Consider the following 72,089-nt stretch of genomic DNA (forward strand, 5'->3'; position numbering starts at 1 on the left):
CTCTATCATAGCCACGCGTAGTGTAGTTGTTACCGCTCTCGTCCATTGGTGCTAGTGGTCCCGAGTTCGAAAAAGTATAAAAGCTTTTGAAGGCTAGGCATTGTGAGTGTGGTTCTTCTTGGTTTTCCTCATTCATACCAGGCAACTGCCGGGATGGTACCTATCATAAAGGTCCTAAACTGCCTCCTTTCTTCCCTATTTCTTTCTTCTTCCACAATTCCTCAGGTAGTATGATCGCCGAGGGACCTCACGCCTTTCATCTCGTACGTAGAATGGGACGAAATATTTTTTTCAGTTTAAGGTCCCGCGATTATACCCGTTAGGCTAAAGGAGACGGTGATTAAAGCAAGTGGATGTTAATGGAAGAATTGGTGGAATGAGAATGTGCGCAGAATCGGGAGTACCCTAAACAACCCCACGGGCATGATCTTTCATAAGTGACAGGCTAATATGAGCAGAGATGCCCAAAATCCAGAAATCTAATTCCTAACCTAATTCTATAGGTTCTGTCTGCGCCCTGATCTTTGGTTCCGGGTTCCATTCCCGGTAGAAGAGCGTTGAAATTTGAACGTATAACGGTGGTTGGATTCCATCATACACTGTAGATTCAGCCTCCAATAGCCTCGGTGCTGAAAAATGACTTTGAACTACAATAAACTAACCAGAAGCTATAGGAAAGTGTTTGTTATGTTCGTTTCTGACCTCAATCATAAGCTTTAACTCATTTTTTAATTAATTATATTGTTTATTTTATTGCTTCCATATCATTTAAGATGGATATATTGATTTTATAACACGCATGCATGACATAATTCATAATAAAAAAACTAAGGTCGACTACCACACGTGCCATCAGTTTTTGATGTCATGTGTTAAGAATATTTGAGGGAAAATGAGTGTCATTTAGTACAAAATACCAATCGATGCTCCCCGCATTTGCCAAACATCAGACGTCGATTCGTGCTTTCCACAGTTAAAATGTTAAAACTTTGGTTTCGATTCTGATACAGTGTATTCGATTCTGGTGGTACAGTGGAAGAGCGTTCACCTCTGGGGTCCTTGGGTCAATCCCAACTAGCGTCAAGTGAACTTTAGGGTGCACAAACACGGTGTGCGTCGGTTTTTTCGCGGTTCTCTCGTTTCGTCCCACTTTCTTCATTTCTTATTACCACCGTTTCCTTCAGCCTAGCCGGCATAAACGTGGGACGTAAAAGTGAAAGATTTCATTTCCTTTTTTAGGGGGGAGGGGATTCTGATCCCTTTAGAGCGAAAACGTTAATACGTTACAAGATTGTTTTTAATCTTTAATTTTGTAGTGGATTCAGCGAAGTAAAGTCCGGGTAGCAAATTTCTTGTTCACAAGCTTTCACGACGAGAATGGGTTGAAACAGGAAGATGTGTTGTCGCCGTTGTTATTCAACTTTATCCTGGAATACGCTATAAGGAAAATCAAAGATAGCAACCAGGGCCTAGAGCTGAACGGTGTTCACCAGGTTATGCGTACGCTGATGATGTAAATTTAATAGGGGATGATAGGAGAACAATAGAAAGAAATGCAGAGATCTTATTAAACGCTTGCAGGGACATGGGTTTGGAAGTAAATACAAAGAAACTAATTACATGGAAGTTCGTCGGGATCGTAATACTGGAAATTATGGGTAGGGATGAGCACGAGACGAGTCCAGACAGAATTTTCCTGACAAAATTCGAGTCGAGACACAGCTCTTCCAATAGAGAAATATACATTTTTCGAGTCGAGACATCGCTTTTACAGCACATTTTCGAGACGAGACAGCCTCAAATCTTGTCTCGTGCGCATCCCTAATTATGGGTGCGTTAAAATATCAAATAATACTTTCGATAAAGTGGATACTTTCAAGTATCTAGGATCAATTTTAACAGACTAACACCGTATTCACGAAGAAATTAAATGTCGAGTAAAATCGGGGAATTAGTGTTATTATTCAGTTCAAAATCTTTTGTAGTCGCGAAATTTAAATGTTAAAATATACAAAACGATAACCATGCCTGTTGTTCTGTGTGGTTACGAAACATGGTCGCTTACTCTGAGGGAAGAACGTAGACTGAAAGCATTTGAGAACAAAATCCTAAGACGAATATTCGGACCCAAGAGGAACGGGAATGGGGATTAGCAGAAACTTCATAACGAGAAACTACATAATTTATACGGTTTACCAAACATTGTAAGGGTCATCAAATCTAGGAAGCTCAGGTGGGCAGGTCATGTAGTCAACATGGAAGAAAGTAGGAACAGTTTCGAAGTTTTAACTAGAAGTCCAATCGGAAAATCTCCATTAAGAAGACCTAGGTGCAGATGAGAGGACAATATTAAGATGGATCTCCCAGAAATAGGAATACAAAATGAAAGCTAGATTCAGTTTGTTAAGGATATATGTCAATCGAGAGCTTTTGTGAATGTAACATTAAACCTGCGGGTTCCATAGGCTGTAGAGTTAGCTAATTAGTTTGTGGATTCATCGCCTCAAGAACAGTTTATATTTCCGATTTTATTCCTCTATTGACACGGGAAGTACTATTTCCAGTTTCGGTATTGATTCCCCATACTTTGGAAATCTATGCAAAAGATTTTCACAAAGCATAGAGGGCTAGCACAAATGATTTTATTAGTTTCGTTCGCATGTTGTGTTAAGAATATAAAGCGTAGAATAGTGAAACATGTAGCGCAAAAAGCAAATCTCACTAAGTTTCGTTTCAGATGTCATAAGAGGTCCTAATACACCAGTTTGACCGCCAGGAGAACACTGGTGAGAAATTGCGACAACAGCAGAGATGGGAAGTTCAATAAAAGATTTCTGAAATAGTTGTAGTTAATGTAGAACATTAAAATTTTGCATTGTGTATTGTTAGATATATCTATAGTTATGAGAAAAATTTTATCTTCCTAACATTTTCTGTGTTATAGGAACTACAATGAGAGAAAGTGGAAAGATGGATGTAATTGAATCCCGAGCGATGAAAAGGTTTCTGTACCTGAGAGGGCGCACACCAGAGGAAACATTTGAAGAAATAAAAGGTACTTACTAAGCCCGAGTCATAGCAATGGAAGCATAATTAATCATCAAATCTAAAGAAGGTCCGTATCTAACCCTCAGCGGGCAAGATCATGCTGACATTTTTTTTGGGAGCGACATTGAGCAGTGATGAATTTTCCGGAGAAAGGTACCACAATTACAGGGACATATAATGCTTCACTTCTAAAGAAGTTAACGTAATTCCATTAAAACGAAGAGATGTGGAATGCTGACCAAAGATACCTGTATCCTTCAACACAACACCCCAACCCACAACTCGCATATTACCCAGACAAAAGCACTATGCTGGGAATATGAAATCCTTCTCTTTTCTCCGTACTCTCCTGACCTTGCACTATCTAACTTCCGTCTCTTCTTGGAAGTAAATTTTCAAGGGAAAGCATTTTGAAGGCGACGAAACTCCGATTTCTGAGGACAAGTCATAGATTCTGCAACAATTTACAGACTTCTACAAACGAGATCTCACAAGTGCATTAAGTGAAGGTAAAAGTATGTGTCGATTGGAAGTTCCAATGTATAGAAGGACTAATGTATGTATCATATTACCTTTATCTCAGTAAACGGTAAGTAGATCAGGGGAAATCTTAAATGAACACTCCTCGTACATTGCATCTTTAAGTCCCATAAAGGAGAATCAGTAATCACTGTTCAAAGATATTTCTTTGCACACAATCGCATAAGGAAGCACCAAAAGGAAAGAGGATACACGTAATTCGTATTCCAAATATTCCGTATTCGTATTCTGTAAGACAGAATCGACGAGACACCCAAGTGTGTCCGACGATTGGTGTCTGATTAATGATCCCTCAGGTCAGCTGATCTCACCCCTTGTGATTTGGAGTATCGTAAAAAAATGAAGCTTTTGTCGAGCAGTTGTAGCAATTTTAGCTCTAACTTGGTGAGCTTATATTTTCATGCTATATGTTTCAATACTCTATGCCTTTTACGTTCAGAACAACATGTAAATGAAACCAGGGATATCCTTTGTGCTAGCAATGTATAGAAATCTTTAGAATCTCTTTTAGAGTTATTCATTTCATAACCAACACGAAATATTTCACTGATTTTAAATTTCCAAACTTAGTTTTGCATACTTTGTGAACTCTAATAGAGCGGTCATGTCCATCTGTCGACGTGTATCATATAAAAAATATTAAGATACGGCAAGAAGCATTTTTTCATATGAATTCAGTAATCCAAGAATGTGTTTTATCAACTCCCTTAGCCCTCTATTTAAATTGGAAGTGGTAGATATCTATCTTCTGAATTGAAGATTAGTCATCCTGTTGAGGAGAAACAATAATGGACTAACGAGTTTTTTAAAGTATGAATTCAGAGCCCCAAGAATAGTGTAAAGTTTTCTTTTGAGGTACAGCTTAAAATAGTACCCGGGAACTTTGGACTTTGCCAATTGCCTTTTATTATAAAAATTCCTTTTATGTACAGTAATAATAATTACATTCTCAAATACTAAGTCTTTTAGATGCTTGGTAATTTTGTTGGTAAGATTTGTAGGGACCAGAGACCGAGCGTTCTAGGTGTAATTTACCTCTCAGAGACCGAGTGTCTTAGAGAGGAGGATAAAACTAAAAAACCAGGCGTCTTAGAAAGCGGTGAGATTCTATCACGGTTCTATCAATATGCACGAATGAGTTAAATCACGGTTCTATCAACATCCACGAAGGGGTTAAATCACGGTTCTATCAATATTCTGCGAATGAGTTAAATTACGGTTCTATCAACTTTTACGATGGGGTTAAATCACGGTTCTATCAAGATCCACGAAGGAGTTATATCAAGGTTCTATCAATATTCTGCCAATGGGTTCTATCACGGTTCTATCAATATTCCAGAATGGGTTCTATCACGGTTCTATCAATATTCCAGAATGGGTTCTATCAGGGTTCTATCAATATTCCAGGAATGGGTTAAATCACGGTTCTATCAATATTCTGCGAATGAGTTAAATTACGGTTCTATCAACTTTTACGATGGGGTTAAATCACGGTTCTATCAATATCCACGAAGGAGTTAAATTAATGTTCTATCAATATTCTGCCAATGAGTTAAATCACGATTCTATCTAGGGATGGTATCGAGACGAGACGAGACGAGACTTTGTGCAGTCTCGGTTTCGTCTCGGTTGATAAATAACGGTCTCGGTCTCGGTCTCGTCTCGAGTAAAAAATCACAGTCTCGGTCTCGGTCTCGTCTCGGTCAACATATACTTGTCTCGATCTCGGTCTCGGTCTCGAGTACCAAATCTCGGTCTCGTCTCGAAAGTCTCGAAAGTCTCGAAATAAATAGTGTGAAATTAAAATAGTGAAACTATTATTCTCGTACAGTCTATCGTTTCCGCTTATTTTTTCCTTTCATTTTGACTTAGAATTATGGTATCGTATACCTCTTCGTAGCTAATTTGCTAGTGCTAATGCTTTCCATGCGCGTATTCCAGGTTCAATGATCAGTGGATATATTACGCTAAAACCCTAATAGAACTCATATTTCACTTTGAGCAATAGACTGTCTCATATAGCCTCAGAACTGCATATACAATTAAACTCTATTAAAGTAACTCCAGTACTATACAGTAGTTTATTTCCTTCCTTTGAATCAGAATTGTTCAATACCTCCTAACGGATAACGCAACACATAGCAGCACGAATGTATTTAATCGTACCAAAATTGAAACTTTACAATTTCTCAATTATTATTCAATACATTCTGCTTTGACTGTCATTTTAAAAACAAAATATAACGTTCATTATCTTAACAAATAGGGTAAATTATTACTACAATAAACGTATTTTGTTTGAAATTGATGAAATGCTTAATTACCGTTTCACATCTCCGTGTTTAATTGACACTTTATAACACGAACGACCTGAACCTTGTGGTGGGAGCTACTACACTCATCTTTGCTATGTGAGGTCTCGAGTTGGATCACAAAACAAGTTAGATTCGAAGTCCGATGTTTCGCATAGTTTCCGTCTCATTTTAAGTGCATTCTGTTTCTTATACAAGTTCATAAGGTCGTAATGCATTACGTAAGCACATATCCAGTGCCGTAACATAGATTAATCTTATTCCTGAGCTCTCAACGGTGAATGCAACCTTTATTCGAGTGCTTCATTACGTTGAAATTTTATATTGATTAAAAATTACTTGCGAAACATGGTATATAGGTAATTCGAGTTATCTGTATCTATTTTTTCTCACTCGCCAAAAAAAGTCATTCTTAACTTTCTAGTTTTCTTTGGTATTAATTTTCGTAGTTTTGCTGCAACATGATGGATTGAATAGTCAAAAATATTTTTTTCGCTCTATGATTTTCATTAAGTTTTGGATCCATTTTTACCCTACCTTACCTAGTAAAAGTAATATATTTAGTCTTAGTTGAGGAACCGGTTTTTCGCATCTGTAAAATTACGAAATTATGACTTGGTTTAGTTTACCTCCGGGGGTCCAGATATAATAAAATCATCACCATCATCATAATTAACCATTATCAATCCATTGCTAGATGAAGGTCTTTCCAGTTCTTCTCCACAACTATCTAACTTGAGCAATTCTTTTCCAGGTTACTCCTCAGTGGCTTTTGAATTCGTCACACCTTGTATAGGGAGGTTTCCTAGGCTGGTTTTGTCTCGTGGTATCCAGTATAGAATTGTTTTCGTCCGTCGATCATAATTTCTTCTTGCAATACGTCCAGCACACTTTCCAGCTCATATTAAATTATTTCATTAGCATTATCAGTATTCATTTCTATATATTTAGGATACAAATAGTTCGAATTCGCTACTTTCGGAGTACAGACACGCTACTTTTTAATCTTCAGATCTGGCAACATTGACTGAATGATTCAAATCAACACAATGTGAGGATCCTCATTTGGTCTAGCAGCTAGCACTCTTGATTTCGTTCGCGTGGTCCCGAGTTCGATTTCCGGTAGGGGTAAAGTTGAACGACCGAATTGGTTCGGATTCCACTATAATCATTAGCTCCACGTCTCCTTTAGACGCCCTAGCATAACTATGGGACGTTAAACTTAAACAAAACAAAACAAAAGTGAACACTGTGTATTGCTAACTGTAAGTCGTTGAATAATTGCATATAGCTATATAGTATAGATCGAGTTTAAGGTGGTCGGTGGTCAAACTAAAGCAAGTGAAATGTAATTAGGGTGTAATTAGAACTTTTAATTAAGCACGCTCTTAATCTAAAGTGTACACCAGACCTAAGGCTTAGGGGGAACAACTAGTGTTACTGAAAATATATCAGTCACATTTAATTTCAGTTACAATTTGCATTTATATGTATTGCTGGAACGAAGACTTAAACATTAACATTATAAGTAGCCCAAAGACTATGAAAAACGTCGTCTCCTGAAAGCATTCTTGCACCATGAAACAAATTACGAGTAATTTTAAAATATATTTGCAGTTTATCTATTTGCACATATTTAGAATAATATTTAGCAATTTATTTAAGTGAGCAACACTGCTTAAAATAATGTAACTGCGACTTCTTGTAATTAAAGCCACCAAAAACTATTGTTGTAGTAGAAGCAAAGGAAAGCAATAATCATTATAAAAATTTAACACAAATACGTCATTTTAAGCAGTATAACAATCACTACCAATGTGTTTGGTATCTCTGAAACGATTTGAAATAACAATTGTTGTAAATGGCGTTATAAGAATTTAAGTATTTTGGAAGCATCTGCATGATGAGACGTGATATGTCAGCGCGTTTTCGAAGTAAAGTCTTTAGAAACATTTAAATTTTCCGTTTCTTGTAGCTTTGTTCCTTCATTCATTCGAAATATATTATGCCATGTTCACAGTATTTGACGCTAAGGTACAGTTGATGCGCATTGCACCGTCCATGCCGTTGGAAGATAAAGATTTCCAAGCTACACTAAATAATGTATGGGCTATTGTGGTTTTGTTAAATAACTACATTAGAAATATGTAATACTTTACGTGAGGCAATTTGAGAAAATACAACTTTATTTTGTTTTAGCAACATTGCTTGTTTATCTAGTGATATTGCAGAGTATCAAGAAAAATTTCCCAACTTGGTACAAAATTTCAGTATATATATATATATATATATATATATATATATATATATATATATATATATATATATATATATATATATATATATATATATATATATATCGTAGATCCTAGGGGAGGGCTCCCGGCGGGAACTCCTGTGGTTCGGATTCCACGTTAATCAGTAGGTCCACGTCTTATATAGCCTCGCTGCTGAACAGGACGTTAAACTCGAAATCAAGTCAAGCCTAGGGAAGGGCTCTAGGGACTATAGCCCCCTTTAACGTTCAGGTATGCACTGGATAAAATGGGTTTCACTGGATAAAGCGGCAAACCATGGTTTAGCGCCTCCCTTGATCATATACTGGGTCCGTGGCTATATATATCCAGGATGGCACATTTTAATCTTTCCACAGAGATATCTCGAAAACGGTTGAACATAAATGAACCGCACAAAAACTCAAATAGGAAATGCCATGGGGCATACTGAATGGTGTTGTCGCGGCGCCTCCCAGGTCCGCCTTTCATGGGGTACCAGGGCCAAACTTTAAAATTTTAAATGGAAACATGGGGCGAGTAATACCTCGTTCCATAGATCTTTAAAAAGTAAAAAGCGTTGTGGCAAAAGATTTTTCATATCGGTCACCGTATTCAAGATGGCCGCCAAGACATGGTGTTTGTATCTGATAAAACGTCCAGTACCACTAATATGAAAACAGTTGGAGATAAACGAACAGTCAAAAAGTGAAACAGGAAAGGCATGGGGCGCGTCGAATAATGTTCGCGCAGTACTCCCAGGGCTGCCTTTTAAGGGGGCCAAACTTAGAAATTTTAAACCGAAATATGGGTCAAGTGATACGTCGTTGGATAAATCTTGAAACACTAAACAGTGTTGTGGCAAAAGATTTTTCATATGGGTCACCGTTTTCAAAATGGCCGCCAAGACATGGTGCCTGTATCAGATAAAACGTCCAGTACCATTAGACCTCTAATATGAAAATAGTTGGAGATAAATGAACAGAATAAAACTCGTATAGGAAAGCACAGAGGGTATTTATCATTCCACAGCTCGAGTATAATGCAACGGAGAAAAAGATTATTAAAATATAATTGACATGATCAGTGGTGTATTTACGATTTTGTTTCGGGAGGGGCTTTGCTAACTTTCGGGGGGGGGCTTTGCCTGAAAATCTGCAAGATATTTCATATACTTTACTATAGTAAGTAAGATTTCGGGGGGGCTTAAGCCCGGAAGCCCCCCCCCCTAAATACGCCACTGGACATGATGCAAAAGAGAAAATGATAGAAAATTATCTTTCCGATCTCTGTCCGTAAGTAGGTGAAGCGGGAATGAATGGTAAAATCTCAAATGAGAACCTCACTTTTATTTGAAATAGATATGGTTTGTCTGAAACGTTTGTCTGTACAAATGACTGGTACTATAATGAATAAAAATAAAGTGAAATAAGGTGAATAAAAATAAGGTGAAATTCAAGTTTAACTACATTTTACCCGCCTCTTCTCCCTGATAATTTAACGCATTGCGCGCAAGATTTTTGGGACATATCTGCATCAGTATATACCGTTTCGTTACTAAGGATCACAACTGAAATTATCGTTGAAAGTTATTCGGAATGTAGCTGTGGACATCTCAGTGAAACTCATCACATGCAAGAAGACAGAAGGAAAAGAAGCGAACCAATATCATGCAGAGGACTGTTGAACAAAACCAACGTTCGTAAACATTGTTCTAAAATTGCATTGTTCGACAAATTTGTTTCGCATTTCAGTTGATTCATTTTTGCATCAAACCATTGCCCGCAATCAAAATGGAAGGTACCATTTAACAAGAATTTTACATACTTCATACCATTACAGAGACATTTATCTCTTATAAAAACACATTTCAAATAACTTTGTTTCGTAGATACAATTTGCAAAAAGCTAAGGCTCTCATTTGCAATTTCACCGATCCTTCCCGCTTCACTCACGTACGGAGTGAGGTTGGAGCGATAATTTTCTAGGAGTTAGATTTCTTCCTTTCCGTTATGGCACTTTCACTCTAATAATCTTTTCGACTGTTGCAACATTCCCGAGCTATAGAATGATAAATACCCTCTGTGATTTCCTATTCGAATATTTGTTGTGGTGTTTTCATATTAGCGATACTGGACGTTTTACCTGATGCAGATACCATGTCTTGGTGGTCATTTTGAAAACGGTGACCCATATGAACAATCTTTTGCAACAGCACTCTTTATTTTCAAAGATATGTCGAAGAGGTATCACTCACCCCATGTTTCCATTTACAACTTTGAAGTTGCGCCCTGGGCCCCATGGAAGGTGGCCCTGGGAGTCTCCGCGACAATATCAATCGATGTGCCACATGACATTTTCTATTTGGGTTTTTGCTCGATTCATTTATGTTCAACCGTTTTCATATTAGTGGTACTGCACATTTTACTGTATCTGATAGAGACAACATGTCTTGGCGGCCATTTTGAATACAGTGCCCAATATGAAAGGTCTTTTGCCACAACGCTTTTTAGTTTTTCAAGATCTATCGAACGAGGTACCACTCACCCCTTGCTTCCATTTAAAATTAAAGTTGGGCCACGGGAACCCGTGCAGGGCCGACCTGGGTGGCAACGCGACCAATTTTGGGAGGGGTTTGAGCCCGATAACCACCCCTAAATACGCCACTGTACATGAGTCAACCGTTCTCATATTATCTAACACAGCAACGAAACAAATTTTGAGTGAAGGTAATTTTAGTATCTATCAATATCAATATTCGAGACGAGACCGAGACTTTCGAGACTGACCTAAGTCTCGTCTCGGTCTCGTCTCGACTTATAGAGGTCTGTCTCGGTCTCGGTCTCGTCTCGGTATTTAAAAGTCCGTCTCGGTCTCGGTCTCGTCTCGGTATATAAAACTCCGTCTCGGTCTCGGTCTCGGTACCATCCCTAATTCTATCAATATTTTGCGAATGGGTTCTATCACGGTTCTATCAATATTCTGCGAATGGATTCTATCAGGGTTCTATCAATATTCCAGGAATGGGTTAAATCATGGTTCTATCAATACTCCGCGAATGAATTAAATGACGGTTCTAAACTTTCTATTGATAAAAAATCTACTGCTTCTGGTTTCAATCTGACCGCTATAGAACGGGTACGATAATAGATATCAAGAAATGATTTTCAAGCACAGATTGAGGATTCTAAAAATAGGTTCGTGCTCAGTTCTTATTCTATTAAAACGGTAACTATAATCTACAATCAATCTCCAGTTTCAATATCCCTTTCTAAAACTGTAAGATACTTCGATTTCGTGCAGAAAAGAAATAAGAGTGAAAGAATGTTTGTAACGTCTGTAGTCACTACTAATACTAATGCGATGCCTCAGGAATTCTCCCTTATCCATCGGATTCGGATTTCGTTATTTTTACTTAGACGCACACCCAGAAATTCTTGTTTTTAAACTTACTTTCTTTTATATTAATACCAATATACTAATTAAGGTGATTGTATTGAATACTGTTTATTTCTTTAAAAAAATAAGTATTTTGGTATAAATAGTGGTACATATACAAATAAACCAAATTATAAATTTGCTTTCAAAGTGGACAAGAATAGAGTGGACCATAGAATATTCTCACTAGTCCCCATCTGAAAAATAAAAGTTTAGAACCTCTGAAGTAGAGAATTGCACGCAGACAATTAATTACGAAATTTTAAAATTAAGATCAAGCTTATGTTCCGAAATTTCAGGGTATTTTGAATTTAATGTTGAGAAATTATATAATTTCATATTTAGCAACTGTGTCACCGGATTTTGAGGGAGGAATTACGACATACAGTATGTATTCATTTGTTAATATACACTGTTTAAGCAAATAAACTCTCTCTGTGCGTTTAGCAGTTTTCGTAATACAATACATACGGTATATCTGAAAGCAGAGAATAAATCAATAAGTTAGAACATATGTAAAAGTACGAGAGTACATATATACTTTTACCAAATTACATAGTAGTACGTGTAAGTGAAAAGGCGAGCAAAATAATATGGTGTTCAATTGTAGTATTTTACAGCGTTGCCTAACACATCAATAATTATTATTGAGTTTTCACTTGTAAGAACTCTAACGGTGAAGGTTAAAGCAAAGTGTTGGTAGAAATTAATAACTTCCGAATTCAAATAATTCTGCGTTGGAAGTTTCAAACAATGTGCCTTGATGTTGGTTATAAGATAATTTGAATAATATTAATACGTTAAGAAATGTTCGAACAGCTTATTTATTCTAATAATTATTACAACAAACAATCGAGTTTAAAATATTCGAATTCCAAATAATTATTTAAAGAAACAACTATTACATGAATAATTATTCAAAGAAATAAACAACTGCTTAGATAATTATTAGAAGAAAGAAGCAATTATTTGAATAATTCTTCCAACAAACAAATATCTATGTGAATAATTATTAAAGGAAATAAACAATTACTTGAATGATTCTTCAAAAATAAAACAATTCCTTTAATAATTAATGGAAGTAACAAACAATTACATTAATAATTCTTCAAATAAACAAGTATTACCAGAATAATTCTTCAAAGAAACAAACAATGTTTGAATAATTGTTCAAAGAAACACAATATTTGAATAATTGTTCAAAGAAACAAATAATGCTTGAAAAATTGCTCAAAAGAGACAAACAATATGTGAATAATTGTTCAAAAAAACACAATATTTGAATAACAGTTCAAAGAAACAAACAATGTTTGAATAATTGCTCAAAAGAGACAAACAATATGTGAATAATTGTTCAAAGAAACAAACAATATTTCAATAATTGTTCAAAGAAACAAACAATGTTTGAATAATTGCTCAAAAGAAATAAACTATGTTTGAATAATTGTTCAAAGAAACAAACAGTGTTTGAATAATTGCTCAAAAGGGACAAGCAATGTTTCAATAATTGTCCAAAGAAACATACAATTACACAAATATTAAATCAGAGATAAAAAAAATATTCAAACAAATAGTGTTGAATAGCAATTCAAGGAAACAAATAGTAATTTAATAAATATTCGAAGGAACAATTATTTTAATTATTGTTTAAAGAAACATACATTTACTGGAGTACTTACTCAAACATACAATCAATTGTTTGAATAATTATTCAAACAAACAAAAACTACTTGAACAAATGTTCAAAGAAACAAACAACGTTTTCAAATATACAATTATTACAATAACTGCTCAACAAAAATACAATTGATTCGGTGATTGCAGGAGGAGCCTAAGTCTATTTCGTGTAGCTTTGAGCTACTAAAGAAAAACTGTTTAAATTCAGGATTGCTGACTTTTATTGTGTTCGACCTATGTAGTTCAATATTGTGTTTACACCTTTGGCATTTTGTACACTTGCCATTTCTATACAGAAAGTTGTGTATACCCCTAAAGAAATGGAAAAGTTCATAAATCAAATTTCAGTAGTGACTTAGGTCCTTTTTACAGTTACTCAAATATACTGTATAATCAATTGTTTGTATAAACACTCAAACATAGAAACAATTACTTGAATAATTATTCAAAGAAACAAACATCATTTGAATAATTATTCAAAGAGAAAACAGTTGATTGAATTATTGTTAAAAGGTACCGTTTTTGATCATGGGAGTCCATTATTAAAAACGGAAGTGGTGAAATGGGCTTCAATAGGTAGACAAAAGATGGAGATTATTGTATCTATAATTGGGACGCTGTATCTATCTATCTATCTATCTATCTATCTATCTATATATATATATATATATATATATATATATATATATATATATATATATATATAGGGTGTTCTAATAAAGTGAAGATGCTATAAGAGTATACCCTCCGGGGTCTCCTTCAGCTGCTACAGGGAATCAAAGTTTCACTATGTGACAACACCACATATTAACTTAAACCATTGTTTCACAGGTCCATCAAACAGTTACATCGATTGATACGTCGATAGGTGGTGCTAGTGTCAACGTTTATCGAATTCAACTACTATCTGAAAAGAATCGATGTAACTATTTGATGGATTGGTAGATCTACTTTATGGTTCTTTATCTGCCCCGTTACAACATAGTGCATTTTGAATCTCCAGACGAGGACTCGAAAGGTATACAATTATAGACATTTTTCGTTTTATTTTGATTTGTAGAGTAGTGCTCATTTGATTTGTAGTCCGTGGGCGCCGTTTTTAGAACACCTGATATATGTATATAACATAAAATATAAATATTTATTACTTAGTGCTTTTGATCTTTAGCAGGGCCGGATTTAGCATTTTGACACCCCTAGGCCAAATAATTTTTTCCGCCCCCTAGTCTGGTTAAGGTTACTTTCCTAAAAACCTTTATTAAAAAATTATAACAGGCCTATATGTTAATTGCTTAAACACCACGATGCAATTTTATCATTGCAAGTTTTTTGAGGAATTTACTTGGTTCTGGGCTTAACAAAATACCGTTAATGTATTAACTAGGGTGACCAGATTTTTTTAAATCCAAAAGAGTATATCCAAAAAAAAAAAAAAAAAAAAAATGACAGTAAGTATAAAGACAAGATGAATTACAGTATTTTATCCAATGCGCATGCAAATGAGTTAAATACTTCACCATCATTCATACTTCTACGACGACCTTGCTTTTTTGAGTAAGTTAATGTCATTTTTTATTGACAGTCTGAATTCTTCACAGGTCATGCTTACATTGAACTTCACTTTCATCACTTGTTCCAGTGTCGACACTGAGAGTTGACTTTTTTCCTCGCTCCAGTAAGTGTTAATAGCACTGAAGAGCCTCTCACAATCAACATTAGTGCCCGGTAAAGTAAACAAGAATTGCACGAGTGGCACAATCACTTTTAAATTTGACCCAGCCCGCACTAAATCTTTGTGCACTATTTTCCATTTGCCCATCATTGTCTCTCTTTTCTCTCCTCATTGTTCAAGGTGTTCTTTAACACATCTGGATATTGCACAGTAAGTGTTGAAAATATCATTATCACTGAATTCCAACGAACTGTCTACATGTTTTACTTGCTCATAGAAATATCCAAACGACTCCTGAAATTCTTCATAGGTAACTGATGTGTCAAGTAGTAAATATTTCATCTTGTTTACTTCTCCGAAAAAACGTTGTGACCACATCTCTAAGTATGTTATCACTTCAAAGTAAAACCTTCTTGACACTGAATAAGCATATTCCTCTTTTATATTTCCTTCTTTTACAAGTTTCGTAAGTAAATTTCTAGCAGAAAACGGAAAAAAGTTTTGTTCAATTCTATCTTTGTATTTCCTCAGAAGTTCAAAGTATTCAATAGAAACTTCAGTCGCTGTTATATCCTCCCTTTCAATTTTTGTAATTGTTTCAGTGAACAAGATTAGCTGAACATGCAGGAAATACAGCCACAACTCAATTGTTTCGTCTCGAAAGAAATTGGCTATAGCTATTGGAGCATTTTCATCACTCAAAAAGTACCCCTTAAGTGGTTCATACTGACGTATAATTTTTCTACACACGGAAGCTGAGACAAGAATCTCGTCTTTGAGTGATACAAAAGACCCTCATAATGACAGCCAATGAACTCACAAAAGTTTTTCAAATTTTCTGTCCTTACAGTAAAAATACTGAAATGGTTGTATATTTTAAAAACCAAATTCTCAACATCGATCGGTATTACTCTCGAACACGCCACAGAAATTCCATTGTGAAGGATATGAGCCCCACACCCGATAGGCAAAACATTTTTCTTCAACCTGCACTCTAGTTCGCTATGCACGTTTCCTGTTTTATTTTTTATGCTTCCAAAATTTACTGGTGCACTATCATAGGGCCCACTCACGGTCCACGGTTTGCGCAAACATCATGTTTGTGCAAACATCGTGTTTGCGCAAACACTCGGCCACACACGATACAACTGTTTGCACAAACTTCAGTTCAATTTTGAGTTTAATCGCGTAAGCATGTCCACTGAAGCAGCTTGTTTAACGTTAATGTATAGTAGGCTATATAAATAACACCTACCCTCAGTGGCGGAACTTCAAAATCAGCCCCCCCCCCCCACACACACACAGATACAGAAAAATCTTGCCAGGACTTATTAGGACCTATAAAACAATTTAAGCATTTCATGTTTCTTTCCAGCACAGACATTCAAAGTCAGGCAATGAATGACACCATGTAAACACGAGTAACTACATGTAATAATCAGAATATTACCGCTACTTTGAATTAGGACTATTTACTAATTGTTTAAAACTGAATATAATATATGTGAATGGAGTTTTCATGATTGTTACACTGTTATAATTCAACGAGGATATGTATGTGTACACGGCTGATTGACAGTGACAGTTCTGGAAAAATATTATGTTGCTTATTTTCCTAATGATCTTTTGATTACGAGTTACATACGCATATACTGTTGTGAAATCTAATTTGATTTCAAATAAATTTTGTAATATATTAAATTTACCTCAGACTTGTAGCCAAACGGACTGTAACTGTTCCGAAAGTAGTTCTAAACTTACTCAGAAAAATGAAGATATCTTTTTCCCCAACTTTGATCACATCAGGAATGACAAAATCAGGTGTTATACCCGCTCAAAACCAATAATCTTAGGGTAAAATAGTGCGTATAGTTTTCAACGGAAGTAACAAAAATTATTTTTCTTGATTGCGATTTCATGTCTGACTAAAATAAAATACATATTATAACAAAATACTTTGGCTTGTTTTTATATAACAAAATACTTTGGCTTGTGTAATATTTACCTGTACCTTGGGCAGAAAGTACTCATACATATGCACTATACTTAGTAGAATGTTCATTTCATATTAACGTAAGAAGAATGTTTTTAATGTATGTATGAGATTATTATGGGATAGTTGTTGATATGGACATGTTTTATGGTTACCTAGTCAGTGAATTTGTGTACTTAACAGTTTTAAGAAAAGGATATTTAAGTTATATCAAATAATAAACCAGTTTAACACTGTTTATAGACATTGTCAGTTTTATTAAAAAGGTGAGATTAATGGTATTTAAATATCGAAGCTAATATTTTTAATGTCAAAGAAATACTACCACTTCAAATTTTTATCTCAGCAAACGAACCAGGTTTACGACTATCTTATTGATAAGTCGTTGTAATATAATCAGGGCCTCCTTACGTCTTGGGCCTCCCTGCCGTTGCAGAGGCAGTAGCTCCGCCACTGCCTACCCTACAGTTTTTTTTTTTCGTAAGATTGCTCTAATTTAGACTTTAGTCTGGCAATGTCAGCTTATGACCTTTGTCTGACCAAGTTTTTCACCCTGGCAGATGTTATTGGGTACTACAGTAGACGAAATTTGTCGCTTGGTGTTGGTGAGCTCATTGCTTGATGAAATGACAAAGCGACTGTTTGTAACAAGCTGCTTGCAAAATGGGTCTGCAGTCATTGTCAAGGATTTTTTTTTTTTTTTTAATCTTATCAACTAGAACACAAAATCTTTTGTACGAATGCAACAAAACTCCGCGTGCTGCTATGCTCAGTGGAGGTATGATGGGTGGCGTTGGGCGCTGAAAAATGCCTATTACGTGATGTCATGCAGATTATCAATCATGTCATTGCTGGAACTCCCGCGCTTCGGTGTTGATCCCACCCCCGCTTCGGCCCCACCGACGGCCGCGAAGGCGCGAACTCCAGAAACTATTGAAGTTAGCAGCACAACGACTGTTGTTACCAACATGCACGTTTAAAATGGTGCGGTGTGAAGAATGAAGACTGTTTTTGTTGAGAACAAGGTCACAAATGAAAATATCTATCATAACATATGCACAAATTTACCACTACTTATATTAAATGAAAGTGTTTCTTCCACATCAATTATTTCATCCAAGGTCGAAATACCGATAATTGCATTTCCTGGTCTCTCAGAAAGTCCATATGGGAAAAATACCACAACGAGGGTACATACACGTCATCTGTTCCACTTACAGATCTTGTACTTGCATTTATCTTCTTTAGTTCTCTTCGGTATGCAGAACGAAGTGAATTGATTTTATTCCTCACTGACTCTCTGTCCGCCGTTTGATCTATTTCCTTCATTTTATTCACTAACTTCTCATATGCCGCATTTTTCAAATTCCTGTTTTTATAATCTTCACTCTTTACCTTCCACAGTTCAGGTAAATTTCTATAAAGGTCAATAAATTCTCGCCAGAATTCTTGATTCCTATTCATTGACGCCATAGCGCAAGAAATAATCGTCTGTACACTAGGATTCCTACTCGGAAATAAAGCTCGTGTTTGCACAAACATGCCCATACACGGTCCACGTGTTTGCGCAAACATCATGTTCGTGTAAACAATTTTCGAACGAGTTCGATGTGGAAAATGTTTGCACAAACGTTTGCACAAACAGTTCATACATCGCCACACACGGTCAAACTGTTTGCACAAACAGCCTTGTTTGCGCAAACCTTGGACCGTGTGTGGGCCTTGTCAGCTACAAAACCGATGACCTTATTTTCAAACAAAACTGACGTAATGTACCCATTAATACGTTCGACACAGTTTCCGAGGTTTCATTTGACATGCTATGAATTTTTAGAAAACATGTCTTTTACATTAATATCAGTGTCTACTTTACAGTACCGCACTAAAACAGGCATGCGTTTGGTTGCTTTACGATTGGAAGCATCACAAGCAACAACAACAAAAGGAGCCTTTTTAACACTATTACTTAAAATATTTTCTGACCACACTCCTACCACATTTGTTAACAAATCCTCCGTTTTCGTTCTGGCACATGCAAATTTTTTGTTCACTGTTGATTTCAAAAGTTTGCTAGTGCAGTCCATGCTTCTAAAAGAGTGGTTATGTTTAACATTATGGTATGACCACACAAGTTCTAGTCGAATTAAATCTAGCTCTTCTGAAGCTTCTGTGGTGAAAAAACTATCCAACTTACCTGCTTCGGAAGTTGATGAGTATTCAGTGTGCGACTTAGATTTTATATGTTGTTGTATATCATATTTACCTTTATTTATTTATTTATTTATTTTTATAGAGAACTCCTTCTTACATACCGTGCACCATGCTTTGTAAACATCGTTACTGCGGGCCCTTTTAGTGCAAAGATAATTTATTTGAAACGCTTGATTATACTGACATTTTCCTCGCGACATTGTTAATAAAATAAATCCTTCCAATCCTCGAATAATATAATTGATTGAGTGCACGTACGCACATTAATTAGAATAATAATCACTGCACGATTCCCACTACCAAAAACTGACTCACTTTGAAGGGAAAACAAAACCCCGTGCCATGAACTGTACGAATACCAGATATAAATTCCGAAAATATAAATCATTCCAGGTACTCAATCAATTTAATTAACAATTTAATAATTAAAACGTTGAAAGTTTGGATAAATTTATCACTTTAATTTTGCCGTCTTTACTATAGTTTTAGTACTAACTAATAAAAACAGTTGTTATATTATTATTTTTTTCTTTTGCAAAAAGAAAATTTGGCAACCCTACAATGCAACGAGGACGAGAAACGCAGCACAGCACAGCGGATCTGCTACTACGAAGTACTAAACAGTGCTGTCAACGTCCAAGTTTTTACAGGAAAAAAATGCGATTTTCAATGGGAAAATGCATTATACGTTAAATGAAATTGAAAATGCCGTAAAAGAGTATAATTCGATATTTTTGGGAAGAAAAAAGAGTATAGAGTATATGAACCTCGAAAAGAGTATAATACTCTTAAAAAGAGTATGTCTGGTCACCCTATATTAACAAAAGATTGGTGAACTTTACCAACAATTATTTGTTCCAATGAACTTCAAAATCAGAATGCTTAATTAGCCTGATTTTTAAAAAATCAATTAAAAAAATGTTAAGTTATGGCTATTTATTTTTATTTCTAGATATTTTTTAATTTTTTCTTTCGGCCGTGCGCCCCCTGGGAGCTTGCGCCCATAGGCCCGGGCCTACCGGGCCTATTGGGAAATCCAGCCCTGGTCTTTAGATACCGAACTTCATTAAACATAGCACTTCCGATTTCAAAGAGGAATACGGCTAAGATGAAGCATATTCACGTGGTGCTGATCCATATAAAAAAGATCAATGCTCTGACATATTTTGGCAGACAGGCGGATGAACGGACAAATCAATTCGTTATGAGTTCTCATAGCTATACTCATACCTCATACATATATTGGCTACTCACGTAGACTCTTATAATTTTAACTCTATTAAAGAGAAAAGGCGTGAGCTTTAGTCAGAATGGCAGAACTGAATCTCCATCTCAGAGCCAGTATTGGAATTCATATACAAAATTATGAATTTTTTGTCCGTTAATTTCCTGCCTTGATCAAGTTTATATATATATATATACATTGTGATTTTTTAGGAACTGGAGGGACGACGTACATATTTTTTCGAGGCCGGGGGATGACATGCATCTGCGTTCCGCCTCACTTTTACCCCTATATATATATATATATATATATATATATATATATATATATATATATATATATATATATATACACTTGCACATTATATATGTTATTGTGTATACAGCTGTTTTGCAGCAACAATCAGTGAAATTCCCCTCTCACGTCACGCGTTTACGTAATAAATCAGCCACGTGTGAATAGGCTATTTGGTGAGACGGCTTGACAGTAGGAATGGTAGCTTCAGCAATAGTTTACGCCTGGAATGGCAGCTGTCAGCCTTCGTTTATGTTGTCAACGAAACAGATTACAAATTTCATTCACACTACAACCAACCGGATCTCAAATACCTTTCTCATCTATTGCAGCGGCTTTAGCCATCAATTATTATCGATTTCAAGAACAAACCAATTTTTTTTTTCACTAATATTGTTCGATTGATTCTGTAATGTAAAGGATGACTTTAGAATTACTCAATAAATCTTTTTGAAATTGAGGATTCTCTTTTTATGTTAGCAAATAACTGGCATTTAACTAACTCTAAACTGCTTCTTTCAAGAAATGAACGCGGGCGAAAGAATCCTTCTCCTAATCATAAGTACCCGTACTTTTTCTTACTGAGAGACCGACCATTTGTCGCAAACAAAGATGCTTCCACGCATCGCGGTCAAGTGGCCGTGGTAGCTCAGTAGTAGAGCGTTCACCTCTGGAAAACGATATGAAATCTTTAAGTTTTACGTCCTACGCTTATGCCGGTTAGGTTAAAGGAGACGGTGTTTATGAGAAATGAATGAAATGGTGGAATGCAGAAAGTGGGAGGAAACGGGATAACCCCGAGAAAACCCACGAGCACGGTGTTTGTCCACCACAAAGCCCACACGGCGCGATCTGGGATCGAACCAGGGACCCCGAGCACCGGAGGTGAACGCTCTACCACTGAGCCACCTCGCCCCGCGCGTTCACCTCTGGTGCGTGGGGTATCTGGTTCGATCCTAGTTCGCACCAAGTAGGCTTTGTGGTAGACAAACACCGTGTACGTGGGTTTTCTCGGGGTTTTTCCGTTTCTTCCCATTTTCTTCATTCCATCATTTCATTAATTTCTTATCATCACCGTATTTTTTAGCCTACACAGCATAAGAGTGTTACGTGAAACTGACAGATCTCATTACTTGATTACTTAACACTTTTAAGATCTTTCGTAGGTAGTTATAACTACGACTGAGTAGTATCTTCTTTATTCGATTAAAAAGGTAATAATAAAGCTTTTTAGATCGAGTTCTTTTGTGTTTCTGTAAGCATGGAGGTATTGCAGAACATGTTACGTATTCGGAATTTTGATGTGGCTCGGTATTTCGGTATATGGCCGGTATATGGATAGATCGATGTTTCACTATATACCTATTTCGGTATATCGGTATTTTTGACAGCCACGTCTCTTTAGTTTTAATAGACCAAAATGTATGAATATAGAAGTTACTGAGTTCTGTAAATATATATAATTTTTAAGATTATAGTTCTTTAAAATGATAACTTGTAAATAAGAGCCAAAGTTTGATAAAACTAAAGTTTCAATATTGGATGTGGTCTTTGTCTGCCATCTTGGTATACTTCACGTATTGAGCTACATTCTCTTCTGTCTCTCTTGAGGTATAACCTGTTCCGTGCTAACTTGATAAGGCAAAGGAGAGAGAGAGAGAGAAAAGAAAGGAAGGATGACGAGTGAACGATATTACAAGAAGTTTCTGCAGATGTTGGCAAAGACGAAGACAGAGAGAGAGTTTACTAGTGAAGGTAGATGTAGTAGTGGTAGTAGTAGTAGTAGTTGTGAGGCACAGATCTCACATCCCAGCAGCATCGATCCAAAACTGGGATAGAGGAAGAAAGGAGGGAATGAGCAGGGACGCAACAAAACAACTAAAAAGATTCGCCACAGAAAAGTGAACACGAAGAGAGATATTCCCTCATAGAGTCAACACTGCAATACTACAAAGGAAGAAAATGCTCCAAGAGTTTAAATTAAAAAAAAAAAATATATATTTATAGCTTATTTTTAAATATCTTGGATTTAGATCAGGCTCATCTTCTGCCCCGTACAATAAATTAAAGAAGATCTTTCATTTTTTTTCTCCCTAACACCTTCTTAGAACAAAAGGAAGCCAACGGAATTAACGATAGAAAAATATAACTTATGGTAGGCATTTTACACTACTATTATGTGCAAAGCGTTGGATTGTTGATGCTAATATTTTATAAATTAAGTATAAAATTACACGGATGCAGTGGTAAAGTAATCACACAGAGAAAAAAAAATATGTGACGTACGTAAAAACGTACCTTACATGCGTAAATCTGTAGTCTTTGGACTTAACGTACACCAAACGTACAACTGAAAACGTATGTTTTACAATACTTTCCGTATAAGTGTTCCATCTATACACACTTTCCGTATTAACTAAACAACTGTTTATAAGTGGTAAGGATCTCACATACAGATAGACGTATATAACATATAGTTGACGTATGCAACATACGTATACGTATGTAATATACGGAAGACTATTATATGTAAGATATACTGCAGCGGTATGATATCATATCTAAGAGAGAAAAAAGGCAGTATGTATGTAGCATATGGAGAAATATGCTCCGTACAGATTTCCGTAGTAAACATAAGAATTCCTTATATTTTAACTATACCGCTGTCCGGAAAACAGAATTTTCTCAGTACACTTCTGGTATAAGGGTTCTGTGGTTCGATTCTAGGTTCGATAAGTTTGAGGTGAATATAATCATATCCTTGGGTCTTCTCGGGCTTCTGCCATTTCCTCCCACATCTCATTCTAGCAGTTCGTCCACAATCGTTCCATTAATCATTCTTTCCCTTAGCCTAAAGAGCAAAAACATAGTACTTTAAACTAGAAACGCCACTCATTTATTTATTAAAAATACACTGGTGTCAACGACATAATGGGAGTACACGGACCTCTCTTAACGTCTGTCCACAAAAGGAAATGATGTATTGTCAGTAATCTCAACATGGCGTCCGTGAAACATCCCGAATATATTCGAATATATTATAAAGAGTGTTCCAAAAATAACGTACTTATCGAAATAGAACATGCAGAACCTCGAGTGATTGCACAAGCCACTATCTAATTTGGTCCGTAGCTACTCGTAGGCTTATATATGTTAAATATCAATCTGGAACATGGTCTTTCACAATAGCTGTAAATCATGACGTCTCTCTACCACGAGTGTTGTCAGAGCCCAGATGCCAAATAGGCGACATCCACCTTGCTTGATAGAGCTTATAGTCTGGTCTCTTAACAACAAAAAAGGCTCGGATCGTGACAGACCGGACACAAGTATGAAACTTGGCAGACTGAAAGTACTTCGGTATTGAATTCGTTTTAGGGTCGGGTGCCAAAATTTTCTGGCCGCCATTTTGAAATATGCCGCCATATTGGATTTTATGGAATGTTCTCTTAAAAGTTCATTATCTCGGTAACCAATGGTCCAATTTTGATTATTCTTTTTCTGAATTATAAGTTAAGCCCGAATGTAATCGATTATAACAGTAATGAAGACAAGGAAATGTGATAAAAACGAGAAAATTAGAATTATTTAAGATTTTATGGAACATATTTACATATAAATGAATTTTTCTCCAAAATGGTCCATTTTATGAAATCATGTACCCTATAACATTTGAAAGAGCATATAAAGAGTTTCAATTTGATGTATAATACGTTAAAATGCGATGAAAAATAACCGAAATATAGGTAAATTAAGAAATCAGTAAAATAGAATACAAAGTGTGTGCAGAGAGTCAACTAGACGGATCTTTATGATAACAAGCATGCTCGGAACCTGGCAAATTAATATTTTTCTCCACTTTTGTAAATTGTTATTCAAATCAATATTATTTGCATTCTTGCTATTGTTATTAAATGACATTATACTGTTCATATAAATTATATTATGTAAGACACTAAAAAGCCACATCATAAGTACGTCTTTGAATATATGTCAATTTTTAAATTTAACTCTTTCAAACATAATAAATAGCTACTGAAAAACTGGATATTCCAAATCAAAATGCTAACAAAGTGACAAAAATTGATAACATCCAATCGCCTATTCCACAAAGAAAAAATACTTCTTAGTCACATTGCTGTTCATCACAGGAGCTTCCGCAGCAGCAAAGATCTGTATATTGAACACCATTCGTTGAACATATGCACTGTTTTGAGCAAAGAGGAAGAGTTTTGCATCCATACTTTAGCAATTCTCTTGAACTTTTAGAAACTTCTGGTTTGGTCATTAATAAGGGTTTCCACGATCCACCTTCTTTCACCCAGCCGAAGTTTTCTGGACTTGAAAATATTCAGTAGTTCAGCCTTGTTTGACGACAGTAAAAGTTTCTCGTCATCAATGATGATAGTCAACTACAATTTTCATTAGAAAAAAGTCTTGCAGATCACCCTCACGCGTTTGCATGACATATACAGCCCACTGAACAACCTGTAATCATTTTTCAATTCATTTATCTTTGTTAGGATGATCTCCTAGCCTTCTTTAAGTTTTCTCAAAAAAAAAAAAAAAAAAAAAAAACTATTCCTTTTTATTGGAGACTAAATTGACTTGCTTCGTTTTACAAACACCGAGCCAACAAACTCTTCATATTGGTTTTTAACAATCACTTTTATTTCTGCAAGTTTCTGAAGATCCTGTAAGGCATACGCATGTGATGATAGATTCATTACCTGTTACGTATCTAAAATAGGATTTCCTGCAGCAGAAATTGTGTCATGCAATGTTTGACAAAGATTTTTAAAATTTACATCACTTCCAACATAATTTTCGTTAATTATTTCCTCAAGTGTGCAGCATCTTCAAATTCTTTTGTGGGTCTGCATAACTGAGGAGCAGTGAGCATCCATCGTTGAAAAGCACGTGGATTTTTAGTTAATGGCTCCACTGGAGTCTATAACACTTGTGTTATTTTGGTCGAACGGCATAAAACAAAACTTTTGGTTAGTCTTTGAAAACACCCAGTTCTCTTAAATTCGGCCTTTCCTTCATTTAAACTCTTCAGTCCCTGAGATGCACAGATAAAGGCAGAAGACGCTCCAACACAGTTACATATAATAGGAAGTTACTTTGTCGGTGAGCTCTAACAAATATCAAAATTAGAAGTTCCGATTCCAGTGCAAGATCCCAATATGAAAACATAGATCTTTTCTATATAATTCCTTCCCGCCACTATTGGAATTCTTGTTTACAGTTTCTGGACTCTTGTTCTGTATGAAACTCTGCCATTTGAAGAAAGCCTAGAACTATAGCTGGTTTCTGCTGTGTTCTTCTGTTTCTGGTTAGGTGTGAGCAGTCCAGGAATGAATCAGCTGACTCTGAACCTGCTACTCCGGTCTCAGCTAAGGACGATGTCCATCCAGTATCATTTAGTATGTGGCCTAACACTCTTCAAAGGGCCATTTCTATTTGTAGTCCACCAAACATAACGATAGAACTTCTCCATAGTATGAATCGGACCATCTCCACTTTATTTGTTATGCTAATGCAAAGAGAGGTTGGTCAAGGAAAATAACCTGTATTTGATTAGGATTACATCGATCAGTAATTTTCTTTATGATAGACATACCATGCTTCACCATCGAAAGAGACTCCGCTTTTCAGTAAAAATTGGCGACATGACGTTGGTACCTTTAGTAGAAAGTACACTTCCCGATTGAGTCAAATGATGCTCTGCCCACAAGCATTTATTTTCACCTATCGGAGAATTTCTTTCAATCCACCGCCTCTCTGTCTAAAGTGCTTCTTTGAGCCCTAATCGTATTTGTTCTTGAACAGTAATAGGAACTTGAAGTTTGTCAAAATCAAATGATGATACTGATGGCATAATAACATAGATATCTGGCAATAAGTAATCTACTGATGAAGAAATTTCAATTCGTATTGGGGGTAAACCAGAGTTGGAATCGGAAGGCAATTGGAATACGCTTATACTTGTTCCATGGAAAGATCCTGTCGAACTCGTTGATGATGTGTTGTGATCTAAATTGTTCAATGCACCGATGGTGTACACATTAGTCATTAATGGAAAGGGACACACAACACCCTCTAATTTGTAACGTCTGCATGTCACTGCTGTTATTTGATCTTCAATTTGGATCACACGATTATATGTTACAAAAATGTCTAAGTTATGTAAATTACTGACAATCTTTTTTCTAGCAAGTAAGAGTGTGTACCTGTAAACCTACATACAGTGGGAGCGGCGGTTCATGAGATATGTTGTGCCTTTTTTCGTGGTGCTAATCTTCTGTTCTTAAAATTAAAATATATTAATTGTCTTATTGTTAAGGCAGTTTGAAAATATGTTATAGAATTTTTTTGTTAGATACATACAGCAGCAATTGAACGAAATTCTTTAGACTTTCTGGAACACTTTCATCTTGACAGTTTTCTGTAAAGTATCCTGAAAATGTTTGGCACTTCGAGTTTTTCATATTTCTTCTTAAAGACTTTGAATACATTGAGAAGGCAAAAATCTCTCTTCATTTGATCGTTTAGACATGAAATCCTTGAGTAATTTCTAGCGTCCTTTCTTTAAATACCAATAACATATTTTGCCATCACTGTTTCGTACAATCAGAAATAAAATGAACGAGAATTTTGTTGTTTAGTCTTGTTTCATTCACTGCTTTTGATAAACCTACCGCTCTCAACTTGTTTTCATATAGACTGTGCACCTCTGACAAATTGAAAATGAAATTAACATCTTCTATTTTACATTTCAAGTGATCTATGAGTTCAGCAAATACATGAGATTCTAAAACATCATCACCTTGACTTTCGGTTTCATTTAAAGATCTGTTCTCCCTTTTCCAACTTCTGTACCTATTTTTATACATCCATAAGCACTGTATATGGTATGTAACCTCCATTGCTACCAAGTCTCCTCCGGAAATTTTTGAAAGCAGAAATATATCCTGTAATTATTAAGCCAATTCCTTAAGATTTTTGTCAAACGTAAGTGACAGTTTCTTCTAACCCCTTTACCAGAATTACAAAAAATATAAACCGGTGGAATTACGTTTCCTCTACTTTCATTTCTCCTCTTACGCTTTGGTTCATTATTTTCTGTTGATTTCTATTTACTTTTTGTTTTCTATTCTTTTGCGATGTCTCTTTTTAGTTTTGAGACAACAAACTTCAGTCTGCACTGTTTATGCCACTTCGCTGCATTGTCAATTAGTGTGTTCACTAATTCTTCTTTTCCAGTGACAAGTTTCACTGATTTCTTTTAAGTTATCGAAATCTTTATAGATCGTCAGGAATTCTGAAAACGAATCGCCTAGAAAATACTTAATAAACATATTATTTCAAATACTGCAAGGAATGATATTTTCCAACTTAAAAGGCACAATACACTTTTAATGTATTCACAATTGCATTACAATAACCAATATTATGAAAACAAATGTCCATGTTTACATAGAACTGCTGCAATGAAAACTCCCATAACAATACTAAGTAATGATTAAACGTAGTTATTATTAAGTAATCATGACAAGAATAATAACTAGATAATTTAATAATAAAAATTTCTGCCAGACACCGCTCAATTTCACAAAGTTGACCGATTACGCAGTCTTCCTATTTGCATTGGGTTTGTTTTCAAGACTTATATTTCGACTATTTCTCATCGCATTTTAACGTATTATACATCAAATTAAAGCTCTTTTTATGCTCTTTCAAACGTTATAGGGTGCATGCTTTCATAAAATGGACCATTTTGGAGAAAAACTCATTTATATGTAAATATGTTTCATAAAATCTTAAATATTTCTATTTTCTCGTTTTTATCATATTACCTTAACTTTATTACTGTTATAATCGATTACATTCGGGCTTAACTTATAATTTAGAAAAAGAATAATCAAAATCGGACAACTGGTTACCGAGATAATAATCTTTTAAGAGAACATTACATAAAATCCAATATGGCGGCATATTTCAAAATGGCGGTCAGAAAATTTTGGCACCCGACCCTAAAACGAATTGAATACCGAAGTACTTTCAGTCTGCCAAGTTTCATACTTGTGTCCGGTCTGTCACGATCCTATCCTTAACAGACCAGACTATTAGATCTAGAGATTTAAGACAGTATCCTGTCTTATATACTAATCATAATCTTATATACTAATTATACACTAATCATATTACCTCGGCTTTTCGTCACTAGTCATTACTCTTTACACAGCACTATTTTTTTTTTTTTTTTTTTTTTTTTTTTTTTTAGCACAGTGACAACCTTACGTGTTAACAGGCCTTTATTTGCCTCCATCCGTCGAGAGTTGCCCCTCAAGGCAAGGTTAGGAATAGCGAAAGCACTCTTTAGGAGGAAGAAAAGTTTGTTTTGTGGGACCTTGAATACAGAGTTGAGAAAAAAATCTCATAAAGTGCTTCGTGTGGAGTATTGTACTGTATGGGGCGGAAACCTGGACATTATACAAAAATGATGAAAAATGACTCGAAGCTTTCTAAATGTGGATGTGGAAAAGAATGGTGAGAATTATCTGGGTGAAGCGGGAAACGAATGAGAGGGTGTTAGAAATGGTGGGAAAGAAAAGAACATTTTTAGATATTGTTGAGAAGACGAAGAGAAACTGGTTGGAGCATTGGCTAAGAAAGAACTGTATCATGAGGGACGTGCTAGAGGGTATGGTGGTAGTAAAAAGAGGGAGGGGCGAAGGAGACTATGATGGACGATATCAAAACAGAGAGATTAAGACGAAGAGGTTAGCGAAAGACCGTGGAGCATTGAAGATTCACAGTTGCGACAACTGAAAATTATGTCAGAATACCTACAATGGTGATATATACTTATATTTTGGTATGCTTACATTTTCCCTTATCTTTTGGTTACTTGGCTTGCAAATACAATATTGCTGCAATGAGTAGAATAAGAAAACGTCCAATTTTTTCGAGATTTTTCCAATGTTGAAACAAATTTTACGAAGAAAATAGCATATTTTCGAAATGCAACTTCTTTCCAACTGCACACTTACGGGTTAATGCATTACTCTGTTTACTCAAGAGAAGGCATTACCACACTGTGGACAATGAAATGAAAAGAAATTGAAAACAGAGGCATTGGTTTGGAGCTTAAGTAAAAAAAAAAAAAAAAAAAAAAAAAAAAAAAAGAATACTTAAAAGTAAATAGCTTTCTAGATTAGCGGAGTACAATGAATAATTTTGCGAAATTCCTATTTTGGAATAATATTTCTAGAGTGTATATAATAGACTAATAGGAAGAGAAAGAAATATTTTTGTTATTGATTATAGAAATTGCACAGTGCCACATATTGCAACTGGTTTCGTGCGCAGAAAATCGAGCGATTTTTTTTTTCTGTAGTGATTGACGCGAAAGAAAACTGTAATCGGGTATATATGCTCTCTGGCGTGTGTATGTATATATTGGAAACAGAGACGACACATGGTTGTGCCATTAATAATTGATTGGGTGGCAGTAATCAATGGCCGGTGCCATGCGGAGTTTGGAGCTAAGAAATGAAACTGCACAAGACTCTTCCCTCCTGAATCAATGTGGAGCTATCTAGAGCTTTACATGTATGTGTGTGTCTTATATTTCTGTGCATGCTCGTGTGTGTGTGTGTGTGTGTTACAGATGATGAGATCTCCTCACGCAACAAGAAGAAGTAGCTCAAAATAAGAAAAATTGGAATTAGCTTTGCGTTTTCGTGTTTCTTGAAAATCGTATCAAGAAATTTGCACACGCATACATATTATTATTAACTTTAAATTGAAACTTAAGTAATAAGAGCAATGCCTAACAAATCCGCTGTCATTGAATCTATGTAAATTCACAGTCGACTATAACATGTGCAATACGGTTAATAGTAAAATCACCTACGACTGATGTTTAAAGTAACGATTAATAACACACCCAAAAACCACCACGCACCCTCTTACTTTCTTATTTGAGGATGTTTGATGCTTTTCTGTTTTCGCTTGTGACCTAAAGGAATTCTAGGGAGCTGAGTGGCACTGATGTCTTATTTTTTCTGCTCCGGGTCTTGTTCACCCACGCTTGTACCGTATGGAAGAAAAAGTCTTTTCGGTCGCTTCCGCCCACTCAGTGGCAGAAGGAACGGAAATACAAGAGGGGTATCTCCTTACGTTTTAAGACTAGAACTACTGTGCAAAGGAGTTACGATATCAGAGGGGTCAAAGGGAGCGGGCGCCCCGCGCTGGTTATTTCTGTCCCCCCCAGATATGATGTGTTTTTGTATAATCAAAGTAATATAAAACTCCAGGCCTGTATCCACAGGGAACTAGGGACAGGCTCCTAGATTTTTACTGGCCCTTTAAATTTTTACTGCCCCCCCTAACATTTTCACGGTAGGCTTGCAAATGAACACTAACGTGGTTTGATCGGGCCCCCCTAACTTCTTAGGGAACCCACCTACATTTTTGGGCTATCTACGGGCCTGAAACTATTTCTTTCGGTACAAAGAAAAGCTGACCCCCCAAAAAATGTCTCTCTCTGTCCCTCCACTTCCCTCCCCCCCGAAAAAGTAAAGCTTCTGTTGTCACTGGTGCAAAAATATTTTGTGTGATTACGAAATATTAAACAGCGTTTCCCAAGGTAATTCTCTAATTCTGCTCTAGGTGAGACACTCCGACTAACAGGCAAATGAAGCCACAAAATGTTTTGTAATTACTTAGGCTTCCGTAATAATAATAATAATAATAATAATAATAATAATAATAATAATAATAATAATAATAATAATAATAATAATAATAATAATAATAATAATAATAACTTTATTTTAAGTGCTATGAACAGCTCATAAGCAAAAATACAGAACTATGTTAAAATTATTATATAATCATTTTAAACAGACCAGAAATTATATAACATAAAATTACTATTAGAGCAGGATAAAGCCTTTGTCAGAAGAGTAATATATTAAAATTATAAGGTTCAAACTGATATATAAAACAAAAAATAAAAGAAAGCTGTCAATCTCAAAATATACGATTACCTCAAAATATACCTTGACATGCAGAAATCTCTTTCACTTATTGTCATATTTTAACGTAAAAGACTGGTTCTTTGAGTAAAAGATTGTAACATAAAAATACACTGAATATACACAATAACAATAAAATAAAGATAAGCAGCTAGAACCCTTGTCATAAAGTTAAAACTGTTTAATTTTGTAAGAAATGCTCTGATATTTCTCCTAACATTTGTTCATTTTAAATTGTAGGACATTGTCATCCTTCTTAGTATTTCACGTTTTAAGTTTAATGCAACCAATGTCGATTGATTCCTAACACTATAAGTCGGCACTCTTATTCCTATATTTTCTAAGCAATATTCGCTACTATATTTATTTTCCAACACCATTTGAATAAATAATTTATCAGTAACTTTCCTCCTTTCCGATAGTTCTTGAAGCCCCCAAAATGTTAACCAATATCCATATTCATGTGCATAGTAATCTTTTTTCATTTTATAACACAGTAGCCTTACGAAACATTTCTGTACAGTTTCGATTTTGTTAACAAGTGTGTTGGATATAATAATAATAATAATAATAATAATAATAATAATAATAATAATAATAATAATAATAATAATAATAATAATAATAATAATAATAATAAAAATAAGCGGCACGATGTTCAGTTTTAGTTGTGCTGGATTATGTGTGATAAAAAGTTGTACTTATTTTGTTTCTCATTCTCTCCTTTAAATAACTAACAAAAGGAGAACCCGGCTGAGAATTTTAGTTACGAGCGAGCTGTCGTGTGAAGGTAGTGTAATTTTTCACTGTTTAAAGAAAGAAAGAAACTTCCAAGTCAGTTACTAGAAAGCAAGTTTCGAATTTTCACAACCACCTAAGACAAGAATATAATTATATGCTTAAGTAACATGTGTGCTATATTTTACTATGTTAAAAGCCATATCATAATTTTCTTACGTTTAACGATGAGTTTTCTTTATCAACAAAATGTAGTTTTTTTGTGTTTTACAAAAAATAATTTTTCGTAGATTAGGTTCGATTCTATGATAAAAGAAATGAAACTCATGATGTAAATCTGACACGCTCTCCATTAAGCCAGCTTCACTCGCTTTAGGTCTTTATGATAATATGCCCTCTAAACGCTTGGACCATCTGCATGCAATACGCAAGATTTTGATTTTTATCTTGTTTTTATGTCGTTCCTTAGTCTCTTCTCCCATGTCAATTATATATTTAGTCATATAATATGCGTATTATTGTCGTTCTTAAAAGGGGTTGAAAATACGAGGAGAATTCAAAAAGTAAAGGCACATTTGCAATTTATCTTTCCAGAGATTTGCAACACTGCTAGTAACCAGTGTTGAGTGAGTGTAGTTGGCAATACTTCGAGACAACTTGTCGCTCGTATTCCTGCATTAGTCGTTTGAGTGTAGCAGACTGTTAAACACTGCAGTTCCATTGGTGATTTGCACCAAGGAGGAAATGAGAGCGGGATTCGCGTTTTGTATGCGGAAGGTATGAAACCTGCCGACACTATTCGTCGAATGCAAGCACAGCATGGTTTGGAAACACCCTTCATCACCAGAAGTTAAGAAATTTAAACGTCAATCGTCAGCTAGTTATTGATGCGGTGCAAAATTGATTACAGATTAGTGATGAGCGCAAGAGTCTTGGTCTTGCAGTTTTTGCAAGAGTCTTGCATGCAAGACCAAGACCAAGACCACGAATCCCGATGCAAGACCAAGACCAAGACCAAGACCAAGACCATACCTGCAAGACCAAGACCAAGACCAAGACTCTTGCGCAAGAGTCTTGCACAGGTACCAACGCTACTTGAAATTTTTATATAATGTAAAAAATAGGGAGATGAATTTCGTGGCTTCAGTAAAAATGCTGCTGGAGTGGATGTGTTCATAGTAGGTTATGCAATCCGTGTGAGTCGATCTGCCCCTGTAGCTTATAGCAACAGTATGTCGGTTTTAGAATTGGTTTTTCGCGTTTTCTGTAGATATTGCTCGTTTTCAAGCCACACAGGTGTCATCTTGCGCCATGTGAGCTTGTTTGGTGGAGAAACACTGTGTACGTGGATTTTCTTGGAGTTTCTCCGTTTCCTCCCACTTTCTTCATTCTACCATTTCAGTCATTTCTTATCATTACCGTCTCCCTTAGCCTTGGTGCATAATCGTGTGACGTTAAACTAGATACTTCATTTCATTTCAAAGCATATTAGTGGTGTTCTTCCAAAACTAAAGAGAAATGTAGTAATGAACATCGGTAATGCCGTACACCATAGGTATCGACTACATGGGTATGGTCTTGGCTCCGAAACTCAAGCATCCGTTGGAAATTTTTAATGTGTGCTCATAAAATTAATATCAAAATAACATTTTCAAGACATTGGCAAAAACTTAGTGCATGTGACCGCAAGTTTGATTTCATGGGAGGATGCTTATACGTTGAATAATTGTTTATTAATATAACTTTTAGCTTCCTTAGGTATACGACACATCGAGCATTGAATGATATAACCAGACCTGCAACCAGAGGGCAAGGGTGCCGATTTCTCTGTAAATTTGGGGGGGGAACCCATTCAGATTCAGAAAGCATATAAGAGGATTTGGGGGAGCGGGCCCCCTGGGCCCCCATGATCGGCGCCTTTGTCAGAGGGGGCTAGGGGGCATGCCCCCCTAAACTTTTCGTGACCCCTCCGGATATTAGTACAAAAATCCAATTAAGATATTTTTGAGGAAAATTTTAATGTCTTGCCCCCCTAACATATTCATTTCCCTCCACAAACCTCTGTGGCCCCGGGCATGGATATAACATTATACTATCTAATCAGCGTTTCCTAACCTTTTTCAACTTGCGGCACACTACGAGTGTTACTTGGATTCTCGCAGCACACTTATAGATATTATTTGTAAATATAAAACATAGTGGTATTTTTTCTGTGATTATTGATCTTCTCACAAAGAAGAAAGCTCGAACACTGGTGTTTCCCCGTAGTAAATCATTATGCTTATTTTTCATTCTAATTTAAAAAATAGAAAACAATCGCAATGAAATATTGGACTCAAGTTTTTAAAAATACGCGTTCTTTTTCGAAAACTGTATCCAACCTTTTTACTAAAAAGGAAGATCACTAAATAACGAACGAACAAACAAATCTCTTTTACTTTTAAAACACAAATGTAGGTAATTTGTCGAAAGGATTGAATGATATTTTAAATTTTCAAGTTACGATATAGTCTGCAACAATAAAGAAGCAATAATGGTCATCACAATGACTTCAAATACTTTTTTCAGCATTAGAAATGTACAGAACAGTAACACGGTATGAAACCTAAAATTGTAGATTCATAGTAGAGGTTCATAGTAATGTGAAATATATTTTCCCCTACGTTTTACAATTTGATTGCTATAAAATTAATAATTTTGTTTCGATTCCTCGCGGCACACCAGCGGTCCATTCACGGCACACCGGTTGGGAAACGCTGATCTATATTATAAAATTGAAAGTTACCATTTTTGTGACTCCTAATCTTTTGAACCACCTGACCGATCTCGATCAAATTTTCAACATAGATGAGGTTTGGGCCTGGAAGTGTTTTCATCATTTCACTTCGACGGTAAAACGTAGGGGAGGGGATAAGGGGGAGTTATAAAATAATAAATAAAACCTAATTTAATAACTTTTTAAGCAAACTACCAAACTCGATCAAATTTTTAACATAGATAAGGTTCAAGCCTGGAATGTTATCGGTCAGTTCACTTTGAAGAAGCAACATAGGGTGAAGGAGGAGGGGTAGATGTACAAAAATCAATATAAATAAAAATAAAAGTGACTAAGTTCGTAACCTAATAACTCTTGAACCGATCTCAATCAAATTTTTAACATGTATGAGGTTCGGTCCTGGAAAGTGTTTTAGAGTTTGTTTCAATTTGATGGTAGAATCTAGGGGAGGAGGAGGGGAGGGGGAGGTATATATAAATTAAATAAAACTTAACTTTTGAAACACCCGACCGATCTTAATCAAATTTTCAACACAGATGAAGTTCAGGCCTGGAGCGATTTTTATCATTTTACTTTGACGGTGCAACGTAGGGGAGGGAGAGGGGGAAGATATATGTTAAAAAAATAAAAATATAAGACTGTCTTTGTGACTTCATCACTCTTGAACCAGCTGATCGATCTCAATCAAATTTTCAACATAGATGAGGATCGGACCTAAGATTGTTTCTATCATATCACTTTGACGGTGCAGTTTAGGGGAGGGGGGGGGAAATATATTTAAAAATGATCGAAAATGACCGATATTAAAATGGAATCTATAGTTTTGGGGGTCGCTGAGATAAACAGTGACACTTCTGATGCTGTTTAAATCCACATTCAGCCCCAGAACTTGGCGGAGGGAAGGGAAGAGACATAAAATGATCGAAAATGGCACATAATACCTAGGTAATGATCAAAAATGACCAAATATTAGTGTCGAATCCATAGTTTTCGGCGTCGCTAAGGTGAATAGTGATACTTCCGATTCCGTTTAAATGCAAATTCAATACCACAACTTGGGGGAGGAACTCTCTCTCTTTTTTTGGTCAATATTGCTAAACATATGATCATCATCATAATAGGTATTCTGTCATTATTGATAGGTTACTTGCTGCAACTGAGAAGGTTCGACGTTCGGTGGTCCTCAGCTAGTCTCTTCGTCTTGACGTAGCAATTTTCTGTTTTAATACCTTCCTTCAACTAGTCTTGTTCACTCTCTCCCCCTCTTTCCTTCCACAATATCCTTTAGCACGTTCCTCATAATATAGTTCCTCCTCAGCCAATATCCTAATAAGTTCCTCTTCCTCCTCTTAACAAAATCTAAAATTATTCTTTTTCCCCTACTGCTAATATTTCTAACACCTACTCATTCGTTTTCAATTCAACACAGCTAATTCTCTCCTTTTTTTTCCTCCATGACCATGTTTCGAAAGCCTGCATTTTTCATCGCTTTTGCGTAATGTCAATGTTTCTGCTCCATAGAGTACTTATTTGAATCAGTTTAACGAAATCTCAATATTTAATTGGAAGTTTGTTTAATACAAGGATTAGCTAATCGTGGTTGAAAAGAAAAATTTGACGCCTTTAGAGTGTAAAAATAATTTTGCAATTCATGGTATTTCAATAATCTGTGCCGTCTTGTTTTTCTTTCATGCCTCTGAGGGGTAGTTTGGGAGCCAGTGGAGTGTTGGGTCTGTTAAAAAATATTGGAAGATTACGAAACGTTGTGATTTAGGCATTTCTTATAAGTAGTGAAGGGTGGGTACCCATTTAAAAAAAAAAAGGTTATCACCTATATTGTACACTATCATCGTACCTACACGCAGTTAAACTATATTATATTTAGAAACATACATTGTATTTCCATTACTATTGGAGCATTGTAGAGTTTATTATCCCTCATATCCAGAAGAAAATTTACGTATGAAAAGCATAAGATTTCTTAAATGCAAGACTTGCAAGACTCTTGCATGCAAGACCAAGACCAAGACCAAGACTAGGTGTGCAAGACCAAGACCAAGACCAAGACCAAGAGTTCCAGTGCAAGACCAAGACCAAGACTGGATGTGCAAGACCAAGACCAAGACCAAGACCACCCCGGTCTTGGTCTTGGTCTTGCATTTGCTCATCACTATTACAGATGCAACCGAAAAACTTTTTTTTGGGGAGGGGGGGACGGAATAAAAAAAAAACTTGTGATACGTTGGGAAAAGTGCATTGAAGTCCAGGGAGGTTACGTAGAAAAATAAGGTATGCTTCAGTTTCTATCATTAGAATAAGTACAGCTTATCTCAAATGTGAATTTACTTCTAGAATTCTCCTCGTACATTTCTTTGTAGACACTCCTGAGGAAATTTGTAATGATATAAACTCATTTTTGGTGCTTACATTAGTCTCTAGAAATGTTTGCACTTAGATGTCCCAAAGTGAACATTTGAAATGAATATGAGCCACATAACACAAAGGATTAGCAGAGCTCAGACGATAAAATAGGGCGAGAAGTAACTGATCCAGACTTACCAATCTTTGACTGTTACTAGAATGTGAAACAAACTCTATTATGAAAGCGAATGTGAATTACTGTCTGAAAATATCACCCAATAACTATTGAACAAATTCAAATAGGCTATTTTTCGTGGTTATCAACCTTAAGCCTCCCGAGGGTTATTTGGTATTAAATTTATTAAAATACATATCTTAAGGGGAAGTAGGTAATTATTTATGCGAAAAATCGAATCACGAAACAACTACTCAAACAATTGAATTGATACTTGGCATGATCATCACTTATAGGTCTCCTAATGACCTTATAATATTAGATTGATTAAAATGCATATACTAAGGGGGAGTAAAGATTACATTTTATGCAAAAATTGAGAGATGACATATAAAACTAATCAAAAACGCCCGCGGTTAGTGTCCAATCCATAGCTTTTGGATATATGAGACAAATTGTGCCACTCTTGATGCCATTTAAGTCCAACTTCAGCCACAATCGGCATCAGTGATGGCGGAAGGAAGGTGACATGATTTTTTTTTTTTTTTTTTTTTTTTTGTGACGCATGTCGTAAGAGGCAAGAGGTTTAATTACTTTCAATAGGACTATTTTTCTCATTCGAAAGGAATGTTTCAGCTAAAGATAAAAATGAGACTTACACACAATGCTCTGGAAAAGAAATAGTGAGACAGAGAACAAGCTAAGAGAACACATAATAGTAATTTCCTTCTGCAAGGAATGAGTTAAACAAGAGAACAAAATGATGCTTTCGACATCGGAGCGAAAACTTCTTGTTCTCATTTCGAGCGTTGTTACTTAAAAAATTATATACCTGAAAAGTGAGACCTGAAAAATAAAGAGAAGCCTTTAGTTCAACGTCCCACGATAATTAAAGTAAGGTTAAAGAAGACAATGATAAATGCAAGTGACTGATGATCAATTGAACTGGTAGAATGATGAAGTGAGCAGAAACGAGAGAAGCCTGAAAATACCCAGATCACGATGGTGGACCAGCACCAAACTCACTTTAGGGGCCACCATGTCTCTGACAAACAATCATATCAATAGAGAAACAGACAGTAAAACATCCCTGTTAACATTTAATGCAATCACCGCTTCCTATAATTGAGACACAAATGACTCTTACATGTTCGCAACAAGTGTAGAAAATTGATCGCATCTAATGCAATAATACTGCCAGATATCTAGAATATCGAACTTTTAGCACCGTCTGGTTTCTATCCTCACCATTTTCTCTCATTCCTGCACCAATGTACCAAAAAATAGATGTTCCATTGGATTGAGATGAAGAGACCGTGGAGACCACTCAATGTAGATGAGTTTTGTAGTTTCCTGTAGCCGCGACTGGGAATGTTTGGACGTACATAGAACCGTTGTCGTCCATGAACACAAACTCTTTTTGATCTTGAAAATTTGCACGAAGAGATGCTAGCAGGATGTTCTTCAGGACATTACTGTAGATCTGACTGACCATTCTCTAAGGCACTGAAATCATTTTTCCTTGGCCAGGAACTGTTTATAGTTCCAGAAGTGTGCCGGAATCAGTTCGGAATGCCCTGTCTGTACTACATGTTGAGGCACATACCTTGTCCCCTGTGACCTTGTGAACTTCCTCGGTGATCGGACAAGAATACCTTCTCTTCACACACTATAGTTAGACCCCAGTATGTTTCTAAAGTTTCCGCTGCCCCCATTCTTATTTCACCTCGCGTCCTCTTTCATTGTTAGTGAAGTCTTCTATCTGTGCTTCGTCCTGAGCTGGAGTTGTTATGCTTGGTCTAACTGAGCTGGGAGAAGATTTGACTTTTCTAATTCCATCATCCTTGTGCTGATTTAAACGTTTGCAAATAGTTCATTGGTCATAACCAAATAGTCTGGCGATTTGAAATGCATTGTGGCTTTGTGGGACGGACGACGCCCAATTGTCTCTACCCTCTGCTACTGTCAACTCCTGACGACCACGAGTACGAGGAATGTTATGTGGTCTTCCTTGTCAGAATGAATGTTTAGACGATATATCGTAAACAACATTCATGATGAAACTGCAAATATGTACTTCTCGGTAATGATTGTGTAGCCCCTTACTTTTATTCCCTTACTAAATATTTCCAATTTCATGTTCATACAAACTTAGTTTCCATAGTCAAAATTATATCGTCAACGACAACGGCACTTCTACCTTACTTTAGAGTAAAAATATTAAACAGTATTTGAAGAATCGTAAAAGTAAAGAGAAAGAAGACTTTGAGTTGGTTCGAACTATGGACCTTCAGATTGTGGTAGGCTGCCTTAATCATTAGCTAAGGACCACTTGGCCCTGAATACGTTATTATCGATGTCTGTACAAAAATTGAATTATCTATTTCCATTTTAAATCTATTTTTGGATACTGAATCCATCTACATAAAGATCATTCGTTATGTCCTATAACCGTCTATGGGAATCAATATTGAAACCAGAAGTAGTAGTATATTTCCACCACTTTTATTTGTAATAGGGAAATAAAGTTGATTCTACGATACTAATTACATATTGGTAAACCTCTTCTCTAGATATATCACCACTTTGCATCATTGTAATTGGTATTGAAACTGGAATCGTATATTTCCTCAACTTCTAGTTGACTTATAGGAATTGGAAGTTTTTCTTTCGATATTCAATGGATTTGAAGAGTCTACTTCACGATATCTCTCACCACTTGGGCTCTATAGATATCAATATTTAAGCCGGAAGTAGTAGTAAATTTCTCATTACAGAGATACAGAAGAAGATGAAATCTTCTTTAAAGACATGGATTCCGAGACAAAAGTTTATCACTTTCTATTACGTTCTATCTAGAAGTTTATCACGTTCTTTGGTAATCAACAATCAAACAGGGAATGGTTGATTTCTACCACTTCTGGTTTGAATATATGATACGTAGGAGATGAAACGCGGTCTTTGGACGCGGAATCTATTCCGGAAAAACTGGTTTTTGATATCTTTTAACGGTTTGGTTCTATGGATATCAATATTGAAACCCGAAGTATTTGTAAATATCTGCCACTTTCGGTTTTACGTGAGTGTTATGAGTGAAAATGGAACCTAGAATTTGGACGTTGAATCTATTCCGGAAAACCGCATCTTGATATCCATTACCATTTTGTTCCTATAATGATTAATATTGAAACTGAAGATATTAGTAGGCCTATATTTCTACCACATCCGGTTTTAGTAAAGTGTTAAGGGTTTAAGGTGATGTCAGGTGGTAGCCAGCTCAAAAATGTAGGGGGGCCCGGTAGAAGGTAGGGGGGCCGACACTACCATATTATAGTTCATCACTATATTATATTTCATTTTCAATTCTACTATAAAAATTTTAGGGGGGGCACGTTCCCTATCACCCCCTTGGATACGGGCCTGTGTGGTGTATTTTGTTGAGACGCTGAATCGTTTTTAGAAATATTCTTGTGGCTATATATTACAGTTTTAGTTCTTTGGCGATCAACGTTGAAACCGAAAATGTTTGATTTCACCACCGATTGACTGGAAGATTATGTGAGGAGATGAAACCTACTCCTGGAACGCTGAATTGATTGGTAAAAACCGTGTCTCGATGTCTCTTACTGCTTTTGCTCTGATACCTGTTGAAGACGGACGGAGAGAGAGCCGTTCTGTAAGACTTCCATATTTAGGCACAGCATAGCTTGGAATTCTAATAGTTAATTGTTATAGCAAAGTATGAATACTCTTTTGGAGTGATAGAGCTCTCAGTTTGCACCAACTGGGCTTTGTAGTGGACGAACACTGTGCGTGTATGTTTTCCTGTTTCCTCATAATTTCCTTATTCATTCATTACCACCATCTCCGTCTTCTTGAGCATTGGTGTAGTACCGTAGGTACAAAGAGACAGAGGCTACCAAGTGAAGTAGTCTCCTGTGTGTTTTTGTGGGGTATATTTGGGAGGATTACGCTCCAGCACTTTTGGGAAGATGGATACTGCTGGGATAGAACGTAAATATCTCCACATGTAAATTTATTATAATAAGTAATAAGAAATTTGAAAACTATTGTCTGTGTATTGTTTTGCTTTTTTCCCTATTTTTAACCGACTTCAAAAGACAAGACGAGGTTCTCAATTCGATCCCTAAAGTCAGCACCTATTTGTAACAATGAATTTCAAAAAGTAAACAAACAACCTATTATAGTTTTATTTCCATTGAATACATTATGAGGGTGAACCATTTGGTTATTAAGTTACAGTTCAGCGTATGCACCCCATTTTCTACACACTTTTGGAACTTTTTAGGAACAGAAGCCAGGCTCTTCTTAGCACTCAACTGGAACATTTGCAAACACTTCACGGACATTTTGTTCAAGAATGTTAATATTCCTTGATTTTAACTTGTATACTTGCTCCTTGGCCCTACTCCAAAGGAAGAAATCGCATGTTGTTAGATCAGGGCTGCTTGCAGGCCATTCTCTCGGTTCCTGGCGGCCAATCCATCGGCCAGGGAAGTTGTCATCAAGCCATGTTCTCACTGGAATTACTAGTGGAGCTCAATCTTTCATGAACAACATTTCCCTTCCATTTTCCCATTCCTAAAATTAAGCGTTGCATTCCAACCTCGCTGTTGCCTCCATCATCTCTGCACTTGCACCACCGACCTCCGAATTTCATAAGTGTCTTACTTTTCTTTAGGTCTAACTAAAATAATGGCGTAGCGAAAAGTTGGAAAAATAAATAAACTTAGCCGACTTCAAAAACGCACTGAAGACCAGGAAGTGAAATTTGAAAATAAAATCATATTAGCCTACTTCAACAAAAGCACTAAAAATTAGAAAGTAATAAAAGCACTAAAAAGCAGAAAATATTGATAATAATGATAATAAGCCGCTCAAAAGCAAAAAAATATTGATAATAATGATAATAAGCCGCTTAAAACCAGAAAATAATGCAGTACTATTATCAGGCCCGTATTTAGGTAAGTGCTATTCTGCGCTCGAGCACAGGACGGCAGAATTTAGGGGACGGCAAAATATTGGATTTTTTTTAAAAAAAAAAGATTCACGACTAAAACTAGCAACCCGCAGAGTCCCGCGCAAGCACGAGAAAATATGTTAATGTGTTTAATTCGCTCTAATTACGGTAGTTACTAATTAGCTAGCTTAGCTGATTATTTTCAAAAAGTCATCCTCTCCCACCCCACCCCAATTTGAACATCATGGAAACTGATACCGTTAAACTCAGGGACGTCGTAAACTATGAATTCAACACTAATATCTGTCATTTTCGATTCTTTTAAACTTTCGCCCCCTCCTGGGAAGTTGCTTTGAAGGTGAATAGGATTAAAACTGTCACTATTCATCTCAGCCACCCCAAAAGCTATGAATTCAACTCTATCATTGGTCGTTTTTGATTGTTTTTAAAATGACCTATGTTGTTCTTGTGGTGACTTTGCATCCCCATATCTCAGTTCAGGTGTGACCTAAAGACCTGGAACGGATCATTTGAATCATTTCTCTGAGAATTTTAAAACATATTAAAATTTCAATCTATTATGGTTCTGTAGTTGAAAAGCGCTACAGACAGACAGCTTATTGTATTATTAATATGCTATTGAACCATTACTGACGATGAATGATGTAAAGAATTAATTTTCTTATTAGTTATCACCGTTAATTACTGGATAAGAGTAAATATTTAAGAAATTAAATCATAATTCAGTGAAATTATGAAATTTAAAAATGACATAACAGTTAAGAACTAATAGAATGCATTTTCTCCAGACAGTAAATTAAAACCTACAAGAATAAATTACATGCTAGTATTGAGAGAATGTATCCCCACTGGATGAGTGTTAAGCTCGTTGCCTTCTAATCAAAGGATCCTGGGTTCGATTCCCGGTGGTGACAGAAGTGGTTCGAATCCCAAGTTTAGCCATAGGTCCCGTTCTTAATACGTCATCATCATCCCATGGAAGGTAATGGCAGAGAGACCTGACCCAGTTACCTTCGGGTCAAACATGTACCTTCGGGGCGAATATCACATTATAATCATCACTGAGAGATATAGGCGATCTAAAATTACGTTGTAACTCTTGTAACTTGTAATACTTATACTGCTTCTCAACAAGAACTGGTATGTTTGCAAAATCGCGGCTTGTTTGCTTGTTTGAGACTTAAGTTTATGTGGGGGAGGGGCGGTAAATTATTTAGAGCATAGGGGCACACAATATATAAATACGGACCTGACTATTATCTATAAGGAAAAGTCGAAGTTTGTGCCAATCAAACTAATTCCGAATGGGAAATTAGTTTCGCTTATAATTTTATAATGGATTAATTTTAATTTGTTTGGCTAGGCACAAACTTCAAATTTTTCTATCTATAATTGTAATGAACCATTTGTTGCTTTTAACCGTTTTATTATTAATATTTTCTTCATTTTAGTGCTTTTATTATTTTATTTATTTATTTTTTTATTTTTTGCGCTTCTGTTAAATTGTTAGTTTTTTTTTTTTTTCAAGAGGGATAATAACATTTCTGGCCGATAAGTATAAATCGGTTCTACTGGGTTTCTGGCATAGATTCGGAACCCATATTTAACAAATGCAGGTGTGGAACCGAAAGAGATTTTTTTGGTGAAAGAAAAACGGTTTCGGACCTCATATCGAAGCCAATTTTCAAATAAAATCAGCTCCAGGATCAGAATCGAAATAGATTTTCTAAAGAGATCGGTTCTGTTTCCAGAACGGAAACTGATATTAAAGTAGACGAAAATTACACAGAAAAGGAAAATAGGTTATGTAACAAAATAAACTTTGTTGATATGTTGAAAAGTATTTCGGTTCTAAACAAAATCTATACGTTAAAAAGTACTTCAATTTTCGGTTTTGTGAACAGAATCGATATATCGAAAAGTATTTCGGTTCTAAATAGAATCTATACACCCAAAATGTACTTCAATTTTCGGTTTCGTGAAAAGAATCGATATGTCGAAAAGAAGTATTTCGGTTGTCTTTGCAAAACTCACAAAGTTAATTTAGATTCCAGATTCGGAACCAAAAATACGCTCAATTTCGTTATCGTATAGATAGACGTACAAGTGAATCATGTAAAATAATAATAACAATAATAAAAAAGAGACTTCACAGGTGAGGCTAAGAACTATTAATTGATGAACCCTGGTTATTCTGTTGTGTTTATCTATAAAATCAATTAATCACTTTTTTAAAATAAAGTTTCGTAGTTTTAATTTTAAAGGAATATATGTATCTGAAACGAAATGCTCAAGAGCAACATAGCAGCAGTAGGTATAGCAATGCCTATGACAAATGATAATTTTGGTGTAACCATTGCAGGTGGAGTGGTCGTCAACGGGGGTTTGGTGAGGGGAGTGGTGATGAGGTGGTTAAAGCAGAGAAGGAGGGTAAACATTACCCTGTATTGGCAGGATTTATGGTCTCGCACTGAGTTTCGCTTGAAATATCTTCGCTATTGACGTGTTAAATTCTCATTTCATTTGCCTGTTAATATTGGGAATATGAAGCAGTTGCGTGTGTTACTGTGTAGGGTGGTAGGTGAGGGGCTCATCCCACTGACCAAAACCAATCTGTAATGTAAGCCATTATGCAGTCAGCTAGTTTCTGTCGGAGTGATTCAAGTACGCCATTTGTATTGCAGTAACAGAGTCTGTGTGTTTATGGTTCCAAAAAAATTAAGAGCCGTAAACACAAAACAAGGTGGTTATTACTCAAAATGCTTCCGCCAATGAGGTATTTAGAACTCTGTTTTGTCCTGTCCACACTGCGACTATCAGCATATAGCAAGAAATTTATAGACCTTTCCACCGGTGTATCTGCGGACTATAATACTGGCTTTCCACGTTTGCGTTGAACCATCTTCAGTGTAATGCTTATTTTTCATCATATATTATGTTGTATGAGTGACACACGTACAGGATCATTCAAAATTTGAAAGCTGCAGTAAAGAATTTCAGGATGGTTGACTCTGCTTTTGCCAACGATTTAATTTGCCTGCTTATTATTGAAACCACGAATAGATTCCTCACTTTTCTGTGGAACATTTGTGGTTAAGTCAGATAAACTTAACTGAAACTACAAGAACGTGGACTTTCGTTGAAATACAGAGACTTTCGTTGTCGTACTCCTAGATACATAAAAAACGCCTAACTTATGCATATGGCCAAAGTGAATGGTATAGCAACATTTAAATTCCATGGTTTCACAATAGTTGACCAAATTAAGTAGATAGCCAATTTACCTTATTTTATTATACAAAGGGTACTAGGAAAGTTTTGCAATACAACGCAACCATGTGTTGCAGGATTCTACTTCTTTGTGCACTAAGACATGTTCGTACTTGCACAGAAACCGCTGCGCCAAGTCGATGGGCTGAGTTTTCCTTAGGAGTGATAGTCTAAAGTGTAATCTGATAATGGTGTAATAGTCTATGGCATCTTGGTCTACAATAGTTAGCCACTAAGATCCACAAAGGTCCTAAGTTAAGCGTTTGGACAACTTCAGAAGTAATTACAACGGGATACGGACAAAATCTCGCGGCTGAAACATCGCCGCCCAAAATCTCGCCGGGCCAAACCCTCGCGTGGCCAAAATCTCGCCGTCCAAAACCTCGCGTGGTCAAAACCTCGCCGCCCAAAACCTCGCGGGACAAAATCTCGCCTGCAGCTTAATAAAAATTCAGTGTAGTATAACAATATCTGCTGCTTTTCTTATAAGTAAAAAGAAAAAAGGAAGGAAGAACTTGGTGTGGTGAGAGTAGGGGCGCCGAATTCTACTTCGCCCCGGGCGCCGAAATCCCTCCCCCTCCCTTTTGTTGTGCCGACAAAGTGAAATTATAAAATACATCCTAGGCTCGAACCTCATCTATGTTGAAAATTTGATTGAGATCGGTAGGATGGCTCAAGAGGTATAATGTAACAAACATAGTCATTTAATTTTTATATATATAGATTTCCAAAGTATGCATTAGAATTTTTCTTGTCATTATTTTAATGTAATTATGTGTTATTACTAAATATATAGATATAGTAATATATAGAACATTCTACATTGAAGAAATCGTCGTGAATATGTTGTAATCGGCCTAATTCGCACCCAAATTCGCTCTTGAAAATGTTAGGAAATTTTATGATTTGGTAAAGAAAAGGTCACGAAAAAGTAACGAAATTTCATTTTGGAATTTTAGTAGACACCCTGAAATTGCTCTATAATAGTTTGAAAATCAGACTCTAGTTTTGTGTACTTTTTACCAGTTACTCATGGACTTACGAAGTAGGTAACACTATTATTGGCATACATAAACATTATATTTAATTAATAATAATTAATAATATTCTTCAGAGAAATATAAAGGTTTAAAAACTTATCATAGATTAAACACTTACTTATGTTTATTTGCTATTTTTAAACTTTACTGACCATAGGGATACATTTGTCTCACGTCAGCTATAATTAGGTAGCAATTAATGTGAAAAATTAACATGATGATTTTTGTAATCTACATGTTAGATTCTAGTCTAAATAACTCAAAAAATATGTTGTACCTGTATTACAATTCTTATGAACCTGAAGGGAATATGCTGATACCTGAAGAGAATATGTGATGAGTTGTCACAAAATTGAGCTCGAGAAAATATTCACCTGACCCACATAATTAAGTAGAAAGAATTCAATTTTGGTGTTCATGCTTTCACAAGAATAACTAAATTTACGAAGTGGTAACACTGCATTGATGTTAGATGTCTAATGTCCTGGACATTATTAATTGCACAGAAAATGTTCAACTTGCATTACTTGTTACTTAAGGAGTAAATGTACCAGTATTTACGTAATTACTAGTATTCGGGTTGATATCCACTAAAATACGTTAGAATATGCATACAACTATGCAGTAAAGAGGTAAATATGCTCTAAAATATGCAGCTAACGGATAAATATGCACTAAAATATGCAGTAAACAGATAAATATGCACTAAAATATGCAGCTAACGGATAAATATGCACTAAAATATGCAGTAAACAGATAAATATGCGCTAAAATATGCAGTAAACAGGTAAATATGGGATAAAATATGCAGTAAACAGGTAAATATTCATTAAAATGTGCAGTTAAGGGTAAATTTGCACTAAAATATGCAGTAAACAGGTAAATATGCGCTAAAATATGCAGTAAACAGGTAAATACGGGCTAAAATATGCAGTAAACAGGTAAATATTCATTAAAATGTGCAGTTAAGGGTAAATTTGCACTAAAATATGCAGTAATGAGGTAAGTATCCAGTAATCCTTTTCTACATTTTATTTAGCAATATATCTGCTAATGTAATGTAAATGAACATAAGCAATGTGAATGAGTTACATTTCAGGAAATTGATGTGCGTGTAATAAGGTAGATGTACGCAATTTCGCCATGTTAAGCTTTAAACGACTGTTGCAAATTCCTGATAGGTATGTCGATCACGTTCGTACTGGAAATGGATAGCATACAGCTTAAGTTTTCTGTGGGACAAAAATAGCATCCGTACGCTAATAGTACCTTACTTCCAAATACAAAAGAAAACAAGTATGCAACTGGCGAAATTGCATACACCCTGTCCACAATTTTGCCAGCCTACTGTAAACAAAGGTGAAAAGTCAAACCGCTCGACAAAACAAATACTGAAGTACATATTTTCACCCCATGAATATTATGATAAATATGATACATAATCATTAGTAAATATTTATCTATTTTATCTATTTCTGGGCCCTGGCTTCATTTAAATACAGAGCTTTTATTTTCGCAACTTCAGGATGCCGTAACAAAAATCAACGAAGTCATGTTCAACTTGCTTCACCTTGTATATTGTGGAAAGGATGTGGCACTTTGAAAACAAAACTTGTAAATACATTTTTCAACAGTCGATGTGTGAGAGGAAATCTTACGTCCACTAGCCGCACAATCCTCTGGACTAAGACCTCTTCCTCAGCTACTTTAGCACAAGTTGAAATGAAATGAAATGAAATCTTTAAGTTTTTCGTCCTACGATTATGCCGGTTAGGCTAATGGAGGCGGTGATGATGAGAGATGAGTGAAATGGTGGAATGAAGAAAGTGGGAGGAAACGGGAGAACCTCGAGAAAACCCACGAGCACGGTGTTTGTTCACCACAAAGTCCACACGGGGCGAGTTGGGATCGAAACAGGGACCCCAAGCACTGGAGGTGAACGCTCTACCACTGAGCCACCGCGCCCTCACTTAGCACAAGTTTTCTAGCAGTGAGTGTACGTTGTGTCTTTCGTGTCTGTATAAAGGCACCTAATGTTCGACGTGGTGTTTTGAATTGTTTACTTGCAGCATTGCTGCTGGGTAACGCTGATCACAGCGTTCTTTAAATTCATTGATGACCACTTGCAGTCCTTTGCTTTATTCCGTCTGTCTATCATTATCTGCAACTAAATCGAAGGAAAGGAGATGTCAAAATCAAAGGAAAAGATATATCACTGCCGTTGCTCCATTACATAATGCGCATTAGCATAGGTTCCAATTTCGCCATCCTTTGTTCTACATGGCGAAATTGCAAGCACTTCCAAAGACTACTCAAATAGGGTGACAATATGACTCCCAATGTATATACAACACAGAGAGTTACACATATAATTGTAGACATAAAGCATTCGTCTTTACAATACAATACTTAGCACAAAGCTTCGGACATTCCTTCTGGAACAATGGACCGCACTTCGTTGTACTCGATCTTATAACAGCACTGTCTATCGCATACACTGACTGCCTGTCTTTTGCACCTAGGCCCTACCCATGAAAATGGGACAAAACATGTTCACCATGCGCTATCTACCTATGCACTAGCCCCATCTACCGACTTATGTCAACGTGTTTGGAAATACGGGTACCTGGCAGAATTGCAAATAGGGCGAAATTGCGCACACCTACCTTACATAGAGTTATGATTGTATTTATGTTAAACTAATGATTGCACACAAACCAGGGCTCGAAATAGACCGACGGCGTTCCAGTTCCTAAATATTCGAATTCTTCTCGTTCCTCTTCGTCAGAATTCGTAACTGAGCGGTCTGCTTCGTAAATCTTTTGGATATTTTACATCACTTTCCTTTCAATATGGAGTCAATTGTGACTTGTCTTTTTAAGTGCAGTTTCATTCCCATCCGAAGATGGGTATTAGGATTTATTTATTTATTAATTAATGTATTTATCTGATTAGGAATACAGAAGATGACTTGAGCATGATATGTAATGTACATGATAAAATGAATTGCAGGTAATAGAATACAAGAATATATGATTTTAATTGCGACTAAGGTGAATATTATTTACATAAGCATATAGCATACACGTAAGCTTACATTCTATGAAGGTAAGTTGTTGCAGCAAAAGTTTTAACTTTGCAGAATATTATATAATTTCTAGTTGTCTTAATACTTTTGTATATTGTGACTCTTCTGTTTTTTTTATTTTCCATTTTTATTATTATTAATACAATTATTATTATTATTTTCCATATCACTTGGATTCGATTTTTCTGACAGAGGTAACATCGTCAACAAAATCTTAATGCAAATTCAGCTTTTTATTTTGGCTGTCATTCTTTTCTTTTTTCTTTTTTTCTTTTCTTTTTCTTTTTTTCTTTTCTTTTTTTCTTTTTTTTAAGAAATCTTCAGTAACCAAGCTGTTTAGTAGGCTGAGAATTCTCAATCAAACACAAATCAAATCGTTCTTGGCTTTCATTTTTCTATACCAAGTTGAGCAGATGTAGTGTTTACCTCCTAAACAACAGTGAATGTTGCATAGATCTTAAGAGGACCAGCATCAAAATTATTTTACTTCAATCTAATTTATTTGAAGTTGACGAATAAGTGTCACGTGCCATATTACCAAGTCCTGCTTGGAATCTGATTGAAGCTTGATTATCGGCCTGAAAAGACAGCTAAGATGTTCGTTTGAAGTTTCAAGGAAAGAACGTTTCCATATGCTAATATTTTGCTTACAGTAAAGGCTGGGGAGGGGTAATTAAGAAAAGAAAATATTTTCTTCCATCACCAATAATATACACAATCAGAACCGCTATGAACCAGAGGCATACCATTTGATTGTTTCAGTGCTTTTCTTGTGGTTGTGAATGACGGAGTATGAATACTGTCGCGTGTAATTAGAATACAATTTTTAAACAGAATCCGCCTTATGCAGAGTCGTTTCGACATGTGATTAGCGTCATACTAAAGACCTGAATACTGTAGGAAACATACGTTAGTCCAACTCTTTAGTATGGCACTAATCACGCGTCAGAACGACTCTGCATAAGGCCCAATGAGCCTTTTAAATTGGCTCAAAAAATGTTACTTTCTCAGAAGACACGACAAAGGATACAAGAAACTCAGTTAATCTCATCTTCATCACAGCTTCGGGAAGAGGATAGCGACTGTTCAGATTTCTGGATCAAGGTCAGTGCAACAGTTTTAAAAAGAATAATTGTTGGTTGATAATACAGCAACATTTTTAAGATGGTGTGTGTAGGAAATGTAACGATTTGGAGGTCATCATCATTATAGGTAATCTGCCATTATTGGCAGGTCACTTGCTGCAACTGAGAAGCTTCCATGCTCCACGGTCTTCCGCTAACCTCTTCGTTTTCGAGTACGACTCTTCTGTTTTGATATCGGCCATTAATTGTAATTTCCTTGGTCCTCTCTCTTTCTTTCCTGCAACCCTACCCTTCGGCACGTCCCTCATGATACCGTTCCTTCTTATCCAATGTCCCAACCAGTTTCTCTTCCTCTTCTTAATATCTAAAATTGCTCGTTTCTCCCCCAACATTTCTAACACTCTCTTTTTCTTTTTCCGCTCAACCAAGCTAATTCGCTCCATTCTTCTCCACACCCACATTTCGAAAGCTTCCAGTCGTTTTTCATCATTTTTGCGTAATGTCCATGCTTCCGAACCATACAGTACAATATTCCACGCGAAGCATTTTATGAGTCCTTTTCTCAACTTATGAAATTTAGGGGTACACAGTGAAAAATCTCAAGTTAACTAAACAATGACAGGAAGGAACCATGGTTCCTGATGGGACAAATAAAGCGATTCTACAGTCGAATTTAAGGAAAAATAAAACGTTTGAACATAGAATTGAGTTGAGTTGATTTTAGTTTAAGAGTCCCTTTCAGCAGCGAAGCTATATGAGACATGGACCTACTGATTAACGTGGAATCCTAATCACATGAGCTCCCGCCGGGAATCGAACCCGGGTCTCCCAAGCCAAAGGCGCGTACGGTAACCGTTTAGCCACGAGGGAGCACGTATGAATATAGAAAAAATTAACTTTATCTTAACAGGCTTCAAATTATAAACCAGTCTGAAAGAGAAGGAGTTGATTCCCGTGATATGAAAATTGCACAAATTATCATTTTTAACAACTGAGAGAGTTTTCATAACAGTGTACAAAAGTATTAAAACCCAAAAGCCGTTCATTGATATGCTGTATAAGTACATTTAGAGGTGTTGAGTGGTATTAATTTAGAACACATTTTACATTCTGATACGGGTTAAATCAAGATAACTATTCGCGTTGGGTCTGAAATGAAAAAAAAAAACACTATTTCTGATAGTATTATCTCCACAAACAAAACAAAAAAAAAAAATCACTCTTAATTGGTGAATCGGCTACTTTGACTTGCAAAGCTATCTTAGATGTGGCCATTAAAACATTTTTGAAGATTATTCTAGAAATGCAAATGTGTTTAATGGATTCTCACTGGACAGAAGGAAATCACAAATAAATTGAATGTAATACTTTTTAACAGAGATTAATCTCAATTTCATCTTATAACAAATAAAGAGTAATAGAGGACTTAGCTAATAAGGCTGTCTCTTAATAATTTAAAACTTACTTAATTTTTCAATTAAGATTAAGATCAAAAGATGAATTACTTAAATCTTTGAATAAGCATGGATATACACAAGATTTCTCGAATTAAATTTAGTTGCGTTTGGATCATTTGTAATGGTTGATAAGGAGTCGAAAGCTGTGACACGCCTCAAAAACACGTTCATCAATTTACTTCTTACGCATTGTGCTAATCATGGACTAGAACTTGCAGTTAACAATGTTCTTAAAGAGGTTTTAGTATCAATCATTTTCATATGTCTATAAATAAACTGTTTTCTTTGTGTTAACAATCCCCGAAAAACCAAAAGGAATTGAGGAAGGTTGCAACCTTACTTTAAACATACTTGTTCACATAGTCTTCTAGGAACGATGGGTGGCATCCAGTATTTGTATAGTTAAGAGTGTGACAAGTAATTATTCTGCACACTATGAGTATTTCGATAGGACATCACATAACCCACAAGCACGCAGAGAGAAAGGAGCAAATATCAAAACTCAAGTTGACAAAAATACACAGAAAGAAAAGGCATGTTTAAGCTAGTGTTAGATAAGACAATTACCTGAGATTACTATTTGACTGTTTATCTTAATAGGTAAAAGGGTTAAGGATTATAGGAAGTTTTTTGTTTATCAAGTTTATTTCCAAAAGTGTATGATTTTGAAATTAGTCTCCTATTCCTAGTAATTAGAGGGCATGATTCTGATCCTTCGTGGCTAAGTGGTTAGCGTACGTGTCTTTGGCTTACTATTATTGACTAGTAGGACAAAATACTTAACTAGACTAGGACTCGAACCTCTTTCCGTATGGTTCTATTTTAGAAAGCAAAGATTTTAACATTAGCTGTTTTTACAGTTAAAAAAATGTGAATATGGTTTGTCTTTGTAAATCACCACCAGGTTGAATCACGCTAAGTGGACCATGTACACTCATGTCCAAAATTATTGTCGCATATCTATAACTGTGTTCTTGTAAGAATATAATATGCTAATGATTTTGCAGGGTACTTTTAATACTGATACTATGTGTTAGAGACCTGCACGGGCCGAATTTTTCGGCCCGAGCCCAATCCAGCCCGAACGTACCTAGGCCCGGCCCAGCCCAGGCCCGAAATATTTTGAAAATTTTCGGCCCGAGCCCGGCCCGATCAGTTTTCTAAAATTCTTGGCCCAAGCCCGGCCCGGGCCCGATAAATTTTAAAAGTTTTTTTCCCGACCCCGGCCCGATAAATTTTTTAACAAATTAGCTCTAGCCCCAATCTTTCTCAAAATTTAATACTAAATTTGACCTAACTCTCGGAAACATTTTCTAAACTCTGGTTCACAACCTGACGCTTGCCTCCCGAATGGTATCATTGCCTCCTAGAACTTTGCCTGTCATCGAGAGAACAAAAACTCCATTCCCTGTAACAAACATCTAATTTAATTGATTTTTAACATAAAGTGAAGATGGCAATATTGTTTAGCGAAGCAAAATATTCCCACCCCTTCTTGTTATATTTTGAGTTCAGTGAAGGTCAAGGTCAGAGCTCAATTTACCGCATAATGTCTGCAATCCTCTATGGTGAAGAGGAGCCGCTAAGCAACACAAACTGTAAATAGTTATTGCATTCTTTCTTCATAACATTTCACACACACACTTCTTCAACGTTTGGCTTTATTCCAATTATCGTTTAACAAAAGTCAATAATTATTAAAGAACTGCAATTGATCGGTCCCAGCCCGGCCCGACCTGAAGAGAAATCAGTGTCGGCCAGCCCAAGCCCGGCCCGGCCCAAAGAAATAACAGTGTCGGCCCGCCCAAGCCCGGCCCGGCCCAAAGAAATAACAGAGTCGGCCCGCCCAAGCCCGGCCCGCGGGCCGGGCCGGGCATCGGGCCTCGGGCTTGGCGCGGCCCGTGCAGGTCTCTACTATGTGTATAATCGGGAAATGTATATTTGTGGTAAATTTCATAGGAAAAGAATTATAAATACGAAAATTATAATGAATAAAATAAAATGTTGCTAAATGGACAAGAATATTTTATTTTCGATTTATTGTTCTTATTTACTACTCTTTTGACATGAAATTTGCCACATACATGTTTTTAAAGATTATACACATACTAGCATTATAAGAATACCGGGCGAATTCGTTATCAAATTACATTCCTAGAACAAAATATTTATAGACATGCGACAATAATTTTGGATATGAGTATACATTTGTGATTTTAGATAAGGAAGATTAGATTGGTTTAGGTTAGTAATAATGAAACAAACTTACGACTTGAGTAAGGAATAATTTCCGTCTGTTATTTTCGTAACACAACAAGTCTGTGGATGCTTTATCTAAGTATCAGTCGAAATTACATATTTTTATACGTGTAAAAGTAGTATAACAATTCACTTCGTTAAAACAGCTTTTCTTATAGATGAAATTAATTTCTGAAAACTATTCTTATTATTGTTATTATATTCCTTGTGCCATGTTAGGATTCGTTTCGCGAATGTTGACGAAGTCGTTCCCCATAAGGGGTGTGTCTTGCAAGTAACCAATTGCATGGCAGTTATCAACTGTTGCTCTTTTCTTTGCTGCTCACAGCATTGCTAATCATGGACAGGCGTTCAGCTGTAATTACCTTATGAGAGTTTGTAATATTCTATTACAGTTAAGGTAGTATATATATATATATATATATATAGGGTGCGGCACGTAAAACCGGCCCGTCGTAATATTCTGGTATATTGTGTATTTGGCAACACTTAAATAATCTACCTTCCTACCAAGAGATGGCGTGTCGAGGTCGGGTCGACTTACGTGACCTGCAGCAGTCACGTGCAGCCGCAGCCAGTGAAACTTGTCGAAACCAGTTGAGAAAAAGGCCTCGTTGTGTTAAGCCGGGTGAGTGTCAGTGTGTGATAATGCCGTATTCGATACCCGAGCGTGTTGCCATTGTTGAAGGGTTCATTCTCACTGGATCTTTTGTGAAAACAAAGAATTTGTTTCGGGAGAAATTTCCAGGACGTTCTGTGCCAGCAAAAAGCACCATTCAGGAATTGATTGAAAAATGGCGGCGTACAGGATCGGTTCAAAATGCTCCCAGGAACAGACGACCATCTGTCTGCACACCTGAATTAAAGATGCAGGTGGAGGAGATAATGACAAAAAGTCTTCGAAAGTCAACCAGGAGATTGAGTCAACAGGTTCATGCAAGTGAGAGAAGTTGCAGACGTGTTTTAAGGGGACTGAAGTTAAAACCGTACCGGATAAGTGTTGTGCAAGAACTGAAGGAGCCTGACCTGCAGAAGAGGGTGCATTTCTGTTCATGGCTGTTGAGTAATGTTGCCAGTGGTTTCTTGGATCCACTAATGCTCATCATGAGTGACGAGGCATGGTTCCACCTGTCTGGGTACGTAAATTCCCAAAACAACCGGTATTGGTCGACAGAAAATCCACACGCAATCCACCAGGTACCCTTGCATGATGAGAAGATTGGTGTTTGGTGTGCCATTTCCACCACACGCGTTATTGGGTCCATATTCTTTGAGACGACAGTGAACAGTGACGTGTATATGGGAATCCTGGAGGAGTTTTATACACACTTGACCGAAGAGGAGCGTCAGTTATGTTACTTTCAGCAGGACGGTGCAACATGCCACACATCAGCTGCATCATTGTCCCTTGTGCATGAGATGTTTACACCAGAGAGGACAATCAGCAAAGGCTTGTGGCCTCCTCGGTCACCAGACTTGTCCACGTGTGACTTTTACTTATGAGGTCTGTTAAAGGGAAGAGTATACGAAACAAATCCACACACAATTGAAGAACTCAAGACCAGGATCCAGGATGTCGCCAATAGCATTACAACACAAGAACTGACAAGGGTATATATGAATCTCCTCAATCGTGCTCACATGTATGTTGAAGTGGGCGGAGGACACTTTCAGCGCCTGCTGTGAAGGCTACTCTGAAGGTGAGTATTCATATTCAATACATTACATTTCATTTATGTGTTGTAGTTAATCATATTCAATACATTACATTTCATTTTATGTGTTCACTTTACGGGCCGGTTTTACGTGCCGCACCCTGCATATATATATTGTTTGGGCTCTAGTACTTTTTGAACGTTCTGTGTATTGTTAATTTTTACCACATAATTTTCGGTTTACGTATTAAATCTATTTGTTCCTTATCTAAATCAAAATTAATGCAGGAGATTCAGAATAATTAGGAAAAATTATTTCGGGGAATAATTTCTTTAGTTGTACATTATTTCATCGTAAATTTCTGTATATGGACACCTCACTTGGATGATTATTGAAATAATACATTTTGTTTCAATATAAATCATAGGTCGGTAATTGGGTAGAATTTTCTGAATTTGTCCACCAATCCCATATTAGGCAGAATATTTTAGACCCCCTTCGTCCCTCTAAGATGCCCATATTCAGCTAAAATCCGGTTTAATCCAGTTTTTACCATTTTTATTCGTTTTATATTTTCCGCCTCGAGGATCTCGTATCGTGATTTGAGAACTATATTGCACCTCAGCATTCTGGCGCGAATTACTTCGCCTTTGGCTGGTAGCTGTTCGCGAAGCAACATCTTAGATCGAAGTGGTGCAGTGAAATTCATAAAAGGACTGGATTTTTCATGATATAAGCAGGTAAAATAGTTGTAATGAATAAATTAACAACTCGGGAAGCTGTTGGGAGTCTCAATTCATTGGAATTTCGTCTAAAATAAGCACATTCAGAAAATGTAAATATGGAATTTCCGACCATGATCGCCATATTGAACAGTACCAACATCCCAGGACAGGAGTGAAGCAATAGTGCATTGGTTTTCTGGTGTTGTGAGCTCTCCAAATTAAGATTTAGTAATTTAAAAAAACGTTTAGAATATTCCTTTCACCCTTCCAAAGTTAATTATGGTGCGGTAGCTTGTCCAAGTATAGTTCTGTGAACGTGGTATATGTGATATTTTTTTATAACATGGCAGTATGTGTAGGCTCTTTTGTAGTTAGGTTAATTTTCATTATGCCAGTATAAACTTTAAGAGGAACTCCTATTTACTCTTAAATTGAACGCAGCTTCCAACTTAGAATGGGTTGAACAATTTCATAAAGGTTTTTTCCCTCCTCAGGAACGGAATGTTTTTCCTTAATAGTTTTGATATGTCCCTTCGGGGTCATTAACGATAATCTTACAATTTAAAAAATGGGTTAGTTTGATAGAAGGGCGACCTGGCTCTGACTATTCCCTTCCCCTTTCAGTATCGGAGCCGATTCAGAATGTGGTGATGTCAGTGATTTGATTGGTCTATACATGTAGTAGTAAATATGTGTAGTAATATGTATTAGTATATGTAGTTTTAGTTCATATGTGGTGTAGCATGTATATATGTAATTTGGTATGTTGGTAGTGATGTATGCGTGAAAGTGTAATCAATTTATCACTCGAGATCACCAAGAAGCCATCAACCAGTTCACCCATTGGTGCCAGAAGTGGAGTCTTTCAATCAATGCAGCAAAAACACAGGCCATTACCTATATACCCCCACAAAAGCGCACCAGAGTACACCGCAACCCCTCGCTGCTTTCACTCACAGTTAATGACGCTCCAATCATTCAAACCCGATCTGTTACTTATCTGAGCATTCTTTATGATTCTCACCTCACATGGAAACCACACCTCAAGAAAATAGCTGCCAAATCTTATCAGCGCCTGAACCTTCTAAAGCGACTGACTGGCACAACCTGGGGCCTACAACCTAAAACAGTTCTGAATACATACAAAGCTTTCATGCGACCAGTGCTTACGTATGGGTTTACTGCGTGGATTTCCGCCCTTCCAACATACTATGAAAAGTTACGCATCCTAGAGCGACATGCGTTCCGCATTGCATATCGTATTCAATTACCAAGCCCAACCTCGTCACCTTCCCCGACATCTCGTATCATCTCTAATCTCTAAGGCAGAAGTTCATCACTGTCAGATACACTTCTCACCAGCCATTACTCCTCGATACTATGCACTATCATGCTCTTCATCCTGTCCGTCCCCGCTATGCCTATTCCCCATTTAGTCTATTCTTCACTCTATACTGTTATACGCTGCCACCTGATCACCCGGATTTACTCTTACTCGAAGACTATCAAATTCATGCCCATCTACCGCACGTATTTCCATCATTTTCTGCACAGTAAGTCCCTCTGTCTCTAACAGGGCTCCCCACGTCTTCATCAGCCTAGACCAGCCCCTAGGCAGAATATAACCTCATTTGTCATACTAATTTCCCTTGTGTTTGTCCCGTGTATCGCACCTCATCCCATTATTCACCTTCGTTCTCTTTTAATATAACTTCTAATTGTTAGTAGTTTAATCTATAAGGATTTCTCAATCACCAAATCATATATATATATATATATATATATATATATATATATATATATATATAGTTGTGTTTGCAGTTTAAGTATTTATGCATATTTTTTCTACATATTAGTTTAGTTCTATGTTTATGATCACTTTCTTTATATTTTCACTCATTATAAGTACTATTTCACTTTTCCCTCATTCACCTCTCCTTAATTTATGATTATGATCGCAAAGATCATAGTGTCCGTATATTCGATGATAAATAAATAAATAAATCAAATCACTTAGCCCATCTGCCTATTAATCGTCTATCCATTAATCCTCAATAACTCTTCCCCCTTAAAGAGGGTGTAGCCCTCTAACAGGGTGTTAGCCTCCGGCTTGCAAAAAAAGCTTTTGTCATCTTCAGGTCGATTGTTTATTGACCTCACCAGCTGTGACGTACCAAACGTAAAAATGGTGGTTTTTTTGTTATACTTCCCTGTTCCTGAGAGTTGCTCAAAGCAAATATCAGGCAACAGTTGTAAGACTAATCTAGTGAAGTGCAACTGCTGCTGTAGATTTTACACTGGGGCTTCTCTCCACCTGGCCACTATCCGAATGGGTGGTCTTTACCTACACACCTACCTTTTGTAAGCACTTTGTGTTGTCTCTGTTTGTATCATCATGGTTTCAGCTTCTTCTGATCTACCACCTATTTCTGCGGACACTTCCATTTCGGCTGCTTCGTCAGCTACGCGGAAGGACCGCTCAAAACGCTCTAATGACACTGGGCCACCTATTCACGACGATCAACATGATCAAAGGCCAAACGTCATCATACCCTCAGTGAATCTTCACACTCATCAGGATCTCATATGAAGGGTAAGGGGAAAAAAGGAGGAATGTCACAAAACTGGATTTTCGAGAAAACGGCGTTTTTATATTTTAAACCGCATAATAAAGGATAGGGTAATCAAATATTTTGCCCCGTTTTACATGGACATTTCGACATTTAGGCATGCATGGCATATACTGTCAAATAGTACTAAGAGTCACCAACAGATAGGACAAAGCACCCAATAAAGCGCCCACATGGACATTCCTTGTTTTTTCCCCTTACCCTTCATATGGACAATGACTCTCTGGAACGCACCACGAAGCTTCAAATTCATTCTTTCCTTCTCACTAACTATGCTCCCAATTACCAAGATCTGAAAGTTCTGTATCTTCGCCTCGTCAAGTATGTACCACGCACAAAAAACACACAACTCATCAACACTCAGAAAAGGCATCATAATCAAGACAACAGATCCAGATTTCGCCAAATATCTCCTTAATACCTATTCATTTGAAATCTTCGGCAAACAAGCAAAGAGCATCAATCAGGCACTACGTCTATCCAAACAACCGCCGACAGCCTGCACTTTCTGTCGTTATACGAGGTGTCGATCCGTCTTACTTAGATGACGAAATCACCGAAGAACTTCGCCTTGACCGCCTTTCCATCCTCAAATGCATCCGCATTAAGAATGCTTCCGCATCACTTAACCCAATCCAAAGAAACCATTGACTCCTTGCTTTCCAATGGAACATTCATCTATCGCAAGAAACACCGCATGGAACCATAGTTGCCTTCGCCGCTACCCATTCGCTGTGAAAAATGTCAAGCCTACAACGCGCATGCGACTAGTTCTTGTCCAAATCAGTTAAAATGCGGATTCTGTTCAGGGCCTCATAACACCCGTCAATGCAAAAACCTTCAAGGACCTCCACATTGTTCTACTTGTAATGCGACAGATCATCCTACTTACAGTTATAAATGCAAGGCAAGACCAACCGCCAATTCGTTCAAACCTGAATTAACAGTTCCATTAAGACCACACGCTACCTAAACTCTCCTACCACCTACCGACGCTTGACAGCCTATCACTATTACACAGTTCTTGTCCTTTATCACTGTTACCTTGCAGAACATCCCTCCACTTCTCCGCCATCATATATTGCACCAAGTTCAAAAGGCTGCTAAGGATATTCTGCACATTAAATTCATCGCCACATACTCAGGACAAACTGTTTACTTTCACTCGGACAAACTCCAGACGCAAGTCTAACTTTCTCTGTCTTCCTTTTTTCTCCCCACGTCATGCCACTTCATTTCCTGTTTCTCAACATTCGATCACTCATGCAACATAAAATCTTACTCCAACAACTTCTGTTAGAGGAAAATATTCATTGTTTTTTGCTAAATGAAACTCATCTTACGCCTCGCTTAAACACACACATCTCATGTTACACTCTTCTTCGTCATGATAATACCGCACCCGCTCGTCGAGCATGCGGAGGTGTTGTCATCGACTTTTCACCATCAATTCCATATCGTCAGCATTCTACTTATCTGGCTCCTCTTCTCGAACATCTCATCACTACGTTGTATTTCAAAACTCTTAACATCACCGTTGCTACAATTTATGTTCGACCTGGTCACCCCATACCACATCCTTTCTTTCAATATATGTCTGATCATTTTCATAGTTATGTCATTTTAGCTAATATTAATTTTCACAGTCGTACTGCCCGTCAATAGGAACATTTTCGAACTTACCTCACTACACATACTACAGGTTTCTTTCACGATCTACCACAACCGACACGCCCTGAAAGTGGCACAACACCCGATATCGTCATAACGTCCTCCTATCTACTCACCCGGCATACTCTTACACTGTTAGATCCCCTAGGCAGTGACCACGTTCCTATTCTTCTCACTCTGACACCTACTACGCAACGCACTCCTACTCTAGTACCATTAGTTCGCACTGTACCTGGCTTTGACAAAGGTAACTGGTCTGCCTACAGCAGTTCTCTATAAACAATTAAATTGTATCGTCCCTCCTACAACAGAAGACGAAATGTATCGATCTCTTGATTATATAACTGGCGTCATTCATACTTCTTCTGCACAGTATATTCCTCACAGCACTCTTCATTCCTTTCTTCCACCTCTTCCTCCACAGTATCTTCATCTCATTCATCGCTCTCGCCAACATTCTCGAGATTTCACTCGTACTGGCAACCTCGAAGCACTCCGCCTCCATCGCTAATATCAAAGGATAGTGCATAACTACCTTGTCGCTTTTAAACGCCGTCAGTGGATTAAATGCTGCAACCAACTTAGTACCACATCTCATCCTTCCAAATTCTGGAAGCGATTTCACCGACTAACAGGCAAAAGCTCTTGTACCTCCTATCCACTTCTTGATCACAATCAGCCACTCCAAGATGATCTTATCAAAGCTAACGCTTTCGCCTCTTACCTCCAAGACATCTTTACTCCTCTCCCTCCTGATCCTGCCTGCGTCGTCACCCTACAGACACGTTACAGCTTTCTTCTCCTGCACTCCAATTCCATTCCACTCACACTCTCCCTCCAGATTCTGCCCTCACATCACCTATTACCGTCGAAGATATTCACCATAGTCTCCTTGGCAAACGAAACTCTGCACCCGGTTCCGACCACATATCCTATCGCCATATTAAAGAAGCACCTTATGTCCCCTTTTACCTTCTGGCTACCATCTACACGTTTATACTGCGTACTGGATTTCTACCAACCCATTGGAAAACCTCTACCACGTTAATGTTCTTGAAACCTAACAAACCACCTCATGCACTCTCTTCCTATTATCCAATACAACTAACACTCGTTTTCAGTAAACAACTTGAACGTATCCTCGTCTCCCGTCTTCACCTCCATCTTTCCATACGTAATCTCATCCCACTTCACCAAGCAGGCTTCCAACCCCAATTCAGTATCAATGACCATCTCCTTCACCTAACCACTCACATCACAAATCAGTTTAACTCTAATCAACCGTCCTGCCTAGTTCTATTTGATTTAGAAAAAGCCTTTGACAAAGTTTGGCATCTTGGTCTTCTGTATAAACTGTTTTTCTTTGATCTTCCTCTCTGCTATATCCGTTTTATTTTTCATTTTCTCACTTGTCGCCTCAACTATGTTTCCATCTACAACCACTTATCGCATCCCATTTTTCTTCACTCCGGAGTTTCTAAAGGTTCATCACTCTCTCCCCTCCTCTATCTGCTCTATGTGGCTGATTTTCCCAATTTTCCTCACAACATCAATCTCTATCAATATGCTGACGATACGGCTTTATTTGCTGTTGCCCCAACCATTCATCAGATTAACCGTACGTTACAAACAGCTATCGATACTTTTCTTTCTTGGTGCAGACACTGGCGCCTCAAACTCAATGCCGATAAAACACAAACGATCATTTTCCTTCCGCCTGGCAAACGAACTAAAGTGTACCGCAATCCAGCTAATTTTCACATTCATGTCGATCATCTTCCTTTACAATCACAGACTACAGTGACCTATCTTGGCATCACCTTCGACTGGCATCTCAAATGGTCCCCTCATCTGAAGATCAATTGTAAGAAAGCCTATAGTTGAATTAACCTCCTGCGCCGCCTAACCGGTACCACCTGGGGACTCACTACCCACACACTCCTTACTATATATAAAATGTTCTTACGCCCCCCGTCCTCACATAGGCTTTCTTGCCTGGGTATCGGCCGCCCTATCATTCTATGCTCGATTGCAACTCCTGGAAAGACATGCTCTTCGTCTTGCTTTTCGCATTCACCTTCCCAGTCCTACTCGAGACCTTTACAATCAAACACCTTTTCCGCACATCCTTTACCACCTTTACGTCTTCGCTACATCTCACAACGATATTACTCTCACCACCCTCTGCTTTTCGATACAATGCATCAGTGCACTCTCATCAGACCCCAAACTCCACTCCGTCACTCTTCCCTCTCATTACTTTTTACACTACCGCTACTCTCTCCCCACTCCTATGATGAATGAATAAATAACTACTACCAAGTTATAAGTTGCTATGTAAAATATAAGATTTAATAAAGTTGAATAAAACTCTAGAAACCCACCCATCGTTCTCCACTCCTAGCTATTCCTTGTAACTCACTTCCCGATATAAAGGGGGTACCCTTTGGACGTGTGCTAGTCGTAGTCGGCTAGCAAGAAAAAGGTTTGTTCGATACTATCCGATCAGCTTGACGTACCAAACGTCATAAACTGTCTTTTGTATAAAGCCTAGTCTAGCTGGGAAGTATTAACATGCCTTCGAGGACATTGTGTAGCATACGCACAATCGAGACCAGTACGCATACGCTCTCACTGGGATTGACAGCGCTTTTCAGTGCTGGAGGGTGAAACTATCATCATCATTACACCTTGTATCATCAAATCATTCATAACACATCTATAGGCGTAACACATCTTTACATTTGGGAATCAGCCCAGGGGCAGATTTTCGATGACGGACCCACGGCTAGGATCAGGCAAAACGATGAAAGGCATACAGGGTTACCTCAAGTTCTACCTGGACCGTCCGAGAGCATCCAGAAGGGCAGGACCCGCAAGGATCCGAGTCACACTTCTTCCACTATTAGCAAATCTCAGCTGGGGCGAGGTTCTCAAGCCTCAGTTGTAAGGGGTCTGTCCTGGTTCGTATATTAGTAATCTTCAAAATAATTCGAAACGTTCTAACACTTTCTTAGCTAGTTTTTAATAATTGACCCTGAGAAGCGTACATAAACAACTTTTCTGCATATTCAACAAGATGTCTACACCTTTATACATACACTTATTTTTTCAACAAGATGTCTACGTACATGTACCTTTATTTACGACGTTGCTATAGTAACAACTCTCTTTTTACTTAACGATTACAAAATAAAATCTCGAAATCTCTGTGTATCTTTCTTTTCTTTATACATAATATTACTCAAATAATTCGCCTCTGATCCCTTTTTATAAATTGGCACAAATTGCTAATATATTGTTAATATTATATACAACGTTATCGTTGTAGATGTCGCTCGGACGGGACTTCCATAATAGTTCAACTATGAAGGAAATGAAATGAAATGAAATGAAATCTTTGAGTTTTACGTCCCACGGTTATGCCGGTTAGGCTAAAGGAGACGGTGATTATGAGAAATGAATGAAATGGTGGAATGAAGAAAGTGGGAGGAAACGGGAGAACCCCGAGAAAACCCACGCACACGGTGTTTGTCCACCACAAAGTTCACTTGGCGGGGGCTGGGATCGAACCCGGGACCCCAAGCACCAGAGGTGAACGCTCTACCACTGAGCCACCGCGGCCCCTCAACTATGAAGGAAAGTACCCTGGGTTAAATATCATGAAACACCTACCTTTTGAATAGCCCTCGTATATTTAATATCAACTTTAATACAAATATTCTACTTTTCCATTTATATATAATATATTATAACATTACACATTCTTATATTTATTAATATATCTCAATACTAATAACGACGATTTACAATTATCATGAATGAGGCTATTCAAAAATTAAATCTAACTGATAGTTTCCTTCTAGGGTACAAATTAACTATTCCTTCATATACAAACAACATTATTTACAAACAAAGATCTTCATAATATTAAATATTAGCAGGGTCAGAAGCCAACAAAATTAGAACATATAAACACGTTGAAGATTATAATTTAATACATTAATAAACTCTGAAAAATTAAGAGATTCGATATTCATTATTCTTATTCTTTCCATATATTAAGTTGCATTTATCTTATATAAGTCTGTCATTACCTTCATACGTTTACATTAAAATTATGATCTTTTATTTTTAAATATTTATAATATTCGCATGAAATTCAAATAGAATAAAAACACGAAAACAAGAATAGCTTCTTACAATAAAACTCTTAGATAATTTCTTATCAGGAAACACAAATTAACATTTCCTCAATTAATGCTATAAAAGGAAACTGCAACAAAACTATAAGGAATAAATTCAATAACATTTTCAGTTGATTGCCATAAATTAACTTTGTCAATATTCCGTTTGCTTTCTACATATTTAACAAGATATTTCATAATATTCATATAAGTAATTATGAGATAACTTTGCAAAAGACATGAATCACAAATATAATTACATTACTTAACATACATTATAATAATAAATCGAATAAAGAACATAATAACCATAGACGTAAGCAAAGGTCAATTTAATACAAATCCATCGGACGCCTTTTTGATAGTTCAGGTTATACGTTCAAAGGGTTCATTTAAGGAACATTGTATAGCACAATCTTGTGTACGTTCTTACCATATTTTGATTCCTATTTACGGAATTCCTGCCATCTGCAAATTGATTTTGTGAAGATCGGCGATAATTATTACTTCTACTGAAATTCCTGTTGTTATTTCTGAAATTTCTAGGTCCATTTCTATAATTAGGTTACGTTTGATTTCCGGTACCATTATAACTACTCATTCTATTATTAAAACTACGAACATTGGAATCATTTTCAGGTTGTATATCTACATTACGAACAGAAGCATATTGCGTCTGATTACGTGCATGATTACCCTGACCTCTATCCTGCATTTTATTGTTATTCTGAATTGCAGACTGACTCTCATAACTCTGAATGAGCATAATTAAATGGTTGAAGTTAATGCACTGTGCCGACACATCCGGACACATCCGACACATCTCCACATCCGGAAAAGCAACATCTCGCTTCTAATTCAGATCTAAGCCAAGTTCCAATGGACATAACTAAATCTTCATATCATTCTGACGGATCTATTCCACCTTCAGTTCATTCCATGTTGCTCACTAATTTCGACGTAAAATTCAGCAATGCGAAGTTTGTTGCCATACAACTACGCAAGTACCACCTTCGAGCAGCTATTTCAGAAATCGTCCATACGAGGAATGGTATCACTTTAAAAACACCGGAGCCAACTCTCCTTACTACAATAAAAAACAAAGTGTCTATTGACACTTTTGGTCCCAATGCGAATATTTAATCACTGAACTCTTCCACACGTAAGCAGCCTCCACCAACGAAACGATCACCATTGTTATCTGTTGTTATTCGGGGGGTTGACCCCTTTTATACAGATGAAGAGGTCCAAGAGGAGCTCAAGCTAGAAGGCCATACTATTACGAAAGTACTACGAATTCGAAACGACCAAGGCCCTACCTATATGGTTCGTGTTCTTACAAACCACCAAGATACCATGATGAGATATTGGCATCAGGAGCCTACATTTATAACCATAAACACCAAGTAGAGGCATCACGAACATAAGTTCTATACCTATCCGCTATGAGCGATGCCAGGTTTACAATGCTCATCAGACATCCGATTGTAAAAACACAAGTAAATGTGGCTACTGTGCTGGTCCGCACCGGACTTGTAACAATTACATTTGCCACCAAAATGCGCCACTTGTAATGAGCAGCATCCGGCCTACAGTTACAAGTGTAAGGCAAATCCGGACCCTATTCAGGACCATCCTGAACTCGTCGTTCCTTTGCGACCACCGACGTCAGTTCAAACCACTCCACATCCAATTGACGCTCATGTTTCATTAGACAACTACTAACGTTTCTAACACTAGCTCTGCAAAATATTCATCCATTCATTAGGCCTCATATCCTACAACAAATCATTATAGCAGCAAAAACAATCTTCCATGCCAATTTTATTGCAACATATTGAGGCAATACTGTCCATTTCCATAAATCACATGCTACTACTATCGATTAATATCATGGCTTTAACTTTTCTCTTTCTCAACATCCGGTCACTACCAAAAAACAAAATTTTATTTGAACAGCTTCTTCTTGAGGAGCATGTCACAGTCTTCTTGTTTAATGAAACATTTCTTACAAGCTCTCGCTCTTGTCATTTACCACGATAGACTATCCTCCATTCTGCAAATACTCTACCTACACTTCGAGCTAATGGGGGAGTGGCCAAAAGGATTTCTTCTCACATTCCTTATCGCCAGCATCAGTATGCTGCAACAGCTGTTCCCGAATACCTGATTGCAACTGTTTATTTCAAAAATATCATAATCACATTGGCAACTATATATATAAGACCAAACCATCCATTACCTGAGCAGTTCGTGGAATATATCTCCAATACTTTCAATAGATATATTATTATGGCTGACTTTAATATGCATAGCCGCAGCGTCCGTGACCGGACCAATTTTGTTAACTTTATAACGACTCACACTACTGGAACTTTGTAACGACTCACACTACTGGAATCATTCTAGATCTTCCGCAAGCTACACGCCCCATCTCAAAGACCAAGCCTGACATAGTCATCGTCTCAGCAAACCTTGTTTCACATTGCAATGTCGAAATCCTTGGTCTTTTGGGCAGCGATCATGCACCCATCAAGCTAGTCTATAAACCATATTTAGCTACAACTAGTTCTTCGTTACCATTGCGAGTGAGCTTGCGTTATGATAAAGCTAAATGGGATCAATATCGTACACATAATTCAGATCTTACCAGTGATCTAACCGAACCCACCACAAGCGACGATTTATATTAGACTGCAGACAACATTACTTCTGCAATCCAGAAAGCCAGCAACTTGTACATTCCAACCACGCAATTCGTTCCGTATCAACCTAAGCTTCCGCCTCAATATATCACTATGATCAAATGTTCACGCCAGTTGTATCGGGATTATCTGCACACTCACAATCCAGAAGCACTCCGACATCACAAACAACTTCAATGTACACTTCACAACTACGTCAAAGCATATAAACTTTGCTCCTGGGTGAAGACATGCAACAATCTTTCCGAAACATCACATTCTACAAAATTCTGGATTCGCTTTAATGCATTGTGTGGGAAGTTTACTACTACACCTTACCCTATTTTATTAGGCGACACACCTATTACTACTGATCGAGATAAAGCGAATGCATTTGCAGACCACTTACAAGGAATTTTCACACTGTCAGCTGACAACGCACCACAAGCTGCAGACAGACTTAACACCTCATCGCCACAACTTCAACCAAATATTACTCATATCTTACCTACTAATGCTGCTGTCTCTGCTCCCATCACTGTTCAGGAAATCTCACAAGTTCTTTATAATAAACGAAATAATGCACCAGGTCTCGATAACGTGACATATCGCCATATAAAAGAATGTCCTATCTCGCTTCTGCTTCTTCTTGCGAATGTTTACACATTCATACTGCGCACTGGCTACCTTCCTTTAGCTTGGAAAACATCTAAGACGCTCATGTTTCCTAAACTACACAAACCGCCGGAGAACATTGCATCCTATAGACCTATCCAAGTTACTTCCACCTTCAGTAAGATCTTAGAGCGTATTCTGGTTAAACGATTACATCTTTTCATCGCCGATCATAACTTACTTCCAGTCACACAAGCAGCTTTTAGGCAAGCCTTCTCTAACGATCAGCTCTGACGATCAGCTACTCCGACTCACAACGCTCATCACACAACATTATAATTCAGCTCAACCTTCCTGCTTAGTGTTATTTGACTTGGAGAAAGCATTCGACAAGGTCTAGCACATTGGGCTTATATATAAACTTCTCAAATTCCAGATTCCTATTTCATATATTCGCCTCATATACAACTTCATTACCAATCGTATCACCTATATCTCCGTACGAGCGAGTTTATCACACCCTATCTTTCTATTCACTAGAGTACCGCAAGGGTCGGCTTTATCTCCTTTACTATTTCTTCTGTACGTAGCTGACGTGCCCCGATTACCAGATAAAGTACACCTCTTTCAATATGCGGACGACACGGCCCTTGCAGTAGTTGGAACAACTATCCAGCAGATCAACACTATCTTACAGACTGCTACCGAAAGCTTCTACATCTGGTGTACTCTCTGGAAGCTTACTATCAACGCAGCGAAAACTCATTCCATAGTATTCTTACCACCCAGACAAACTTCCAAATTCCGTAGAAATCCATGAAAACTCTCTCTCCAGGTTGATGGGGTGCCTATTCAACTCAGTAATACTGTTACATATCTGGAAATTACATATGACCGCCACCTTATCTGGTTTCAACACTTGAAAACTGATACTACTAAAGCCTATAATAGACTTAATCTCTTCAAACGATTGACTAGTACCACTTGGTGCCTTAAAGCACACACCATTCTAAATATGTACAAAGTTTTCTTACGACCAGTCCTCACGTACAGATTCATTGCTTGGTTAGCTGCCCCGACAAAGTTCTACAATAAACTCTTAATCCTAGAACGCCATGCTTTTCGTACAGCGTTCCGTATTAAGCTACCTAGTCCCACACAGGAACTGTATCTCCAAATTACCTTTCCGACCTTAAAATACGACCTTGAAAAGCTGTGGATAACATATCACCAGACGTTTCGAAACCCGACATCCTTTACTTCAGGATACAATGCGTTATTTAGCACTTCACCCAACACCTCACCGTTACTATCATTCTCCACTTTCGCTTCTCTTCACCTTATATTACTATACGCTTCCACCCTTAGATCCCGATTTACTTATCATCACCGATTACGTCATTCATGAACATCTTCCTCTCATTCACCCATCATTTCCAGCACAGTGATTACCATTATTTACTAACATGGGCCTCATTCGTCTTCATCATCGCCTAGAGTAGCCCCTAGGCTGAATATAACCTCATTTGTCTAATAAATATCACCCACGTGTTGTCCTGTGCATGCACCTCATCACATCTTTCATGCCCATTGCTATACTTGTAAATATCATGAATTATATACCTAATCATCGTTATCATTTTGTTAAGATTTATTTGTTTAAAATATAGTGTATACTTATTTTCCTTTATGTATATACTGTACCTACACCTAATGTTAAGGATTAATGTTCCCTAAGTCTCCACCTCTAAAATTACTTATTTATATAAATGTTGTTGCTAATAAAGATTAAAATCACTTAGGCCATCCATCATATCCATTCCCTACCTAACCTTCAAATCTCGTTCCTAAAAGAGGGCGTAACCCTCTGAAAGGCTGCTTGCCCTTCAAGCTAGCCTGTAAACAAATAAAAATAAAAAAAAAAACTTTTGTTTCCATTGTTGCATTTTAATAGATGGATTGATTGATTGATGTGGATATATTAAAGTATGTATGTGACATAGTGAAAAAGGCAATATTGTGTCTCCAGGAAAGGGGGACACTTGTAATATATCTTGTATATGCAAATTATTTTCTCAGAAATAATGTGTCATTCCCACTGAAACACTCTGTATAATATAATTCGTCATACTTATGGTATATATATATATATTTCATTTTTGTATATGTAACAGATGGTTCAATTTATTACAGACGATAAGGCGAAAGGAAATATTATGTATTTACTCGACAACTACAGCGTGAGCTTTTTCTGTCGTGAACTGTATTTCCATCCCTTGAAAAAAAAAACTTTTATATATATATTGTCTATCTACCATTCCCCTACGATCGTCGTATCGACAGGCGACCTGAAAATTAGCTTTTCTCCGTCATATATTTTTTCTTTCCTTCTTTTACCCTGCCGAGTGCTAAAGTAATGGCGGGAGAGCATTTCAGTGTTCGCAGTTCTCACAGTCTGGGATGGAGTAATGGAAGTGAGCAGCCTGAAGTTCCTCAGAGAGTCGCTAGATGGCTCAATAGTCATTTGACAATATCAGTATAGGTCGTTGACTATCTAATGAATCTCCTTCTTATGTCCCCTTACCAAAACAAGGCACTTTCCGGATTGCTTTTTTCATAAACACATAAATTACATTGGTTTTATCTTTTTTTAAAAGTCTTGTGAAACTTAAGATACATATTTGGGTCTCCAAAAGATCCAAAGTGGTGTAAATCGCCCAGGAACAACTTTACATGAATGATTTGAGTAACATCCTACAACTAAACCAAAATATGTAGTATTTTCAAATACTAATTTGGTTGTTCTGTTTACGTTAGTAAATATCTATTACATTATTGTTAATATTGTTTCCAAATTTATTGAAATAAGGACCACGAGGCTACTGATTTTATCTTCCAAGCTCTAACGACACATTCAGCCTTAAAATTGTGCCTAC

The sequence above is a fragment of the Thermobia domestica genome, chromosome 10 (assembly GCF_964235325.1).
Source record: "Thermobia domestica chromosome 10, izTheDome1.hap1.1, whole genome shotgun sequence".
Taxonomy (NCBI): domain Eukaryota; kingdom Metazoa; phylum Arthropoda; class Insecta; order Zygentoma; family Lepismatidae; genus Thermobia; species Thermobia domestica.